A 64,413-nucleotide genomic window follows, 5' to 3' on the forward strand; every position below is an offset into this window, starting at 1 on the left:
AAGCTGGTATTTTTTTCATAAATTACCGGAAATCAAAATCCTAGCACTATGCACACCTCTGATATATGTAAAATTAATCTGCAAAAGAAAAACTTCCTATCTTGAGAACTGAAGGGGGAGTTATCTGTACAATGAGGGTACCCTATATGCAATATTTTGCCAAAAAGTGACTAAGTTCAAAAGCTGGTATTTTTTTCAAAAATAATCAGAAATCAAAATCCTAGCAATATGCACACCTCTGATATATGTACAATTAATCTGCAAAAGAACAACTTCCTATGTTGAAAACTTTAGGAGGAGTTATCAGTACAATGAGGGTACCCTATATGCAATATTTTTCCCAACAAGAGGCCCATGGGCCACATCGCTCACCTGAGGAACAAGAGGTATGATAAAATCAGCTCAATGGAGTCATAATACAAACTATCTGGACAATGTACAATAATTCATGTAAATCCTGTATAAATAAAATCCATTTTCCCCTGGATATTCTTATGTTTATAATCATTAGTCCCTTTTCTAACAGGATGATTTTATAGTCATATCATATGTTGAGTATTGCAGATCTAAAAAAGATCCCGAACAATAGTTTATATATGGGATATAAACATACATCAAACTCTGAACCTTCTCGTGAGGCCAAAGAATTGTCCTGGGGCCAAAGTCTTAACAATTATAAAGAATCATCTGGCTGATTAGTTTCTGAGAAGATTTTTAAAGATTTACCCTAAATATTCTTTGTTAAACTTTGACCCCCCCCCCCCCATTGTGGCCCAACCCTACCCCTGGGGATCATTATTTTCACAACTTTGAATCTAGACTACCTGAGGATGCTTTCACACAAGTTTCAGCTTTCCTGGCTGATTAGTTTCTGAGAAGAAGATTTTTAAAGAATAACTCTGTTTATTCCTATGTAAAACATCGACCTCCCATTGTGGCCCAAACCTACCCCCAGGGGTCATGATTTTCACAAATTTGAATCTACACTACCTGAGTATGCTTCCACACAAGTTTTAGCTTTCCTGGCTAATTAGTTTCTGAGAAGAAGATTTACTGTATATAATCATATGTTAAACTTCGATCCCCCATTGTGGCCCAAACCTACCCCCAGGGGTCATGATTTTCACAATTTTGAATCGACACTACCTGAGGATGCTTCCACACAAGTTCCAGCTTTGCCGGCGAATTAGTTTCTGAGAAGAAGATTTTTAAAGATTTACTGTATATATTCCTATGTTAAACTTCGATCCCCCATTGTGGCCCCACCCTACCCCCGGGGGTCATGATTTTCACAACTTTAAAATTTACACTACCTGAGGATGCATCCACACAAGTGTCAGCTTTCCTGTCTGATTATTTTCTGAGAAGAAGATTTTTAAAGATTTACTGTATATATTCCTATTTAAAACGTCGATCCCCTATTGTGGCCCCTTCCTACCCTCGGGGGTCATGATTTTCACAAATTTGAATCTTCACTACCTAAGGATGCATCTACACAAGTGTCAGCTTTCCTGGCTGATTAGTTTCTGAGAAGAAGATTTCTTAAGAGTTACTCTATATATTCATGTTAAACTTCGACCCCCCCCATTGTGGTCCCATCCTCAGGTGAGCTAAAAAGGTTATAAGTGGGTTTCTGGAAGAACAGATTTTGAAAATTTTCGTAATAAATATTGACAATTTTTTATACTTTTTTAATCTTAGCTTTTAAGATCTGTGTACAAACATAGAATTGTGAGCAAATCTCTGTATCTTGCTTATAATTTGAAGCTTAACACTCAAATATGGTTAGTAAATAGAAATTGTAAACAACATGCACTACATGTATAACAAATAAAGAAAACAATTTATTTTTTCGAAATGAATCATATATATATACATGGATATACCTACATATTTCCGTAAGCGATATCAAACTCTATTTAAACTGAATAAACTAGAGAAAATGCCGAGCATCTCAACAAAACCTATTGCATTAATCTACCATTACGCAAAAGATAATGCCGAATTACCGATAGAATGAATTGTATTTCAGTACCCCTACATCAGACTTTGCTTAATATGCGCAGGTAAACAGTTAACGTAACTGTTTGATTTACCGAAGTCTCTGATTGATTTGATACGAAAAATCACGAAATACAGACGACAGTTTCCAGGTTACAAAGCATAAATAATGAAAACGAAACGAAAATCAGAACAAGCTAACACCAACGTCATGTGTGAAAACTGTCAACGCATTGAAATATTTAGCCTCAATTTACTTCACAAAATCGGCACCAATATATTTTTCATGTTTCAAAACTTCCCTTCATACGCGAACTGTTGCACAACAAGCAAATTCATCATAGTCAGATCGACCCTTTTTCGTATAATGTCATGGCTGCTTTAAACAAAGAACCTCGTTTTAGAAGTATGGAATACGAGTCTTGGTAAAATGGGTATGCAAACCTGGGCCGTGGCAAAATAAATGCCAGGGCAGATCGGCAATCGTCAATTCCAAATACGCATTATTTTGCAGCAATATCTACAGCGAATACAAATATACTAGTCCATCAAATATCCTGAAATTTTAATGAGATTGGCAGATTAATAACTGCCAATCTTTTATTTTGCCCAGGCCAAGCCTTGCCTACCCATTTTACCGGATACCGAGCCCGATTGAAATACGCTTTTCCTTTATTATTATTTTCGTAATAACTTCGATTTGAAACAAAATTACCCCTTAATTTTTGCAATTTATATTTTCCTTCCCATAAGGATAATTTATGCTAAACTACGTTGAATTTGCCTCGGTAGTTCTTGAGAAGAAGATTTTTAAAAATGCACCCCCCTGTTTCTACAGTTTCAAGGTTTTCTCCGCTTTGAATACAGATCGGACTTTAATTTTTGCAATTTATATTCGCCCTCCCATAAGGATGCTTTGTGCCAAATTTGGTTAAAAATGGATAAGCAGTTTTAGAGAAGAAGTTCAAAATGTAAAAAGTTTACAGACGGACAGACGGACAGACGGACGGACGGACGGACAGACGGACGACGGACAAAATGTGATCAGAATAGCTCACTTGAGCTTTCAGCTCAGGTGAGCTAAAAATGACTTAGTTTAAAAGCTGGTATTTTTTTCATAAATTATTGGAAATCAAAATCCTAGCAATATGCACACCTCTGATATATGTACAATTAATCTGCAAAAGAACAACTTCCTATCTTGAGAACTGTAGGAGGAGTTATCCGTACAATGAGGGTACCCTTTTGGCAGCCGCCCGCCCCTCGATTTTCACCATTTTAATAACCGGATTTCTCCGTTGGAAAACCCGGTTAAAAATTATCACAAAAAACACCCCTAGCAGATTTTAAAATCTTGTTTCAATTTTTTAGACATTTAAAAAGTAGTATTTTAATAAAAGTTTGGCATTCATGTTTTTATATTCTTGCGATTTGTTGCAAAAAAGCAGAATTGCAGAATGATGTACTTGCGTAAAATAAATAATCTATACAGTATCTGATCCATTATTTTGTTCTATTGTGCGCTGTGCTGTATATGGTAACCATTGGTAACTGTTACACCTACCTCATCACTACCACCTCTCTTAGCCTTCATCAGTCGCCCAGACTTCTCTCCATCTGAATATGAGTCATCACTGTCAGATGAATAAATCGTCAACCGATCAGCTGAAAAAAATGTCAAAATATACAGTCTATTAATTCATAAATCAATTACACAAAATCAGAACAAATGTGTGTTACACTGAAACCTAAAATGACGTGTTTTTGAAGACTATTTTCATTCGGTCAGAATTGAATAATTACTGGTAGGTGGTGTAAATGGTGTCAAAATTAATATGATAATTGGATTGAAGCTAAGAGTTTTATTCAGGTATTTTTGCTTTAAATTAATATACACATAAAAATAAAAATAAAATAATTTAAGTCAGGTTTTCTGCATTTCTCTTTCTTCCATTTTGTATCTGTACTACTCTACATTGGTTGATTTGGATCTCATCTTTATAACTGAGACTTACCCCGTTTCTGTTTGTACTCCTTCTTCAAATCATTCAGCGACACTCCGCCTTCATCATCATCCTCTCCATCTTCCAGGTAGCGAGCATTGAGGCCACGATGCAGACTTCTCTCTTTCATCCTCCGCCTGGTACTTTCCCTTCGAATGGAGGCTCGTAATTTTTCTTCTTCTTTCTACAATTCAATATATTGTTTTATTATACTACATGTACAAAGGGAGAAAACTTTTCTTAGAATAAGCAGATTTCTAAATAAATAAATATTCTAGTCCATTTACCTTTTTAACAAGTTTGAACTTTATATAATAATGTAATTTTGTATGTAATTACATTGGTTTCATGTTTTATTATTACCGGTATATCAAAATAACCGAAATATCAGTTTAACTGCTATCAGTTTAAGTATATACTCTGTTTTGTTGTTGAAAAATGGTATAGGACCAACCTTACTTTGAGAACTACATTTTAGTAATCTGAGATAATGATCTTAAACCAAAAGTATATTGTTTTAACAAAAAGTGTGCATAGGTATTGGACATTTTTGAAACAAAAAATTGAAAAATACGATAAATATATAGAAAATATATGGGCCAGCTATAATCCATCGGCAAAATATCAGACGACAGGTAGCCAACTGCCTCCTAAAACTCCTCTTTTAATAATTTTTATATGACATAAACTCATGAAAATATAATATTTTGAATGTTTTGGTAATAGGTTTTAGCTGTTTATATTTCGATATAATTGTTTATTAGAAAGATATACTGATTTAAACTGGAAACACTTTACAATAGGGACCGCGAGATTTCGATAGATTTCGATCGGTTGCCAATCTCTGTTATTTATGTCTCTGCTTTAATATATCCTTCAAAATGAGCAAAAATCAAAAAAGTGACCAGTATTTAAGATCTTCACCTTAATCATTTCACTTCTATGAGCATCAGGGTCACGACCTGAGATTGGAAGGACCTTGACTTTTTGTGCTTTAGTTGATCTGTCTGCTAAAGACAATGTCATCTTTCTGTGCGTAGCGGATTCTGTTGAATGAGGTCTACAAACAAAAAGAAAAAAGAATTGTTTTTGTTAATATGTACAGACAAAAAAAATACAACTTTTTTCAAAACTGAATGCATAAATAAGGAAGAAATAATAAACATTGGAAATAAACAACTCCTATGAAAAATTTACTAAAAAGATAAAGACATAATCATTTTAGAAAATCTACAACATTACGTCACTCTACAGATCTTGTCCAACCTACTACATGTACCAGTAATTGGGAATGTATAGATTTTTGTAAGCTACTGATGCTAGGTTTAACTGTATACTTCACTAACTTTGTCTTGTATCTCTCATTAAAAAATCATTGTTAGGACATATAACATGAATATATTGTAAGGATAATTAATTAAATATGTTATTAGGTAAAAGTAAAATACCATACATTTGAATAACATCAATTTTAGTGTCTTTCATCAAATCTTTGATGATCAAAGTAATTCTATTGAAGTTTAACAAGAGGATTTAAATTTTTTGGAATATCATAACAAAAAGCTGCTGGTTAAGTTACCTGAATGCTAGTTTTGTTTTGAATATGCTCTGTCCTTGGAGACCGGTTCCCTGTCTGACAAACAAGTGGTTGAAGTCGCCCTGTATCGGCATGGTGTGCACATCAAAGATTTCATTTCCCAGGTGAAGAGACATGCTGTTATTAACAATAATCAACAATCAATCAACACTAACATGAAACAAAGAGCAACTTATAATATAGAAATGGTCTTCATATCAAATCATATTTTAAATAAGTGGAATTAACAATTTGATAAGCTTTGACTAGTAAGGGAATCAGACCTGCCATCTGACCAGCGGACAACACGGGCATTGCTCTCTCTGATGGGTTTACCAAGCTCATCAGTGGCTTCTGTTCCATCTTCGTTGTTTTTCTTTCTCCAGCGAATTGTGTTTTCTACCTGTAAAAATACAATACAATGATAATTTTTTTAGTTTAAAACATATTCTCCTGGGGGTAAGTAAAACTAGCACATATAGCATTCCTAAAATGATACAAATTTAAGAGGTTCTTAATAAAACTACTAATACTAAAGCAAGGTTAAAAATGATTGTTTTTAGAACAAACCTTTAATTTAAGCCGAGCTCTTCCTTCTTCATCTAACACTTCATCTTCATCGATTTCATCTTCATAGGTCTGATTATCATAAGGCCTAAAAGAAAAGTTATTTCATTTCAATTTACATAAATGCAAACACAAATAATTTCTTCAGTAATATAAAGTGGATTCCAATCCATTGTGACAGATGCCTCACCATATGAAACTAAAAACAAGTAATCAGGAGTTATTTCCCTTACCTTGTTTCCACGCTAAGAAAGTTTGGCAGTTTCACATAGTGCAGAATTTTTCCGAGGTTTGTCATGATGCGAGGAATTTCAACCTCAATTCTTGTTTCTGGCACTTCCTCTTCTACCTGTTCTTCATCATCATCAATTATAGGAGCCTGGAGAACGCAACAAAAACCAGATTCTTTAAAATATATGAATACTCGTAAATGTCAACAAAGAACAATCACTATTTCCTTTTTGATATATCCTTCCAAAAGTGTTGTGTTAATAATAAATTAACTATATTAGATTTCCCTAAATTTTTGGCATGGTTCCGAATATTGATTCTAATTTGATTTTAAGACAATTGTATACATATCTCGAACACTGATAGCTCGAATACAATGGATATGCTGATGTGATTTGTAAGTCTCAACCACTTATTTCTAATGCATTTTATCCTCTACATCTTGAATACTCAGATATCTCGAAATTTTTAAACAGTCCCTTCTAGTTCAGTTAAGTTTCACTGTACTTTGACAAGCATTATTTTACAAGTTAATGCATTTCATAATTTCACAGATATATTTCTTTCAGCAAAAATATCCAACAAAATGAACTTGGACCACGTGAAACAGGTGAGAGTGTACAGTATTAATAAGCAGTGATAGATAACCTGTCTCTCCCTATCAGAGCCTCCTCCTTCATCATCTTCAGCATCAGACTTCCTTGTCTTGGCCTCCTCATCTGAGCTAATGTCATCGGCATCTCCAAATAAATCACCAACTGTAGCTGTAAAAAAGTGACAGACAGGTACAGTCATATAGCATGTAATACTGAAAATCAAACTGAAGAAAAAGAGGAGAGCAAGGTCACCACTCTTTGCAATTAGAACTGACCATTGACATCATTATCTGAATCTGATCCTGATCCTTCCTTTTTCTTCTTCTTCTTCTTTTTACCAATGTCTGACCCACTGTCACTTCCTGAATGCTGAGCTGTAATTGCATTATTTTAATAAATAATTTATCAAATTTATGCTCTGTTTTCTTTTTCTTCAAAAGTGTTGTTATCATGAGTTTCAGCTACTCAATATTAATGACATTTACCTACATGGCCGTTTTTAAAACTGGTCTTTTTAAAAAATGTACATGTTCATAATCATTCAAACGGGAATAAAAATCATCAGTTTTAATACCTGGGCTCCCACTTCGTGACCTGCTTCTGGACCTGCTTCTTGCTGGACTGCCAGACCTGCTCCTTGCAGGTGATCCAGACCCACTCCTTGCAGGACTTCCTGATCTACTCCTAGCAGGACTTCCTGATCTGCTCCTTGGACTTCCTGATCTGCTTCTAGGACTTCCTGATCTACTCCTAGGACTTCCTGATCTGCTTCTTGCTGGTGAGCCAGATCGACTCCTAGGAGGAGAGCCTGATCCACTTCTTGCGGGAGATCCAGACCTACTTCTTGCAGGTGAACCTGAACCACTTCTAGCAGGTGAACCTGAACCACTTCTAGCAGGTGAACCTGAACCACTTCTAGCAGGTGATCCTGAACCACTTCTTACTGGAGAACCTGACCTACTTCTAGGACTTCCAGACCCACTCCTTGCCGGTGAACCAGATCCACTTCTTTGGCTCCCTGACCTAACAAATCATCACATTCATGAATTTTAAAATCAAAAAACATAAAAGTCACTTATTTCATGTTAGAGTTACTTTCTAATTTTAATAATCATGATGGTTTTCTTCATTTCCGTTATATACAGAAAATTATACCCCTGGTATTGTCGAATGATTTAAAATGAATTAACATCAAACAGGAACACCATAAAGCTTATTTTTTAAGATTTTTTGGTATTCAAAGTAATAGCGAAGAATGCACACACTCATTTAGAATAGTGTTCATGATTAAGCATTTTTTTTAGCATCAATTAAAAAAGTGTGTTTCGATACCATGCATAATATGCCTTGACTCTAGACCATCAGTCGGCCAATGCCTGCATTGACTCTAGATCAGCAATCGTCCGATGCCTGCATTGGCTAAGTAGATCATCGGTCGTCCAATGCCTGCATTGACTCTTGATAATTAGTCATCCAATGCCTGCATTGACTTTTGATCATCAGTCAACCAATGCCTGCCTTGGCTTAGTAGATCATCAGTCATCCAATGCCTGCATTGACTCTTGATCATTAGTCGTCCAATGCCTGCATTGACTCTTGATCATCAGTCGTCCAATGCCTGCATTGACTCTTGATCATAATGCCTGCATTGGCTTATAGATCGTATAATGCCGCCATTCTGTCCACATGAGGTCGTTCAAATCAGACATTGACAAATTAAAAGTAACATTGTGATATGTGTTATTTTCTTCTGAACCAATCAATATTGTTTTGAAGGAGTATATTTTGTAACTGGTGACAAACTGAAAATGACAATATCAAATGAAAATATTGGATACGAGAAGGGTTTTATACATTATTTTATTTTGATCATTATCATTCAAAATGTCATAAGAAAAACAACGATTGTTTAAACTCACTCATCTTAATCAATTTCAAAAACTTAACTTTTATTACAAATGATACTTATTTGACGATGAATAGTATTAATATTTGCCCTTATTATATTTCAAGTTTGTATCATAATGTTTGTAAACATTTCGCAAGAAACATTTCAAAACGACCATAATTGTTTAAGTAAATAAAAAAATAATAATGGAGACAAATAAAAAGTAGTTAGAACTGCATTATATTTGATATTGCATTAGGTACCTGTGAGATGTGGGAGATCCAACTGGAGTAGCTGACTGGGACCTTTCTGGAGATCCAGAGTGATGACTGGTGGGTGATCCAGACCCTGCCCCTGGGCTGTTTGGAGGAGACCCACTGTGGGCTGGACTCCCTGACCCAGCAGGACTTCCAACTGGACTCTCTGAATGATGACTTCCATTTCCACTTGCTGGGGATCCGTGACTCTCTATCAAGCATAAGAGCATATAATATCAAACTTTATCTAGTGAGTAACATGGATAAACCTTGTCCAAATGACTTATTACCCATTACATTGGCTTCCTAGATCTGGATATTGTGTGCTATGTTTGGTACAAATCTTATCTTTAGAAATCCAACAAAGAATTGTCTATAGAGGAGTACAATTAAATATTTCTCAGTTTGTATACTATATAGTATATACATTCTTGGTTAACAGGATAAACAATTTCAAAGAAAGAAAAATTAATAAGACATAAATTAGCGATTTCCTAATACTGGGGAATCAGTAATATTTGTGGAGGCCAATTTTCATGGATTGCTGAAATTTTATAGGTTTTCGTGTCTTTTCTTATACCTACAAAAGGAAACATAACTTCAAAATCTAATGTATTAATTCATGGAAGTTGTTAATTCGTGATTGACGGATACCCATGAATTCAACCACAATTGAGCCACAATGAAATCTAATGATCCCACAGTATATACATGTAGTATGTGGCATTGTTGAGTCACACAAATCAGCAGTTTAAATAATTTATGGACCAGGAGTTTTTGTTACATTTGGCATTTTTATAGAATTTATTCATAAAGTTGCTGATTGTTGTCATGGGCAATGGAAGTTAATGTAAATATAAATAAGTAATAACTGTATAAAAAAGGACAAACAATATCCAGTGCCCGTGATTCCTGTGCACAAATAGTATCTGTTTTTGTTTATATTTGATTTTCTTGAAAAATGTGCAAAACAAACTTTCACAATGAATAAATTAAGGCATCTTGTTTATTTCTTTCAATATATCCATGTCAAACTTAAATAAAATATTCAACATGTTTAAGCTTTGCGGCAAAATTCGAATTAGTTTGAATTTCCTCTACAAGCAACAATAATGTTCGCCATTTCATGTCACTGTATGAAGTGTGCAATCAAAGAAGCCCAATTTTTAAAATAAAATATTTAATTTAACAGACAAACGCAGTAAATAAGTTCTCATAACGCTTATTTGACAAACCTTCGTCGCTTTCTGCCCCACTACCGAAAATATCTCCCGGATCCGCCATTTTTTAATAATATTAACTCATACTTAAAAAATTCGATTCACATAGTTCTGATATTTGTATCGGAATTAGATTTGAAATGAACTAATGATAAGATGAATATCAAACATTCTAATGAATTTCTCATGCTGTAACTTTTACTTATTTTGTCTCATTTCGAATACGCGGAACGATAATTTTTTCCACCTGACCGGGGGGGGGGGGGGGGGGGGGGGGGGGGGTCAAGGCCTATTTCCAATCACTTTTTACTATATAGTTTGAAATATACAGGAGGGCGATCAGCACACATATTTGCTTTTGATGGCATTTCAAAAAGATAAGCCTAATCTTGTTAACAATTATTTTCCGGGTATCTTCTTTTTCTCTTAGACATGTCCGAAAGTGGAAATACACACATGGAGCAAAAATATTTTTTAAAGAATTTTTTAATATTGAAATTATTCATTAAACATATCGACAATGTAACAGTCTTTAAAAGATGGTACCCCGACTCACAAAGGAGAGGCCTAGGGCCGCAAACGGAATTAAGTTTGGGTGACAGATAAAAGGTAATGAGTCCGATGAGCTAACATGCATTCAATGACATTTGATAAGCACACCATGCATGGTCTTGGGGGGAGGGGGGGTCTTGGGTATTACATTAAATGTATTAAAAAGCAAACCAGTTTCTAAAAGTTTTTATTGATTTTACATACTAGTAACTCATGGCCTTTAAATAATTGTAAAGTTTTTTTTAATACTTTGTTTTATCAATACTTTGTACAATTCTAATGATTTTAAATGATAAACGTGTCTGCTCCCAGAACAAAACTCCTCAACTAGCTGCAGGTCTGTAGCTCCCGGTCTGAAAAAAAATCGGATGGACGAACTTGTTGTCCATTCGTTTTTTTTTCTGACCGGGACCTACATGCTTCATACACACAGCTACTACTCAACCTGCAGGGAAGAATGTCTTTTGACTAATTAACTACTATATAAGTGTGTAAACTAAATTGGACAATCGTCTTTTATGCTTTGTACATAAATATATAGCAAGATAAACTTCTGATGGAAAACCTTATTCTTGAAAATAAGTTGAGACCGTACCAATACAATACAGTACAGCATACGTATGTCATTATGCATGGGCATGAACTCGCAGGGGCTTGTTAATTATTAACGTAAAAATGTTTAGTTAAGGCGGTGTTACCACATATCTTTTTTGTGGTTAATTCAAGGAAATATTAATTACATAGCAGAAAAAAGTATGAGGCTGATTATAAGACAAACGTTCAAGCTTTTAAAATACAGCCTCGTTAATCAGTTTTGGGTGGAGATATTGTAGTAAGTTATTTACTGTGTGTGTGTCGGGGGAGGGGGGGTTCTTGGTTGTAAATGTTCTTTGTTGAATGTTTATAGGGTATGTTGCGTTAAGTATTTATATGTACCATAAGTATTTCGTTACATTTCATCATACAACTTGCAAATTTTTTAAATTGAACATTCGATACCATTAACCTTAATTATACTTTGTTAAACTAACAAATACTAGACTTTTTACAACCATCTTGATGATAAATTATATAAACATGTACACGTAATATAACGTTGACCTCTTGTATCAGTTTAATATCGTTTTTTAGTGTATACAAATGTAAATGTACTAAATTAAATATTGAATTGAATAAAAAAAGAACTTTAAAATTTTGTCTGTTTTGTTTGCAAGTTTGTATAATTATCATAAATTATACAATTCGCAGAAATGTATTGAAGATTATTTCACAGATCTAGAGAAAAATCCTTTAGTGGTTTCCTTTTACATGCATACACCCAAACCCACAATTAATTGCCCCTGCTTCCTAGAATTTCAATGGTCTTAAAGTTTACTAGCACCTTTATAACATTCCATAAAAGTTTCTCTCTAGTCCTTGATAATTACGGCTATGTTAATCTGCCAGCGTGAAAAAAAAATCTTTAAAACTTCCTCCCAAATCAGCATGTAAAATTGCGGTACAGAACAACAATGGTTTGATTTTTTAAGAGTCTTGGGACAAAATAAAATTGCACACAAATGGTCTTTAAATCAGTCACCTCGCATCCCACAATTCTGATTTATGAAAGAATTAATATTGTGATTAATTAAATCGACATCATTTACTTTGGTTGTTTGAATAGCATAGAAAATACAAGGGAACGCGTTCAGGTATACAACAGAACTGTTCGTCGAAACGAAAGAAGTGTTCTCTCAGGCCGAACTGCCAGAGAAGATAGAGATCTACTTCATAGTCCAATGGTTTTTTAAATTGTGTCTTTTAAACCTAGCCAGGTTTGGTGTGCATTCTGAAGGGGTATCGTGTTATTTATAGGCAAACAGAGCAGATACAAAATGGTGGAATTTACTGGAACGAATTAAGGACTAATTAAGGAATTTAGGGAATAGACAAAAAAAGTTTGAGTATATCTTTGTGAAGTCTGTGACAGATAGTTGGAAAAGATGATACAGTGAAAGCCCCTAATGGAGATAACAAAGAGAGGTAAGTGAGCGAGGGATAACACTACCTGAGTCTACCTGGAACGAACCTGGGTCTTGTGGGTTGGTGTCATAGGTATAAATAGTAAACAGCCTCATATGCCCTATCCACTTACCACTAATACAAACAATACATCATACAGTGCTTTCTGGTGAGGCAAGCTGAGAGAAAAAGAGACATCTTATATAGTTTATTTCAATTTTTACTTCTTATAAAAGATATCACTATAACTGACAAGAGGGAGTCGACCTTTGTAAAATATTTTTTGGCATCAAATTTATAGTTTATCGTCTTTTGAATCTCGGTTGTTTCAAATTCTTTGGAAATGAGACAATGGCGTCATCAATAATAGAGGACATCATTCTTTGTAAGTTTTCACACATAGATTGGTAAAGTGGTCTTGTCAGTTTGAGATTGATGAACTTATGTTTACTTATGATATACGATTATACGTGTATTGTGTTTGTTCCTCAACCATGTAAATACAAACATCCACACTCTGCAACGGTATATCGTACACATTCGGTAATGTAAATATATATATGCACGATGTATATAAACGATCCCATATATATTAACCAAAACCATGATGATTAAACGAAAAGCTTAAAGGCATCAAATCTGATTTTGAAATTTCTGAGATATTTTTTTTTAATATTTCGACACTCAATTTAGTAGACTGAATATGATCAGAAATTCAAAATTGTTAAATTTTTCATAATTTTGTTGGCATTTCTTGTTATAAAAGTTTAAAACTACTACAGATATGCACAGGCGGGTAGCATCGTTTTTGAAAGTGGAGGGGGGGGGGGGGGGCAGACTCATCCAAAAAATCTTGACAAGCAAAAAAGAAAAAAAAGTGAAAAGGTTACTTTCCAAAATCCTGAAATTCCTAAACCAACTCCATCTTAATTCAATTTTTTGTGTGTTAATTTAAGTAAAATCTTTGCTGCGCAAAAAAGTGGGGGGCAGGCCCCCCTGCCCCCCCCCCCCCCCCCCCCGATGCTACGTGCCTGATGCATACAGGCTTTTCCCACTATAAAACTATTGCGTGTCTAGTTATATAAGCCCAAATACAACAAATGTCTAGTTTTTACAATCCGACATTTGATACTTTATGAACCAGTATATAGACCCTTTTGTAGAATTTCATAATAATTTTAAAAAACTTTAAATTATTCATTTGCATTTTAGAATTACAACAATAAGTAAGACAGTCATAAAACCGTGGTTTTTATGGCCAAAAAATTTATATTTTTGTATATTTAATGCATGTTTCGTTCCGTTGAAAATTGTTATCTATTAATTATATTCTTTGACACGGATCTACATTTCTGCTTTCAAGGCATGTCCTATTAATCAATTAGCATTAAATTATACTAATGCATTCAGAAGAAATGTTGATAACCTTTATACTATTTCATTATTAAGATTTTCGAGAAAGGGTCAAGCTAAAAATACACTCGAGACAATGACAAAGAAAAACGCCGCGAGAGAATAAACTCTAAATTAATGAACGTGGAAAAAACAGCACCTGTTTTGTTTGCATTCTTAAAGGAATTTGATGCAAATGATAAATCGATTACTCAGAAATAATTAAACCCCTGTTTCTCAACTATAACGAATATAGCTCCTTTGCTTTCGTGATATAACTGCAAGTTATATTCACAATACACCCCCCCCCCTTTACACACACCCTTCCAACCAATCGCGAAATTGTCCATTTTCAAAGAATATATGACAGATTTTTATAAGGTTATACACTCAGACGAAATGTTTTTCGGGTTATTTTTTTGTACTCCTAAGCACTTAGAATAAAATCTAAAAATATCAAAATTCACGTAATTACAAGTTAGTTGACAGACATGAAACCAAACAAAGAAGGGGTAACCAATTCCTTTGTATTGCAACAAAACTTAGGCACACATTTACATAGAAAACCATCCAATTATATTTTCCTTGCGTGAAAAGAAACGTTTTTTTGTGTGTGTGAACCAGCAGAGACTTGAATTGTATACTTTATTTTAACCCAAAGCTTCTCGACGCACATCACTGGTATACCGGTGTTTGAGGGGTGTCGTCCTTTGGTCACCGTTGCGATTCTTTAAAGATCGAGGTCGTGATTTCAGAAGACAGGAGACATGATCGTAGTCAAAAATATCTTGTTAAAAAACAAGTGTCATTAAAAATATGCCCTGAAAAGAAACGAAAACGTGGTTCCTTTTAAATGGTTTTGTTTATGAAAAGGGAGGGGGGGTCGTCGAATGCGGGGGAGGGGCGGCGGCTCAACGCTTGAATCATGATTTTAGAATTAGAAATTCTAATGAATTAGTTAGAGTGTTAGCTGCGTATTTCGAAAGGCTATTTCTAAATATGTTGTACTTAAAAAATATTGTTTACAATATTTCTCATTGGTATGAGTACATGTATTATACATATATCCTAAATATTGATTACACTTACATGTAAATACATGTACATATATATATCAAATCAAAAATCTGAAATGATTTAATATTGCGCAAAAAAAAATAAAAAATAAAAAATAATATATATTTGTTTTCATTCGTCCTTGTACATGTAAAATATATATGTTTTCATTGGTCCTTGTAAAATTGGGGATGAATTATATAGAAGAAACTGCTGATTTATAACAAAGGCTAGTGATAAAGCGATCTTAATAACCTGACTCTTTCCTACATCCGGATTTTAGTAAGTAGGATTGTAAACAATGTAGACTCTGTACGTGCTCTATACTGGTACATGGCTGGACAGATATATACATGTAATTTATTTGTAAGATAACAAAGACCTGTGAGGGGGCTCCTTGGGTATGTCTAATGTACCAGAGAGGCTGAACTTTTTGGGAAACCCTTAGAAGGGAATGTTTTTGTGTAAGTAACTTGCTTTACTCTACATTTCATCACCTAATTCAACACACGTATGCAGTCAATTAGAGCACAATTTATTTTATGTTTTATTTTTATGACTGTATTGTTCAGGTTTTATTATTTTCATTTCAAAATTTTCTCCCTTTATATTTTTGTTAAATGCATTATAGATGAATAAAAAACAGCAATTTTTTATGACAGGTTTATCAAATTTGTGTTATTTATTAACTTGACATTTCATGTTTGTCTTGATCCTGACGACATGTCGACTTCCGTCTACCATTAGGTCGCTCTATTGCTAATTACTAAGTGTATGAAATTCTGTTTACATTTCACAACATATGTCTATCGGACTTTGTACGTCATCATTTGTACTGATAACTCTTTAGAGTACAATATTAATGAAACCATTGTGTCATAATTCTTTATCATTCGCATATGGAAAAACACTTATTCCTGAAATGTCACAACCATTCTACCTTGATATAAAAACATGGTTATTTATTGTATGCGTGAAATATAAAATGTCAGATTTATTTTGGGTTTGAGTAAATCTCGAGATACATGTATGCCAAGCGAAGCTTTATAAGTTCTAAATTCTTTCATTAAACGTACATTGTAGTATGAAATATCGTGTGGGTCTGTTCAATATATCTTGTGTGACAGCGACGTCGTGTTGGAATAATACAAAACCTTGTACCATCAATTTTGACAAATTAGTCCCGGTTTTTAAATATTTCAAGAAAAAACCATAAACTACCTGTATGGAATCATCAGACCGACTATTTCACACAGAGAACGATCAGAATTAAAATGTTTTAAAACGGGTTAATAGGAATGGAAGGAAAATAAAGTACATGTACCTCTATTCACATATACTTGAAATGCATAAAAAATATTCCCTGTTGGTAAACATTTAACACTTAAAATTGATCAATGGTGAAATTGAAAAAAGGTGAAAAGATAACAGGAAAACAGACATAGACTGGGAATCAAATCTAGCTCATACTTTTTAAAGAATTTACTATAACTAAACAATATACCTGAAGGTAAAATACAAATAAATAAAAATAAATAATTAAACTAGATACGATCTCGTTACGAGTAACGAGTAGGTCTTCCGTTTAATTTTTTAAACGATTCGATTAAAATATCAATGACATTTCAGAATTCTCCCTCAACCACCTCCTTTTAGATAATGTATACGATTGTCAATATCCTTTAAAATGCTTAACAAAGAGTTTTGCTTTTTAACATACAGCACATTAAAGATTTAATATTTTTATCCCCTAAAATCTCTAATTACGTCATCAATGGGTTTGGAAATGAGTTTTACAAACAGATATTGCTGCTATCAACAACTTTGCTTCTATAATGCATTACAAAATCTTGATCATTTTTAAGGTATGAGTAATAGAGTTTAGGAGTCTATTGGCCCCTAATTTAAGGGGCCAGCCCCTTTTTCTTGATTTTATACGAAAGGTCTCATGAATACTAACATTTTTTGTTCTTACATCCATCTTAAATTGTTGATCACTTTTGAGATACAAATGATTGAATATTTTAGGGGCCAGCCCTCTAGATCCTTAATGGGGACAGAAATTCGTCTTTTGATAAGTGGAATCAATTTAAATCATTTTGTCAAACATTTTCTCTTCTATGATGTCTATCAAAATATGTATACTTCTCTAGTTATTTTTCGTCAAAGTTTAAGTACTTTGGCCCCTAAAAATCCCTAATTACGTAATAAATGGGCGTGGCAATGATTTTTTCAAATAGATATTGGTACGATCAACAACTTTGCTTCTATAATGCATTACAAAATCTTAATCGTTTTTAAGTTACTTGTAATAGAGTTTACGAAGGCCTTGGCCCCTAAAAAAAGGGGCCAGCCCCTTTTTCTTGATTTGTGTGAAAAGGTCTTAAGAATACAAATATTTTTTGTTCTTACACCCATGTGAAATTGTTGATCATTTTTGAGATACAAATGATTGAATATTTTAGGGGCCAGCCCTCTAGATCCTTAATGGGGACAGAAAATCGTGTTTTGATAAGTGGAATCAATTTAAATCATTTTGTCAAACATTTTCTCTTCTATGATGTCTAACAAAATATGTATACTTCTCTAGTTATTTTTCGTCAAAGTTTAAGTATTTTGGCCCCTAAAAATCCCTAATTACGTAATAAATGGGCGTGGCAATAATTTTTTCAAATAGATATTGGTACGATCAACAACTTTGCTTCTATAATGCATTACAAAATCTTTATCGTTTTTAAGTTATTCGTAATAGAGTTTATGACTGTCTTGGCCCCTAATTTAAGGGGCCAGCCCCTATTTCTTGATTTTGTTGAAAAGAACTTTTGATTATCTACCACTTTTGTAATATATGTTTTAACAAAATATCAACTCATAAAAAGATACTGATCAAAACGTATGAAAAATTTGATTCGAAATTAGAACCCAATTTTCGAGCCTATGCGAGCTCATAGAAATGGCGCCACTGGCGCTAAAAAACTACATTGTGCACAACTTTGATTTATGGTCTACCTATCCTGAAAATTTCATATTCCTATCTCTGATAGTCTCTGAGTTTATGTCTGCACAAAATGGGTCGTAAAAACTTACAAAATCGGCCGTAAATCGGAACCGGAAGTGCCGATTACAAAATTTCAAAAAACCTCTAGAATTATGACCACTGGCAATCATCTGTGAAAAAATGGTCGAAATCAGCCGAATAGTTTTTGAGATATCGCGTGCACAAAATTTTGGGAAAAAAATAATAATAACTAGACACGATCTCGTTGCGAGCAACGAGGAGGTCTTCCGTCCGATTTTTAGAATATGCAATGACCTTACTCTTGACTTTCATCAACGAAACGTAGTCGGAAAAGGAGGCGGGATCTATGAGTAATGGGTGAAAGACTATCTATCCCTTTGGTGTCCCTTATTTGAGGGATCAGCTCCTTTTCATTCATTTTACTCAAAAGGTATTTTTGTGTACCACTAATAAGTATTTAGAAATTGGTTACCGTTTTTGAGATATCTGGGAAAAATCGTTTTGATATCCGGTCCTAAAACTCCTTTTAGGGTCCAGATAAAAACAATATATATGTTTGTACATTGTTAAGCTCAATATTTTGAGCATCTTTTGTTAAATATTGCTTTCCAAAGTTTTCCTCTATTTCGAGATATTAAACATCAAAGCTTTAGACCTCTTGTCCCTTAAAATCCCTAATTACGTAACATAAGTGTAAATGATTGCCATGTACAGGTACATAACATTAGAATGAACATAATTGCTTCTATAACGTATCACCAAATATTTAACAGTAAAAAGTTATCATTAATAGACTTAAGAGCCCCCTCAGCCCCTTATTAGAAGGGCCAGCACCTTTTTCATGATTTCAAATGAAAGCTATTGTCAATTCTAACACTTTTTGTTCAACAAGTAATTACAAATTTTGTACCGTTCTCGAGATATCTTGAGAGGGTCGTGTTAGGGGCCAACCCTGTATCTCCTTTTAGGGACCGCATAACAAAGAAATTATAGTTGATTATTGTTAAGCTCTATATTTTGAGCATCTTTTGTTAAATATTGCTTATCCAAATGTTTCTTCATTTTGAGATATTATGCATTAAAGTTTTGGACTTCTGGTCCCTTAAAAATTACTAATTACGTAACATAGGAGTAAATGATTGCCATGTATAGGTAAATAACCTTAGAATGAACATAATTGCTTCTATAACGCATCACAAAATATTTCACGGTAAAAGGTTATCACTAAAAGACTTCAGAGCTCCCTCAGCCCCTTATTTGAAGGGCCAGCCCCTTTTTCTTGATTTCAAATGAAAGCTTTTGTCAATTCAAACACATTTTGTTCAAAAAGTGTTTACAAATTATGTACCGTTCTCGAGATATCTTGAGAGGGTCGTTTTAGGGGCCGACCCTGTAACTCCTTTTAGGGACCGCATAACAAGGAAATTATGGTTTCAGGTTGTTAAGCTCTATATTTTGAGCATCTTTTGTTAAATATTGCTTATCCAAATGTTTCTTCATTTTGAGATATTGAGCATCAAAGTTTTGGACTTTTGGCCCCTTTAAATCCCTAATTACGTAACATAGAAGTAAATGATTGCCATGTATAGGTAAATAACCTAAGAATAAACATAATTGCTTCTATAACGCATCACAAAATATTTCACGGTAAAAAGTTATCATTAAAATACTTTAGAGCCCCCTCAGCCCCTTATTTGAAGGGCCAGCCCCTTTTTCATGATCTCAAATGAATGCTCTTGATTTAATTAAGTTTTTTTGTTCTACATGTTTTAACAAAATGCTTTGAAGAAAAGAGATATTCAAAGAAAACCAAGAAAAATCATGACGCCTTTTTTATCTTAATTTTCAAGCTCGGGCGAGCTTCGGCGCTCTTTGAGATAAAGATGATTAATGACCATTAGACACTATTTCAGTCTTTCGTCTATCAGCCCTGAAAAGTTCAACATCATATCTTCAATGGTAAAAGAGGAGTTCTCGGTACAAAATACCCCTATAAAAACTGATAAATCCACGATATCTCGAGACAGGAAGTGACGTCATCAACAAAAAAAATTTCCAACAAGGTTCAGATCAATACCTATCAGAACTGAAAATTTGACATAAATCGGTTGAGCCGTTTCCGAGAAATCGCGTGCACAAAATCGGTAAGAAAAAAAAAATAATAATAATAATAGGGAAAAAGAAACCTAAGAAAAACAATAAGGTCTTCCGTTGGAAACGGAAGACCTTAATAAGAAACAGTACGAAAACTATAAGGTCTTCCGTTGGAAACGGAAGACCTTAATTAAAAGGAATAAAAAAAAAGAATTAATGCACAGGACGGGAAAGATGTCGGACCTACTCAACGCAACACAGAAAAAAACTCCCCCCACGGAGTGTTAGACTCAGTGTTTTACCTTGTACTACAAATAACAGGCCACCCCATGTTGTAGCAACTTCCAAAACAAACCCAAATCGAACATTGATCACAATGATATTATAAAGAATCCAGAATAAGGCAGCATATACAGCGCCAGGGTACAGAGTACAGAGCAAAAGGTTTTTAATGTGTTCAGCTAGAATGCTTAGCCAGAAAACGATGCCAGGACTAAGCCCATTAGTATTTCCCAAAATTGGGTACCCCTTAATCTAAGAAGTTTTATCTATCTTGAAAAAGGGATAAATTTTCCACAAATCGACATAAAATACCTGTTTCAAGAATCTGTTAATCGTGTTATGCATATCTGGTTGAAATTTTCCGCTTTGTGTAAGGAACACAATTGTTGTGTATTTTTACGCTGTTTATGTGACGCTGTGTTGTGTCTTTGGTTTAAAGGGGCGCGGTCACAATTTTGGTCAAATTTTATTTTTCTGTTTTTATTATTTGCAATGCTTTAGGAATGCATTTCTAATGATCAAATGAAATTTGGGTGTCAGTCGTTGAGTTTTAAGCAAGATGAAGGGCTTAATATGCCCCTGCCCATGCCCCTTTAAATTGGACCTCGTTCACTCGCGTATTGGTCAATATCTTTTTGTTCAAAGCATTTAGATAATCTATTAATGTATATACTGCAAAGCCATGCAGCTCTATAGGAAATTACAACATGACACAATTAACCGATTACCAATAATCCATTTACTCCTTGTCTGCAAGCACTCCCTGGGTGTTTGTTTTTACATATTTGCCGTTGAGGATTTAATAAAATGCAATTATCAAAATTTTTCATGAAAACTCTCAAATTTAAAAAAAAATCGATTGTATTCTAGTATTTAAAATAACCTTTTACCCTTCATTGAATTTCTTTTTAACTACGAAATTAACATTCTAATAATTATTCATAATGTTATACTTTATGTAAGAAAAGGTTCATTTGTCCGTTAAAAGTGCAAGATTCAGTCCCAATTAATGTATGCAACCAGTTATCAATATCAATTTCTTATTCAATGATATAAGAGTAATTTGTAAAAGACTATCACAATAATATCAACAACTTTTTTCTTTTAAAGTCCATTAACGGAAATTCATCAAAAGTTAAAGACATAAATTTCAATTCATCGAAAGTTAAAGACATAAATTTCAATATTTTCATGATGACAGAAATGAGCGTTGTTAATTGAAGCTTGCATGGTCAACTGCGATTGATAATGTACAATTCAAGAAATCTAAAATGCATATCTAGGTCAGTTGAACCTAGCAGACATGGGTTAATATTTGAATCTCATGGATACAGCTGAACACTGTGGTAATTATAAATGTGTATGTCAGTGACAGGACCGTAAGAAATCTTGTCACACAGAGACCCCCGGGGGGCCTGCATATGTCCCAGCGCCCTGTTAATGACCAATTTCATGTTTTTGTGGTTGTCAGTGAGGAACAATTAAGACACAAGTACATTCCTTTTTGAACAAGTGTATTATGTGTACTCGTATGTCGAATTTTACCGACCTTGAACTTTAGGAGATTTTGAAGTGTGTGCCATGTGTACTAGCAATGTCTTATGTAAAAATAATAACAAAACCGTGAAACCTTTCTTTAAACCAGTTTAACGTACTGTGTATAAGAATTCCTATTGTGACGTCGCGCCTTATACCTCTAATGTTTTGGGGTCGAGACGCTTTGCAGGTTTAGCTATATGTTCATTCAGTGGAACCAAATTGATTGAGGGATTGTTAAAGTATTTGAAGACTCTTCGTATGTTTTCTCAACAAGTTAACGGTTTACAAAAGAAATGGATCAACACACGAAAAAAACCCGAAATAATACTGTTCTCAAGTCTGAGAACACTTGCAATGTCCTGAACAACTGGATTTAGGGATACTTTTTGATGTTTCTTCTGCAATGGATTAAGCGTCCCTGCGTGTTGTACTTACTGGAGATAGTACCACCGTTCTTCGCCCTGGATATTGATAGATTCGGGACTTCACATTTTGATCATCCACCTCTTATCTACACTGGTCATTTAGGTGCTCTTTGAACAAATGGATGACTTATTATGTGAAAACTCTGTTCTGTGTGTGTTCTTATAGTATAGTTATCTTTGTTAGATCTTTTCTCGGACGGTATGGGAATAATTGTGAGGTTTGTCAATGGTATGTATTTACCGGTCATTAGAATAAACAATGATAACTAGGCATCGAAACAGAAATTGTTTCCTATAGAGCTAAAACTCAATCCGTTTAGGTCAATATAAGACACAGGTAAAAAGTCTTAATCCCTCAATCGGCGTTATTATAATAGGATCTGCATGTATTTGTTCTACTTCAATGGAAACCAAATCAGTAATTTGTGCTGTCTCTATCTTATCTAGAAAAGTATTCCAAGTACATGAATATCGACAACTGTGAAAGTTATTGATGGGGTTCTCTTACCAATTTTATTAACATTCCACTTAAAATTCTGCCAAATGTATTGACTAAAGGAAAACAAAATATCAGTCATCTTTGTTTCATAACCTTTGGGCAATCAGATATTTTTTGGTTAAGGTACTAGACTTTAATTTTTTTTAAGAATAAAACGAATCTCATCGTTTATGGATTCAGGAATGACACTTTTTACGTATATACTTTTATTTGGTTGGCAATATTCAGATACCATATATATATCAATGTCTTTAAAATATCTTATGAAATACATCATATACCATGCAGGAAAAAATTGTCTTTTCATTGTTTCCAGCACTTCTGGACTGTTTGAACATATGGCGCTTAGACATTCACTGAAATATTACTCTGGTTTCACATTATTGTGTCACGTGAGAAAGTTCAGAATCACGATCAGAGACAGTCGTGAGAATACATATTGCATCATATGTAAAAACACGGGGCAAAGGGTGGGTGGAAACAGGTTGAAGTAAACAATCATCCACGAAAAATAAACATTTAAATGACTGCAAACGCAAGATTTGATGATGCGTTTTATTGTTATCGGTGAGAAAGAGTAGAATTAGAGAGTTATAAAATTACTCATGGTATATATTAAGGGATCCGATTCCTTATTTATATTAAATTTGTTGTCACCCTTCTTAACTGGGCACAAAGCGTGTTCCTTTGCAAACCATTATGTAGACGTTTCTTGTACTTTTACATAATGGCAGAATAATAGCACGCTTTATTGTTCACTGGAATTCCCTTATAATACAACCCAAACTGTTTGGCTTGCATGTAGATATTTTTCATCGTTATGGAGAATATATCCACAAACATCTTATGATCCGATGTTCATGTATTTGATCATATACAAAATGATGCTGTATACAACAATCGTTTTATTCATGCATTTATTATACACTATGCATATCCTTATACAGTATACTTTTTTTTTGCAGTATTTTACATAACAGTAGTACTTGTTACCTGTGACGTCATCGGTAAACGAAGGGGTCAAAATGCACATCCCCCAGACGGCCCAAAGTTATTGACCTTTTCTGTTGACCCTCCTGTCAGTCACAGTCCCCGGCTTGTTGTCCCAGTGGACACAAACACAGACCTACGGTTGGGATGTCGGGCAAGGAACGTGGAGGAGCCAATCCAGGTCAGCGTTACAAGAGATTGTTGTTATGATTTTGTTAAAATATTGTGAAAGTACTGATTTTAGAGACACACCAAAACTTCGGAAATTACACTGCTTCTACTTGATAAAAAAAAAATATATTATTGAAAATTTTGGATGGTAAGAAAAATTTCCTAGCTTCTGTTTAATATAAACTCAAAGTACTTCATCATTGTTTTGCAGAAAACTATTGTCTATCATCACGTAAGATGATATACATTATTTTACGTTCATAATTGTAGGTGTTCTGGGAAAAAAGGGGGCCAAAGGGAGTGGAACCAATAACAAGCATGATTACCCCCTATCCGGAGGACAGCGAGAAGTACGAGGTCTCCACCGGATCTTCCGTCAGTGATGACGTCACGGACCTGTTCTACCTCACCGTCAATAACGTCGATTACAACGACAATGGAAAGTACTTCTGTCAGGCCTACTACAAATACAGGCGGATAGATGGAAGTGTCGTTGTTTACGTCAGAGGTACGATCTAATAAAGAAATTAAGTACAGCACTATACTGTTATTATACAGTATGTACTGGCACTCTCTCTAGTATTGGCAGACCATAGGAATACTACTAAGGTTTTTCAGTGAATGTAAAATTTTATGACTTGTAAGTCTGCAACAGAACAATGTTATAAATAACTAGCCTTGAGCTGGCCTCCTGTTAGGTTTCTACGCACTAAATATTACGAGGGCTGGATGGTTGTGGCCATTTTTAGACCATACAAATCTCCTTAAAAAGAAAAACTCTGTATAGAGATTTAAGAAAACATTCAAACTTTAAAGTTTAAATTGACGGATTCTTTTCTTGGCTAAATAATAATTCATAGCTAAACACATCATTTTTAATTAAATAACTAAGGAAGATCTGCTGGTTAATTTTGTTGAATATCCAGACTCCTTAATTCCAACATTTCTGAAAACTGTATGATGTTAAATCAAAGTAAACAAACTTTATTTCAACGAAAATGATATAAATATTTCTCGTTTAACAAAATATCGGCATACTGGATTGTTTTTTAACTATCAAACTTCATAAATAAATATTTTCATACTTTGTCTTATTAGGGCCGCCGAAAGTTGGGGTGTTTGAGAACATGATTTCTGGGATGCTGAACTGGGACCTGCAACTCGTGTGTCCATTTCACTCCCAGGATGAAATCAACAACAGAAGTGTGTGGTATAAGGGGGACACGCCCATTCAGAACGATACCGACGACAGGTAAAGCAGCGCTGTCTCTAATGTTTTACTCCAATGTCTCAGAACGAATGCATGGTATAAAGAGAATGATTTTTCTATTCAATTTCTTATATTACATAATACCATAAGATATAAAACGATTAATATTTCGACCTGAAAGGGCTAGCCTTTTTAATTTTGCAAGTGAATCTAGAAATAAAGATATTACTTTCGTCAACCTCAAAATGAAGTACAAAACTTCGAGGACGTCTAAATCTGGACATATAATGCAAAGCATCTCCAATGGCATCTCACACGAGGCACGAAATATCAAATTTCCATTATTCTACATGTTCTCACATGCATCCTATACAAATAAATGCCTAAAAACGGACAAAGTAAACTTAATGCGTTTTTAATTATAAATGAAGCGCCTGATTAACACGAGTGTTCATAACGTTTTAGATACAGTACTTCTATCAAACGTTATGATGAAATTGGCGGGGAATTCATTCTGTCGATCTCCAGACTACAAGAGAGCGACGTGGGTAACTATACCTGTGTGGTACGCAACGAGTACGGGTCAGACCGCGGGAGGATAGAGGTCCAAGGTACTTATACTGGCGTGGGAATCGTCATTATTTATTTCATGTTGTTTCATTTCAATAATGTCATATTTCAATTTAATAAAGAAAGTTTATTTTATGCAACCCCCCCCCCCCCCTTGAAAAAAAAAATAAAAAAATTACTCGTCAATTAAATATAATTTGTGAAAACCAACAATAAAAATGCATACACGCAAATGAAAAAGCTTCCAAATTAAATAGAATGGAAAGAAAAACTTTAATTGTGGTTATCATAAAAATAGGAAAAGTTTTTCCTGTTCTGGTCTTTCAAAAAACAGAATTAGTAATTGTGAAAATCTTCTGATTTAGTTGGAGAACGCACCGAACAGAAGGGAACAGAACAAACAAAAAAGGTGGAATTCATCTACCCAACGCATTCGCAGATCAGCGTGGAGGGGAAAAGTCCCCTCAAACTGTGCTGTAAGGCCCAGGGCTTCGACAAAGTGCCGACGGTATATAGTCTACTTTACACTTACACCTTGTACTATACTTGTTAATCTTTGCAAGAAGTTTAAATTAGGGAACTAGAATTAGGCGTGCTAACATGCTTTTTTGTTTTCCTAGTTGGCCGATGGATCAAGGGTAAATCTAAAACAGATTGATTGTTTTTCAATAAACGTGTTAGCTTTGTTTATATATATTTGAGTTGAACAGTTTTAGCCTTTCATTTATTTGGTCTAATATTTGATTTTATTTGCTATATTACAAATGAGTGCATGGTCATGACAATAAAACTTTCATCAGACACCTTATTAAAACATAATATACTAAATAGCATTACTCCTAAAAGTAAATAACGATTCCAGAAAAGGAATGAAATGATATCGAATTTAAGAATCAGTATTTGGACGTTTTGGTATACGCACTTGAATGTTACCCAGAACAATTAAGATAAATGTAAAAAAAAAAACCCAAATCTTTCGACCTATCATGAAAAAATTAATGGATTACAAGAATTACGTAAAGTGAAAAACAAACAAAATAAAAAGCACATAATTTACCCGGGGGGGGGGGGGGGTGCTGAATACGTGATCACTTTACAACTTCGTGTTCTGACCTCTAGTTTCTATAGTTTCTATAGAAGGTCTGCTTACTAGCCATATTTAAATTCCCATTGAAATAAATGTCTAAGTTCTCAAATCACTTTTTGTGTTGAGGGGATATTGACCTATAGGTATACTTACGTTAGAAAAATTTCCACTTAAGCTTATCTAAGATAGATCATACAAACAACTATGGTGCTTGACTTATTTTTGAGCAGACAAATGACGTTTTTTAAAATTAGAATACACTTTTATACTCTTAGGAGCGCTTAATCTTGATATATGCTTTAACTTTTTCACTATGTACTTAGATTCCACTTAATGTAGTCGTTTTCGCCGTTTGATGATTTGGAAGTCAAATATCCAATAAAATTTTCGTGAATTTTTACCCTTATTGTTTGCGTTGTTTGTTTGTTTGTTTGTTTTTGTTGATTTTTATTTATTTTTGTTATTTGAGCTTCCAAATATAAAAGCAAGAACAAAAGTGATAGAATTAAAATTTACCGGTCTAGCATTCTAGCATTGGGCTGTCGTGGTAGATATGAATAATTCCATAACAACAAGGCCATAATTTTAGAACTTTAATTTTGTTGTCATAGAACTAATTTTACCCCCCCCCCCCGTTCCCCCGTTTAGGAAAAAACAGCAATACTAAGTGCAAGTGCATAATCCCTGAAAGGAATCTCACGCTTTACACCCCTTGTTATTTGTTCTTATCGTCTTAACGCATTTCATGTCTAAGTATGTTCTCAAGTCTAAGAACATTCCGAGTTGCTTTTATGAAGGAGATTTTGAGAGCATTTTAAGAAAATTTGAGTTGAGTTGAGAATTTGGACCTCCACATTTTTGTGTATTTCCTTCTTCAAATTAATATACCTACATGTATTTTGAAATAAAGCAATGTTTCATTTTATTGTAACTGTAGATATTCTATTTGAGGAAAAAAACCCAGTCTCTTTCAATCTTAAAAGAAATAATTGCATGTTTTAACATTTATGTTATTAAATGAAAAGTTTGTAAATCATTGAATTAAAAAATATCTATAGTAACTATCAAACTTGATTAGCTAATTAAAATGTATTAATTGCAGGAGATTTCAATAGATTTCATTGTTTTGTTTATTTTGTTTTGATTTTGTGCTTTATCTTTTTTATTTTTTTCCCGAATTTTCTTGAATTTAAAAAAACCCCAAAAAGTAGAAGTACGATTTATTCATCAAAGATAACAATTAAGAGAGAAAAAAAACGTCATCTTTATTCAAATTTTTAAACGAAAATTCTTTGTCGGGGTTTCTATACACTTACAAATCCATGCAATGCGGAGAGTTTTGTAACTATTCCATTTCATACAGATGATGTGGCTGGTCCGCAGCATCACAGGGAAGGAGGTACACCTGAGGTCCCAAGACGAATACATGAACGGGGACGTCCGCCTAAGAACATACTTCATATTTAATTCCACTGGGATCTACTTCAACCTTCTGGCCGAGAGCCTCACTATCAACTTTACCGGAACCTACATGTGTGGCCTTGACCTAGATGGCAGGCTCTACCATGACCACATAAATATTACTGTTCAAGGTCAGAGAAGGTCGATTCTTTTAAAAAGCGTTAACGTTGCCATTAATAACGGTTTATCATGCTTGATATTCTAAAAATTGCAAAATTTGCAAAACGTAGCCGTATTTTACAAAATTGATATTTTTTTTTATACCACCGATTTTTAGATCGCCCATCCGTGACGGCCGATATCACAATGATGAATGGTACTCTAGGAGAAAATAAAAACTTGACATGTCACGTGTGGAGTAGCCCCGCCCCTACACTGCTCACCTGGTACTTTGATGACGCCATTCTGCCATCTTCTTCTAGGTATTTATAAACATATTCTGTATGGGGTTTTTTTTTTACGAAACTTAGATAAGAAGAACAATTTTCTTAAAGAATGTGTGTGTATTAAATGGTAAGATATAATATCATTTTACTTATTGTAGATTAAAGAAAGTGACAGTCTTTCATAATGAGTACCAGCTGGATATGGTATTGAATATCAATTCTGTGCAAGTGTCGGACTTTGGCGTATACACGTGCAAGGTGTACAACTCTTATGGTCAAGGAATTGCCGTACAAATGATCCAAGGCAAGAGCATTGAACTTCTTTAGTAAAATCTTCGTCTCCTTACAAAAAATATGTCCTTTTAAAATCTTATTCCAAAGGTATAGGTGACGTAAAATAAGTAATTACAATGTCTTTATACAACAGATATCGATGAATGCAGTTACGACAGTGAGATCTGTGGCTCAGCCACGTGTATCAACACTATGGGGGAGTACAGGTGTGAGTGTGAGTCGGGCTACACCTTCCAAAACGGCAACTGCACAGGTAAAATTCTACACCTCAACGAATCTGTTATTAGAGAATCTGATCCTACTTTGTCCTTGGATATGCAGGTGTAAAGAAAACCAACCTCATCACATGTTAATGAATAGAATTATCTTGTTTCAAACGTAATAAAAAGTTTTTTAAGGTCAAGGTTAGATACATGTATACTCACGGTAGAGTGTTTTGCCATGTCTAGATATTGACGAGTGTAACTTGCCCACCAAGAAGCCGTGTGACCAGATCTGTACCAACACCGTGGGGGCGTACACCTGTAGCTGCACCAGCGGCTATGTCCTTGACAGGACCAACAGCTACTCGTGTCTGGGTGAGTTACGTCTGTTTATTTATTATAAATATTGAGCACGTGACTAGCTTTACTATTTATAACCTATATCATTTATATTTGGACTGGACTCTTACTCAAATTAAAAACATGTATTTACAACGTTTAGATTTGTAGATTTTTTTAACAAGTTTATAAGAGAGTTGAAAACATGTTATTGACAGATAATGGATACCCGTTAATAATATTATACACAACATGTTATTTTGGTAAAAATTATAACGAGTAGCATTTTTACATTCGCATTAATCTAAAAATACAATGTATATATACAATGTTTATACATAAATGACAATAGAAAATCATAACGTGTATGTAGGAACAAGAATTGGCATTGATTGTGGGGTCAATGAAATTGGATGAAAAGTCACAACAAATTCAAGCCATTGATACCAGATAAACTATTGCTAGTTTAAGTACTTTGGGGTATAGAGGAAAACAAACGGATATGTGCGTTATTAATTCCTTGTTCTTTAAGTTAAATTCATTCTTGTCTTTCTTTCAGTCTTACTCGTACACCGCCTTTATAAATCAAGGGAAAAATAATTTATATATATAATCTAGTTTTGTTTTTTTTTTAAATTTGATCGTTTCTTTTTTAACAGCTGTGGCAGGGTTGACAGACACTGATGACAAAGAGATGACTGAGGACTCTGACTTGTACACCATTATAGGGGCCGCCTCGGGGGTCCTCCTGATCCTTATACTCTCAATACTGATGCTCACCTGGTTCAGGAGACGCAAGTTTGACGCATCGGTAAAATATCCCATACTATCTACTTTGATGAAGGGGCTTTTCAAAATTTATTTGAAAACAAAAATTATGAGAATTTTGTATTTTTGTCTTTTTTTAATAGGACAATGCCTCTACAAAACAGATCTTTCAGGACAATGTTGCTTACCAATCCAGTGGAGAAAGCACGATTAAGCTGGTTTGTCTTTTTTGCTTTATTTTTAATTGAAGAATTACCGTTATATATACACTGATCTTTGGTTGGGTGATTCTTTCAATAGAAGTAATATTTTATATTTCAAATTATGTTTATCTTATAGAAATCCTACTTGGAGGATCTTCAGAGGTGTGTACTTCCAAGTGACGAATTCCCAAGACAACGTCTTCAGTTGGGCATTGATTTAGGTCAAGGTCGTTTTGGAAAAGTCATGATGGCGCGTGCTCTGAATATCAACGGAAATTCTGATTGGGAAATGGTTGCCGTAAAAACTACATGTGGTAAGTCGATAAAAACTCATTAAAAATCTTTAACAAAAAATTAACAAGGTTCGAAAATTTAATCCAGACTTTTCCTCTGGTATTTAGATGACGCGATGGAGATAGAAAAGGAAGACTTGTATCATGAGTTAGAAATAATGAGAAAGATTCCACACCACCCAAACGTTGTAGATTACTTGGGATGTTGTACTCAGCAAGGTAGGTATCATATCTGGCATCATATTCTTTTGAAGCATTTAAACAATGATTTTTGCAGAAATTACAATTGGTTCAGTTGATACTTTTCAATGGATGCTTTACTTTTGAATTGAAGATCCCTTTTACATTATCATGGAGTACGTTGCTGGTGGAAACATGCAGCAATACCTGCGGAAGTTTAGACCTTCCCAGCAAGCCACGAACAGCGAGGAGCGTGTTCCTCCCACTGCCAAAGATCTCAAAAGTTTCGCCCTCCAGATCTCTAGAGGGATGGAACATCTGTCTTCTTTAAATGTAAGCTCGGTTTAATTATACATGTATTACTTATTTTATGTTCATTGAACGAATGCTATTTTATACCTTTTGAGTACTTGTGAAGAAGTCACTGGTACCATTAGCGGATAAACTGAAATTGTCTTTTTTTCTGTACAGATAATTCATCGTGACCTTGCCGCTCGCAACGTCTTGCTGGACCGGAAGGGAGTGTGTAAAATCTGTGACTTCGGGCTGTCCCGTAATGTGGAAGGAGACGAGGTTTACGAAAGGTCATCAAAGGTCAGTAGACCATTAATCTTTTTAAATTGATTTTTTAGAAGGGTCATTCAAACGGTACATAATTAGTGTTATTGCTTTATCTATAAACTTTGTTTCTTAAATAATTTTCTTTAAAAATGATACATACATGTATTTAAAATATCTTGTGTGGACAAAAACGATTACGTGTATATTCCATAAAATATTAAAGAATTTTAGTTTTACGGGCAACACTTATAATTCCATATATAGGGTCCCCAGCCGATCAGGTGGATGGCGCCGGAATCTCTCTCCGACCAGTGCTTTACTAGGAAGAGTGACGTGTGGTCCTATGGGGTTCTTATGTGGGAGATCATCACGTTAGGTACGTAAAGAATACGTTTGCCATTTTGCAAGTACTTCAATACATTTCCTGTATTATGTATTCACGTATTTTTCCAAAGACCGTTACGGTATCCCCCTTGTCCTTGTTCTAGTAATATTCAATTTGGGCTACAACGCACAATAACGTGTTTTTCAGATATGTAAAGAAATACTTTTATGCTGCTGTAAATGTTTTAAATTTTGATATACGTTTGAGAGAGTGTTTAATAATATAACGTTGACTAAGAGGCATAACTGTAACACAGGCGCCACTCCATATCCCGGTATGTCGGCCAGAGAGGTCATTTCCACAGTGATGATGGGAAAATGGCTGTCTCGTCCTCTTCATTGCAAACCAGAATTGTAAGTAGATCTCTCTCTCTCTCTTTCTCTCTCTCTCCTTTTTGTTTTTCAACTTCTTCTAACTTCAGAGGCAGGAACATCTTGCCTTTGTTATGTTCCTTGCTTTTTGCAGGGCATTTCTTTCTAATGCTTTTGTCCTGTTGTAGATATGCCCTTATGGTACGATGTTGGGACATGTTACCGCCGAATCGTCCGTCCTTTAGTGAAATCAGCAAAGATGTGGAGAAACTTTTAGAGAAAGAGTCAGACTATATTGAACTCCAGGAATATGAGGAGGCCAAATTCAGTGTCCTTGACCCTGACCTTGTAGATGAACGTGTGTAATTACATGTATCCAATGGGAATGAAAGGATAACTGACCAATTCCAAATTACAACAATCGACGAGAATAAAATATACATGTTTGTGATAGCCAAACAACAAATTTAGGGCAATCTAATTTGGTACAAGAAGTGTATGAATATAATGTGACACACTGAGTGTGGAACAATTTTATATGTTGTGCTTTGGCGCTGGTGAATGAATACACTTACATGTATGAACAAACTACACATTTAGAGGTTGTTTGTTCTGTCGACTCGCTCCGTTTGCTGGTTCTCTGTCGACCCTCAGTGTTACTGGTTCCTTGAGTTGGATGGATATGAGGAATATGGTGTATGACTGATTATTAATCAGGAAATGTATCCACTGTATATCCATATTATGATAACCTCAAAGGTCAACCAATGAAAAAACAGTATATGTATGACGATTGTACAGATGTGGCAGACTGCATGGTGTGTCTTAGCATTATGTCAAAAAATGAATGTCGATCGTTGTTATAAATATTTGTTTTATTCGAAATATAACACTGGTTTTTAAGTCCCGTTTCATATATACATGTATCAGAGTGCAATTTTCTGTTTTGTGTCAATTGTGAGAATGCTTCGAAGTGTGTTTATTTGTACAGATCAAAAATGAAAGTTGTAATATAGTTCAGTATTTTACGAGAGCTGGGCGCATTCCAAACCAGAACTTAATCACAAAAAAAACTGAATCTGTGATATGAACTCTTAAGTGTGTATGCATAATTTTTCTTTTCATATTACATGAATAGTTGAATATATGTAGAGTTTTAGATGGGTATGTGTCATGTAGATTATTCATATGTCAAATGTGCACTTATTTTGGAATCATCTTTACTGATTAAAAGTTTTTTACATGTTAATTGTTTGTTTTTTATTCTAATTTTTATGCTTCAATAAAATCTTTCTTTGTAAGTAGGTTTTAATAATATTTGATTCTCGAGTCATTAAAATAACATTTCAAAAGTCGAATTTACTTACATTGTGTTTTCATGTGTTTTCTTGTTACAACACAGTTAAACACTGTCCAAGTTTAAAACCAGAAACATTTCCTACAAAATCGATGTTAAAATTGGAAATCTAGCCATTTTCTGATAATGACTATAATTCCCATACATTCCCATATATTTCTTTTGTCTAACGCACTGATGTACATTAGCAATGATTTAGTTACCTTTACTTACTCTTTGCAATTAATGCATTAATTTATTAGATGTAAATATTTACAATAAAAAACATTCATGTTAGTTATGAAGGTAGCGATCATTGCAGAAACAAATAATGTATTTTTCTGCAATGTCACTATTCTCATACCCCGCATGAATCACAAAAGAAAGCATTTTATTTATTATATAACAGTCTATTTCATTCAATAATTCGATACATAACAAATATAAACTCAGTTTTTGGTCAGTTTGCTTTTTTTTTTACAAATACATCACAATATTTCTATTAAAGTGAATATAAAATATCACTTCGTGTCCATACAATCGAAACCCGGCAAATTTACATTCAGGTAAATGGATACTAATAAATCGAGTAGCAAAGCGGATCGGAAACCTTTGACTCAGGGAGATGCCAACATGGTGGGAGTAAGAAGCAGCGATTTGATAGTTGAATAGTCTATCATTAGATTCAATTCCAAAAATCCAACATAATTAAAGAGTTGAAAAACCCAATCCCGATTAACATTTTCTATGATTTTTTTCTGACTGACGTGCGGGAAGTTAGTCATATAAAAATGATAAAATAGTTCAGGACAATAAAGATAATTCCTGAAGAACACATAGAGAAAAAATATATACATGTATAACAATCGTGCTTGAGAGAATCTTTGTTTTCGATCATGCCAAACACCAACATAGTAATCATGCACCAGCTACGAGAAATTATATTTTTGTTCAATCAATTTGTGAAAATATCTTTATAAAATGCCATGTTTGGTTAAAACCAAAATCCTATAATTATAATAATTTATGTATTCATTCTCCGTTCTTATTAATTCAATACATTTTAAATTTTATTTTTAATTCAACATGTGCCCCGCATGCAGAAACACCCAAGGGAAAATCCGTTCAAATATAGAACTTCCCTATAAATTTCACCCTTAGGCACATAGCAACAGGGGACAAAAGAGTATATTAAGGGCTTAATAATTTGAAAAAATGAATACATTTTTTTTTATTTCAATTTTGAACAAATGTTTATAATGTAGCTGTTCTTTTTTTTATAGTTTCTTAAGTAGTTTAGTAGTAGCTTTAGATTTTGTTTTATTTGTTTTGTACTCATGTAATTTATTTTTTGGTCCTGGTTGTCCCGAAAATTTGACAATTTCTATTGTTCGTGTCGTTAGCCATTTTTAGTGCTTTTTATATATATATATATGGAAGTACATATGCACTTCCAGACTCCTGTCACTTACCAGCTGTCTGTTTACCGTGGATCAAACACAGAAACATTCTAATTTCATAATGCGACACTCCTTGCTCATGTATGGACCTAGGGGGAGAGAGGGGGTCCACCCCCCGGAAAATCTGTATACATTCTGGTGGACATTACATTTTATACGGAGTATATAATGATTAGGCATAGCCAGCATTGGTAAACATATATATGTCACATATACACATTAAAATATTTATAAACATTCATAGTAAGCACAATTGCCTAGCGCATGCGTACCAATAATATCATGGATTAATCGGAAAACCTTGGCGAGTACGGTGCCTGCATCAAATTCTATGTAATCGACCGAGACTTTCTAAACGCTATCAAAAAAGGAAAAGGCGAGAGTGCGAAGTTGCGAAGGCGAGAGTGCGAAGTTGCGAAAGCGAAGGGGCGATAGTAGTATCGCTCCTTCGCCTTCGCAACTTCGCACTTTCGCCTTCGCATCTTCGCGCTTCGCCGTCGCATCTTCGCACTTTCGCTTCTTCGCCGTCGCACCTTCGCACTTTCGCCTTCGCAACTTCGCAACTTCGCACTCTCGCACCTCGACCGAAAGGCGAAAGTGCGAAGGTCGAAGTGGCCCCATCGGAACACTATAGTATTCTATGATTATTTTATAACACCACTTCTTGACTTTGTATTTTGGAGAAGGTTTATATATGCTTTGCCTGTTGCCTAATCCATTTGATTACTCAATAAAATATGTTAAAAATAAAATGAAATTATACAATGTATTTTGAATACGATGTAGGTATACATTCATCCACATTGATAATCGAGGTGTCCCATACCATGTTAACCACAGAAAGGTGTTACACAGCCAGAGACCGGTGATTGATACGACGCCGTTATTTATAGTCCTCATTAAACAATCAAAGATGTATTACTTTCATCGACTTGTCAATACATTTGCATATCGTTAACATTTAACAGCTAATTTATCTTAGTTTCGAGCAATTTTAGAAAAACTTGCAGAAAATGCTGATCTTTTCATGTGTGATTATAAAATATGTAATTTATTTTATGCTCGTTTAAACGACAACCACGTGTTGAAATACGAATAAGTTACCGTTTCATTTAACTAAAACTAACATTCACCGCTCTCTAGACATCGGAGGTAAAAATGATATATAGGTGTTTTGACGGGAGTCGGTGCATATAAAATAATGTTATTCCGTTTAAGACAATTTTAGGCCGTGTGTTGCAGTATGTGGAGACAAACATGTCATTCAAAAGATATTTGTTATCGACGTTCCCCATTTTCTTAATAATTTCTCCAGTACTGTCTTTATTGTACGACTCTAACGATGACGTGATCAGTTTGGACAATTCCACTTTCTACAGTACCATATTGGGATCACAGTTCGCTTGGAATGTTGAGTTTTACAACAGCTGGTGTGGACATTGTATCAACTTTGCTCCTACCTATAAAAAAGTTGCGACCGACACGAAAGGTAATTATATTCCGAATTAAGAGTTGGACACTTGACCTGTTGATATCAATCAGGTAGTGTATAGTAGAAGATTTGAAGAAATATACAATGTGTGTGTGGTTTTCGTATTATTAGGTAAACTCTATTGTATATAGGTGTATAGTTAAGAAAGCCTAATAGCTCTATTTCTTAATTCAACACCAGTGATGGACTTTGAACTGTCTGCCATATGTTGGTTTTCATCCCAGTAATGTAAAGAATTTGGTTATTATCTTTGTCACTAAAATGCTGCTTTTGGAAATAGCAGAGTTTCCTATCATTTTTCAAAATATTTAAACTTCTTTAAACCTTATTCATTTGGCAATTCCTTCTCATGGTAAATGTCCTAAGTATTAAAACAAGCTAGATAGCTGACAAATTTAAGATGAGTCTGAAAATTTGAGTCAGTACTTAAAATAGACAATCAAGCTACAGTTCAGTTCACTGAAAATACTTGCAATTTACAGCAGACAAAATCATATGCAAGGTTTGGATTTTTTCTTTAATTTCACATCGCGTCCTGGGGAAGTTTCATACCGAAAAATCCTAAGAATGTCAACTGTTGATCAGTCACTGCTTGACTTATATACACTTCACTTTCTGTTGTTGGTAAGGGGTTTTAAAGAATTTGTAATTCAAGCAAAGAGATAAAATCAGTTTTAAAATTTGAAATCATTTTCCGATTTTCGGGGGGGGGGGGGGGGGGGGGATATTGAATTTGTGTTTGAAACTAAAGAAATAACTCTTAAACTAGGAAATATTTTTAAATGTACACCCTACATATCAGCATATTGTATCATTTTTAATTTATTGCATATGTGAAACTGGAGCTCAGTTTATAATCTGTGAAGCTGAAATTTCCATTGGACTTATAGTTTTTTGCTACAGGTGATTTAAAACATTACCAGTCCAAGTATTAAAAGATTCACTGTCAAATACCTTCAATAGAAGTATGAATTAAACAAATAAAATTAATACAATACATTATTACAATATCTAAAAGGAACAGGACTGAAAGACCATACCCAATATATTGCTTATAGCTATTTGATTTGTTTAACTAAAAGCTTCTTCACAGCTATGAACATTAGAATTTGGCCTAAAATATGTATTCATATACAGTGTATTACAGAACTTTCCTGCATAATATTTTTTTTTATCTCATAATCAAATTCATAGTATACAGGTACCAGTACATTTGAATATACTTCTGCTGACTGCAGTGTGTTTATAATAACTAGTTAGTCTGCTGTGGAAAAGCTTAACTTATACCTTCTGTAAATATTATAATTTTTGAAAATGTCCATTGTATGTGAATGTCATTCTATTCTATATTCAAACAATGATCATAATGGTTTATTCGGTTGATTTAGAAATAAAAAGTCAGTGATTTTGTAAATCAACATGCTTCAATACAGCATCAATATATAAGTTTATAATGATACTTAAAAGGGAATGCATGATAAACATGAATATATTGGACTTATCAAAATTAGCTGTGACCCAGGCTTCTCAGAAAAGGTACTTATAATAAGAAAATCCTATTGATATCCTTGAATCAACTTACAAATCATTTAGATTTTAATTTGAATTACTTTTTAAAAACAATTCTAGATAGGAAAACTGTATTAAACCAAATGACCAATACACGTTGAAAATTCAGGCAATAGTACCATAAGATAAACTGCTAGATTTACCAAGAGTCTCCACTGTCTTTCTTACAAATAAGAGTCAAAATTTCCAGTAATACTGAACATTTAAAATTTAATCTTCTGATATATTTTGATTGATAGATAAAATATGTTGTGGAAAATGTTATGATAAACCTGTTGATGTACTTACCGTTATATCTCCAAATTTACACGATCTTATGATAAATTTTATTTTGTTCATTTTATTTAGCTATATTGCAAAGCATTTGCAATACAGTTTACTATAATCAATAATAAAGTGTAGAATAAATATGAAAATAAGTCAAATAAATCTGTCTCGCTGTAACTCCACATGTTGAAAGTACAGCCCACATTGCTTCAAGTATTTTCACCAAGGGAAATGATGATGATTTATTTGCCGGAAGTGACACATGTGCTTATCAATGCACTCATTGAAGATGAGAGAGTTGTGAGCAGTGTTGTCTATCCATCCTAGATTTTTATGCAAGACTGAAATAACTACCACAAGCATTTTTTAGTTGATTTGTTGCTTGTGAAGTTACATGAATGAATAGATTGTTTAGTATCCTGTTTAAACCAATTGGTCCCCTTTCATACCTACTTGATGGTTGACTTTTACTCAATGTTACAATAAATCCCAATATCTAACGTCAAATTAATTACAGGCTCTTTTTTTTTTAAGAAAAAGTTTCAAGTTAGTGTAAATTTAGGGTGTTGTAATTACGTAAGCTACATGCTTCAATTGATTTTGAACAAGTACCAGTATAACTAGGAAGGTCCTTATTGTGAATAATGTTAATATGAATTTATGAATTGATTTACACTTCCTCATTAGGCATCTACTTAATATTCATGAATAATTCATTTGTGTTTTGTATTATATTATTAGACATATTAGTTATAAATGATGTGTTTTGAATTCTTATTAATTTTGTAAAAACAAAACAATACAGTGGTAAAAACTTGTTTCCTTTTTTTTCTTTCGTAGATGCAAATGTGGAAGGGTTGCTTTAATTAATGATATGTGCAGCTCTCTTCTAAGTGGTTTTCAATACTTTTGGATCAGTATTTTATTTTTTTTAATTTTTTGATGATTTTATTTGCTTTGCTGTCCAATAAAAGCATTAATTTGTTATGAAGCAAATCACAGTACTGAGATGAAAAAAAAGAAGAATTTTCTGAAAATATACACAGTTCATATAAGCTGTCACTCAACATAGGAAAGAGGCATTAAATGTCCCTTGAATGATTGAAAATTAATTTATATTCTGTGTTTGTGGAAGGAGAACCATTTTGAGATGGATATATAGAAGCCATCTGTCTTTTCTCATGGCCACTTCTGACTTGAATTGTAGTGCTCTATAGTACAAGGTTGGTAGTTTATTGAGACAGTGCAGGTAGATTTATGTGTTTATCATGGCATATCCACTTTGCTGTGAGCAAGTGCCCCCTGATCCTTTATCTATCTGTCTGTATGTATTATCTTGGCAAAAGTGATATGTGAAAGAAAACCTCTCTGGTGAATCCTTATAAATGATGCATTCCATGACTTGTCATCTTTTATTAGAGGGATGTTGTTAGTTTTACATGTTAACAGCATGACAATCAATATCAATCTCTTGGTATTTAATTTCCTTCTTCCTCTCAAAGCAGATAGCAAACCTCTCTCAAACCTGCTAGTTTAAAGTTTTATAATTAAGCAATGGAATTAAAACCATGGTCAAAAAGAGAGAATAAGTATGCACATACTTAAGCATAGCAAAGTTATATCTTTTCAGTATATGTATAAGGGGAAAAAAGACAAGATTTATCACCTCTTTTTTAAAATACGAATTATCAGTCACAATGAAATATTGGGGATAAATTTGACATACTGGTCTAGTTGATTACAGTGTGTTTTCACCAAGAGCATTTCCTGCAAATAAATATAAACCGAAGCATTCATCACGCACCCTGAAGTACTTCATGTACTGATTCCAGCTCAGATTGATGACTACATAATCAAGTGCTTGCAAAACCATGAATTTTAAAATTTAACCTTTCTTTATAGCATAATCATGTACTTTATATCCCTCTTGTAAAACAAATAATGATATCAAAGATTACATTTGAATACATATGAATTTTAAGCAGAAGTCCATTTTTTTGTTTGTAAAATTTGCATTGCCATGCATATTATTAGATCGTTGATTGATTAAGGGTAGTAGCAGTAAAAAAAATCAAGTACATATACATAGCTTCAGGATGAAAAAAAAAGGATCTGGTTTCGAGAAATATGTAAGATATAATCTGAGATATATTGTCACTCGGGGCGGAAGTTGAGGAATAGATTTGCTTTTTATACTTTTAGGTATAAACAAAACAGACAGATAAATGGTCAGATAGTAGAATGGATCATGGGATGGACCGAAATTTGGTTTTGTGCATGAAAAGTTTAATGCTGCTATTTTATGTAACAGTTTTATCAAACAATTATTGAATATTGTTTAAGAATTAAAAAATATATGCATATATTAATGATTATACATATTCCATTCCTCATTGTCTTACGACATAAGTTGCCCTAGTTAGGATCTTTAATCATTGATAATTTTTTCCTATGTAAGAGATTACAGTATAAAGTCAGTTAAAAATTCAGTTTGAAATTTTTGTTTTATTGAAATTATATCAGGGTTAGTTAATACATGTACATGTATTGATGTCTATAATCTTTATTCCAGTTCTTTATTGACATATATAATATAAATAAATGACATATACCTTGGTACTGTAAGTGGTTAATGCATTGATGTATTTCAAAAATTGTGATTAAGAGTTTCACTTCAAGTAATTGCAGTATTCAAAACCTATACATTTTTTATTGCATTATAATAAATCATAAACATGTACATATGATAGTTTAGTGATTCTTTTCCAAAAGCATTGCTTTACTTTGAATTTTGTTATCATGGAATTTTGTAACGCAAATATCATGAAGTAAAAATATAACCTCATTCAGATGAGGTGTTGTAACAAACAATTGAACTTCTGGATCTCTAACTCTGATATCTCGAATACAATGGATATGTAAAAGTGATTTGTAAGTCCCAACCACTTATTTTTTGTAGTATTTTACCCTCGATATCTCGAATACTTGGATATTTCAAAGATTTTAAACATGCAGTCTAATTCGAGATAACGAAGTTTGACTCTATAACATATATATTTTAGTACATTTGATGCATTCTGGTACATTCCCAGTATTAATACTCTAGAGAACTTAAATGTACATGTACACGTACAAGAATAACTAAAAGTTTTATGTATGAACTATCTACATGTACATAAAAGCTGTTTTGGTTCTTTCTACAGGATGGCAGGGTGCGGTGGGTGTAGCGGCCATTGACTGCTCAGAGGCCAAAAACCAGCCCATTTGTACCCACTATGGAGTTCAAGGCTTTCCAACTCTGAGGGTAACAGACTTTACACACATTTCTCATGTTCTTAGATAAATGCGTACAATTTTTAATGGCAACATTACCGGGTATTTTTTTTTTACATGTTTTATGCGCAGAAAAGTTTAATTAAACTCCAGGGCTATAAGTTGTTCAAATTGAATGCAACAGCTGGCAATTTCATGATGCTCATGCATGCAAATATTGTTGGATCTTGCAGTTTATTACATTTTATAGGGATAACATTTTTAAGCCTTCAAAGTACAAGTATCAGCTACAGTTAAACTGTGTTATTGCAATTCTATTTAAAATAATAGCTCTAAAAAAAAAACCCCACCTTAAATTGATGTGAGTACCAGTAATAAGTTTCACTTAAGGTTAAGATGAATCTGTTTTAAATATATAAAGCATTAGAAGGATGTCAGACAGTTTATAGTGATTACCTATACGTTGATAAATTTGTTTCTTTCAATAATTTCATGATTTTGTGTATGTCTGTGTGCTTGATTACATCATGTATATAGGAAGAGTTTGCATAAATATTATTAAGGTAAAAAAAAAAATCACTGGCTGCATATTGCTACAGGCATTGTGAGCCTATTTGTACATGCATGCAGAGAGATTTAAGATTGAGAAAATTGCTACCATCCTATCCAAATAAAATTGATGGTGGAAATGATACCCGATTTACTTTTTCATGTGTCCCCTGTTTTGTTAGTTTTATAAGAAATGAACTGTATAGGAAAGCTGTCTGTCTGCTGTTACTGAATGGGATGCCCTTGATTTTGGGCCAGTTTACCCCTCAGGATGTTTCTATTATCGTCCTTTTCCCTCTCCATCGATATTTTTGAAATTCATTTAATCCTCACTCTTGATAATTGCAAATAGTTGGAAAAAAAACCCTGATAAACTTTCTGTCAAATAAGCATGGTGCTTAGATATCTATCTTGAAGCTTGTGACGGAGGATTTATACTGTGTAACATTGTAAATCTCGGGCAATCTGTTTAGAGATATTTGTGTCTAAAGGACATGAAAATATTGTAACAGCTGAACAGGTTTAGCTATTTAGAAAATAAAAGATTATTCAATAGGTAAATTTTTGGTCTTGATAAACTTTGTATTTTTTTGCCATAAATGTTTTATGATCGCAATATTTAGATCAGATATTTTCAGTCAGATTATCACTGATTTTAAACGCAGAAAATCACAACTGTACTGAATTACCACTTTCCTGATTATTTTACAATGTGCTGGTAAATCCATCTTTTCACTAAATGATAAAATCGACAAACAAGGATGTGTGCCATATATGCATCAAACTAAAATGCATAACGATACCAGTAATAAAATTTTAGAATGTAGGAACATTGATCTTGTTTACTTCCTACTGGGGATATTATACACACTGCCTGACCAAGATGAATTGGAACAGATTTTCCAATAGTCATGTAGTAAATAATTCTTACATACATGTACTTGAATAAAGTTGAATTAGGAATACATGTATACCAATAACATGAATAATAAATAACTAATGAAGACTTTGAAGGAAAAAACCCCAAACTCAGCCAATGTATATTAGAGTTGTTATTGCATTAAACTTCCAAGTTTAGCTTTGTCTTTGACATCCTATTTCTTTTTCGGAAGTAAACATTTTAAAAAAAAAAGTATTCACCGGATAATTATAGTGGATAACAAATTGATGGCAAAATTTTCAATTCAATCGTCTCTGTTCCTATTCATTTCTTGTCCTTTTTTTACTTGAGGAATAAGTTCACCGTTGATTTTGTGTAGTATAGTCTGTTGCAGAAGTTCCATCCAGCCCTCCTGTAACATGCACAAATGTTCTGAGAACATTTGTGCATGTTACAGGAGGGCTGGATGGATGTGGCCAGTTTTAGATTGTATTGATCTGTTTGAGAAGAAGAGCTCTGAATAAAGATATAAGAAAACATTTAAGGTGGAATAACACATCATCACAAAATGGCTGACCGCTGATTGAAACGACATTTCGTTTTATTAAAAGGATTTTATGGATTGAAACATGTAACTTACTCCATAGCCGAGTGGATAAAGTGTCGGGCTTGTGATCCTTACATCCCAACTTCGAATCCCACAGGGGCTTTTGTTGTTACTAACTGGAATAATTATTTTAGATATTCATTTTTTATCCCTAAACTGCAAACTTTTAGCTTATTTGACATTTGTACAGTTTATTCATCATTATATCTTTTATTATCAAAAAATTTCCTGTTAATTTTAGTGACTTTTACCAAGTGTGTTATTCCACGTTAAATTTTATGAAGCAAAAATATATGGAATTTTTCTTTTGTTTATAATAGTTACGGTAATTGCTAAAAATATCACATCTAAAAATTGTAAAAAAAGGTAGATCTGATGGGTAATTTGTTGACCACACAGCCTCCTCAAAAATGTGGAGCAACTGACACCACCAGACTAAGATGTCCTTGTAATATCTATCTTATAAAATATAGTATGGTAGTTGTGCTTTTGAACAGGCTTTGGGCGAATTACATAGTAAAGCAACACATTACATTACCATTACTTCATGAATTTGGGCATTAAATTACCATTACTTAATTTTCTTGAGGTAATGCATTACATTACCATTACATGCGTAAAGTAATGCGTTACCATTACCATTACATTGTGAAAAGTCAATAAGTTTTTAAAAAGATTGAAACTGATTAGCTTTTTTTCCTGTATTTGATCAGAATGCTTCCATTGATGCACAATGGAACAAATTAATTCACTGGCAGAGAATTACAAGCCCTTCAAGGATTTACTGGGATTGATTTATTCATATCTCCTTTTTCAGTCACATGACTTGAACATGATTGTTTTTCTCTTCTGTTCAAAAATAATTTTGTCAGAATTTTATCTGCTACACTTACCTTGAACCTACTCAAATAATAAAGACAGCTGCTTTGCAATGTCTGATACCAACAGCTAGTCTTGTATTCACATATTGACCATGAATCAAAATCCTGATTTTTTTTGTGTTCCTTATTCAGATAGGCTCCTTCAAAATTTTCACTAGTAGTGTTTCTTGTGACCACCAATTTTCAATCATGTTTTCATAACACAATCAAAAATTTTAATGAAGGAGATTAACTATCTCATTGATGACTGATATATGTATTCATAAAAATGAGAAATATTCAGTGAGTTGGGCCATGGTCAGTGAGCATAATGTGTGGTTGGCCAATGGATTCCAACCAATAGTTGACCATTGCGTCTATGAAACAATTAAGTCCAGTGATTGTTGGATTACCTATACATTTGTCTTTACAACAAACTATACATATCTTTCTGACTATTTCAGTTGATCCCGCCGGGAGCGCTCCCTGAGGAGTTGGGTGTTAACTACTTCAGCACAGACCAGACGGAGATAGAGACAATTATCATTGACTACCTTACAAACCTGACCATCATCAACAGAGCACCTAAGGGGTGTCCCTACCTGCTCCCTCTCAGGTCAGAAATTAATCAACAACTGTATGATTCATAGCAGTACATGGATTCCGGCAATCAAATATCTGTAGAATGACACACAAGTTTTTGGTTGTTGTTTTTTTTTTTAAATAATGTCATTTTGAAATATTACATGTACAGGCTCTTATATAAATGGCCCATAAATTTAAGAAATGAGAGTTTGACACAGATGGTTTGGGTTTTTTCCTGACAATAATCCACTGTATTATTTCTAGGAAAATGATAGGGAGTATAATTACCCTGATGTATGTTTTTTTTTCAATTGAACATATTTTATTGATTAAATGAAAAGGATTAGACACAAGTTCTAAATAACTTAGATAGTGTTCTCTTAAAGATCCTCCTGTATGGGTAATTCTAGTCTCCCAGTTTTACATATTAGTGTCCTACTTTTACTTATTATACCCCCTGCAAACGAAGTTTGGGGGGTATAATTTATAATATATGACCTAAGGGTGTGTCATGACCTTTACCCAAGGTCATTTGGGCAAGGTCAAGGTCACTGGCAGAAAAAGTGCAAAATTCGTGTCCCGTCCATATCTTAAGGAGAAACACTGGAAGTTTTTACTTCACACAAAGATTGTTTATGACCTAAGGGTGTGTCATGACCTTGACCCAAGGTCATTTGGGCAAGGTCAAGGTCACTGGCAGAAAAAGTGCAAAATTCGTGTCCGGTCCATATCTTTTATGGAGAAGCATTGGAAGTTCTTACTTCTCACAAAGATGGTTTATGACCTAAGGGTGTGTCATGACCTTGACCTAAGGTTATTTGGGCAAGGTCAAGGTCACTGACAGAAAAAGTGCAAAATTCGTGTCCGGTCCATATCTTTTTAATGGAAAAACATTGGAAGTTATTATTTCACACAAAGATTCCTTATGACCTAATGGTGTGTCATGACCTTGACCAAGGTCATTTGGGCAAGGTCAAGGTCACTGGCAGAAAAAGTGCAAAATTCGTGTCCGGTCCATATCTTTCTTATGGAGAAACCTTGGAAGTTCTTAATTCACATCAAGATTGCTTATAACCTGAGGGTGTGTCATGACCTTGACCCAAGGTCAATTGAGGAAGTTCAAGGTCATTGTTTAAAAAAAATCGGGCTCAGTTTACCAATAATTCAAAATGTTTATATATTAAAATGGCTGCTTGACATGTGGAATTTTGTTTGATTCGAGTCATGTTTGTTAACAGAAAGATGCAAATGTCCTCGTGCATTAACAGATAACTTGAACTAAAATGGAATTTAAAGAATAGAAATTACTTTGTGTACTCATATTAGCATTAACAGTTTAAAAAAATAGAGCAGTTGTTATTTATAAAAAATGGACGGTGAAATAGATTAATCCAATATTTTCTATAATAGAAAAAATACGAGTTATTTTCTTAGCGGGGGGTATTAATTGTGAGCTTGCTCACAGTACCTCTAGTTATTTTTTTATAAAGGAAAGGATAGTTAATTTAAGTGATTTCTGTACTTCTTTCCTTAATTGATGATATATATATTTTGGCTTGCAGGCATATGGAAAACATATGGCAATCAGCAAAAGAGAATCATAAACACCTAGCCCTAATATTTGAGGAGGAGGAGGCTTATTTAGGAAGACAAGTACGTCTGCACTTGAATGATATAATCTTCTTTTTTTGGAGTTAATGTCAACAAAATGATGTCTTAATACACCTTATCTTTTGTGAAAAGTACATCTACCCGGATAAATTTTTAATTCCCTTTGAATCCTTGACCTTTTAGAGTTTTTGTATCTTTAAAGCTTAGTGTATGAATACTAATCGCCCAAAGGACCTAATGAGTTTTTTTATGGTTATATCTTTTTTTGCATTTTCTAATGACTTTCCTGTATTCATCTACATGCAGCCAAGCTGTCAAGAAATTTGTGTCAAGGTGTTTATTTTGTAGGTCAGTCAAGAAATTTGTGTCAAGGTGTTTATTTTGTAGGTCATGCTAGACTTCTCCTTAAACCCAAACATCCTGGTTCATAGGATGGATGTGCAAAGCACGAAAAAGTTTGGCATCAACACTTTTCCTTCTATGTACATATTTCAACCTCATGGTCTACAACAGATAGCAAAGTAAGAACTTAAACATAATAATGGCGTGAGTACCTGTATAAATTTATCAGTATGTTTTATTAATGTTGAATCTCTTTTTTTTCTCTAGAGAGATATATATTGGATGTCCCCTTGAGTATTATGAAGTGAAAAAGAAGCACTATTGTATGGTAACTCCTTTTTGTTTCCAGAGGGTTTACAGACAGAGTGTCATTTGTGAAAGCACTGACTGCCCTCGTGTCCTCCGGCAAGATAGACAACCCCCATCTACTTCCCTCACCACATTCTGAGCATGCTGAACAGAAGGCTCCTCAAATGCAGCAAGGAATCATCCAAGAAATGGTTGGCAAGAAAAATGGCAAAGAAAAGTACACTTCACATTCCTTTGATTGCATAACTTCAAACGTTCTCTATTTTGTGTCATACTAAATGATGAAACTTCACTTTATGAAAAAAATAGTTTCTTCTAATGCCCAAAAAATTACTCCTATGATACACTTGAATTACAGTAATATTATTTAATTACATGAATGCAATTTTATACTGTATACAGGGATATATTTTCCCCCATTTTATTTTCACCATTTTTGCCCTCGTTGTCAACAGCCAAATTTAAGACTGGGCGAATTTCAAAGTCTTGCGTTAGCGGGTTATGTAAATTTTATCTGCAATGATCACTACCTTCATAACCTGCATGAATCATCAAAGAAAGCATTTTATTGTTTATATTAACATTTTATTTTTTTTAATATAAAATTGATTATGAAAAGTAAGTAAAATTCACTAAATTACTGTCAATAAGTACGTTAGCTAAAAGAATCAGTCAAATCGTCTCCTGTGAGACTTTGAGTCTGACATCATCATGATTATTTCGTGCAATCGGTGATTTTTCTTAGGTCGCTTTAGGGCATGTCAATTTCAGTCCTGTCAGTTTCAGCCACGGTAGATTTCGACCAATCGATAAAAGGAGCATGTAGATTTCAATCTGGCTGTTTCTAAAGAGCTATGAATTAGCTATAAGTTTCCGTAAGAAATAGAGGGAGTAATACTTAGTAGGTGTAAAAATATGAAAGTAAACAGATATATATTGCAGACATAGAGATCAGTATAAAGAGTTGCTTGTATTGTTGTAGGTATCTGGTCTTCATGCAGGATTTAGAGTCGGCCTTGACCTACTGTCTGAGACAGGAAGTGGCCATCCATCAAGACATTGGAGGAGAATCCCTGAGAGCCCTTCAGCATTTTGTTCGCATTTTGGCTAAAGTAAGCTTTACAACCTATCATATGATAATACCAGTCAAGATTTACTTAGTCATTAATTTAATATATAAACCTTTGTTACAAAGAATTTAGACAAGATTATTTTATTTTACTATCTGTCTTTTACTTGTAAATAGAACATATGATTTAAGGCTAATATTTAGAAAAAAATGTCTACATATTACTAACAATGCATTCCTAAAGCACCAGTGTATGTGATGATAAATTTTGCTATTTATAGTTTTTCCCGGGCAGAGAGGAAGTCAGTAGATTTCTGCGTAAGCTCTCTAGTTGGCTGGACAGCGTTCAAGATATCACAAGTTACCACTGGTCACACCAAATGGAGACACTACAGGTAATCCTAATCTAGATCCACAAAATCATTTATACCGGTAATCTGAAAAGACACAAAAAAAAAACCATGATTTATTTATACTTGAGTAATTTCTAGCAATTTCAACTTCATAATACATATATAAAAAAAGGTAATCATTCATGTTAAAGTTCTATTTTCCTTTCAGTTTTACTCTCTGAAATTTTTAAAAAATTGAGTTTTTACTGTTTTAAAATAATTACCAATAATATTTCTGTAAAACTTTCCTGTTCCTCTTATTCTGACAAATACTTTGTCTTGTCTGATAACTATGGAGGTGATTGGGGAACTGTAACATGTACTATGACTCAGATGAGTCAGAGGGAAGGTTGTGCATAAAATCAAGAAGTGATGGGTGGTTTTGCTATGATGTACATGCAAACATTACTCTCTTCACTGGAAATCCTATACCTGTTCATTTTTAAATTGAAGATTCTGAGATTTAATTTTAAGTTCAATTATTTTAAAGTAAACTAATTAGTTCAAAGTCAGATATTTGTTACCCTACATACACATTCTTTTGTACACTGTACAACTATTGCAATAATGTTACATGTTGTTTTGTTGTAGACTGTTGATTCTTTCTTGCCTGAAAACATTCACTGGGTGTCATGTCAAGGGAGCCAGACATATTTCCGGGGTTATCCCTGCGGGATGTGGACCTTGTTCCATACTCTCACTGTCAATTCCTACTTGTATGGAAAAGATAGTAAGTATGCTATACAATTGTACTGACTACTGTACCTGTATTTAAAACTTTATAAGGATTCCTAGTACATTTTGTTAGATCAGATATTTAGACAAAGATTTATATGCATAATGAAAAATATGTGGTACATGCAATGTAGATGAACTACATATAAAGCTGGGACTTTTTTATGGATTTTTTTCCCAAAATCATTTTATAAACTATGAATAACCGATTTGCACTGGAAATTCTTCACACATTCTGCCAAAAACCATGGAAGTATTTTCCAAACAGTAATCAATGCCTACATTTGTTTTCTAGGTGCAAGGTTCCTGTACAGAGATGTTCTGACAGCAGTTGCAGGTTACATGAAGCATTTCTTTGGGTGTTCATATTGCAGCAAACATTTCACACAGATGGCAGCAACTATGGACTCTGATGTGACATCCCCTAAGGAGGTTGTCCTCTGGTTGTGGAGGTCACATAACAAAGTCAACAAGAGGCTCCACGGTGACGCCTCTGAGGATCCAATGCATCCCAAAGTTCTGTTTCCTCCAAAATCTGCCTGCCCAAAGTGTTACAAGACACTGGGTGCTCAGGAGGCTCAGTTTGATGAAGAGGCTGTTCTCGGCTACCTTCTGGAGCTGTATGGAGCTGACCACATTGTTAGCATTCCAGATGGTGAAGAAGGCATTCCAGATTCTATAGGTGAGAGGAGAGATATGGACTGGTGGCAGAAGATGCAGAGAAGCAAAGACCTGGAGAAGCTTCAGCAGATTCGTCAGCAGAAACAAGAGGAGAAGAGACAGAAACTGCTCGCTAAGGTGCCCCGTCTGCATTCTACCAAGATCATCCTTCCTGCTATCGGGTCTGTCAGTCAAACAGATATGAGTCTGTGTGCCGTTTATTATGTAATGTGTGTGTCAATAATCATTGCTTTGTATTATCATTTTTTCTACAAGAAAAAATGCAAGTCAAGAAAGCATTCTAATGGCATTTTTATTGTTAAATAGTTATAATTGTTTATTGTTATATTAATTCATTGCCATACTTTTTAAACAGATACAGTTTTTGGATCTCAATTTATTTATGATTTGATATGAGCTGTATCCAAAATAGGGTAGTTTTTCTGTCCTGTAGCTGAAATGAGGGTTTTTAATGAAACAGTATTCTTTAATTACCCCCAGAAGTATTATCTGATATGTTGCCTTTGATCTCTTTTCTACATCTCTTAAATACTTTCACTTTTTAACCTCTGACTGAGAATTAATACAAAATGCCCTTAATTATCTAAGGTTTTGATGAGTAGTAAGTTTTAGTCCAAATAAATCATAATTTCATGCTTTATACAAGTACTGTTCAGTGCTGATATGCTTTATAGGGTGTAGATGCCAGTTTTTAACTTTTGACTCATTTCTTGTTTGAGTTATTTTTATATGTCGATCCCACTAATTTTAAATGATTAAGTTGTTCTATGATTGTTTTATGTCACTTTCAAAAGGTAAATGAGGAACTGCTATGTACCATGTTTTAATTCTTTTCATGGATATGTGTTGAAATGTAATCTGTTAGCATCATAATACATCACAATTTATGGTGAATTGGATTGTATGTAAGAGTTAAATTAAAGAATGATTTTTGGTTGGAAAATTAAATTTTTTTATTAATTGTGAACTTAAATGTTGTGAATGAAACTTGTATCCCTCATAGTGGCAACTGTCTCCACATTTTGTGTGTTTATGTGTGTGTGTTTCATTATTGAAGACATTTTAACACATATAATAGTACTGAACGTCTGTGTTGTAATAATCTGATTTAAAACTGTGTTGTCATTAATAATGTGTGTAAAATTAATTGATTTTCATTTGCTCGTTTTATTTCATCTATAATCAGGATTTTTACTTACTGCATTTAACTACCGATAGGCTATATTGATTTATTATTGATAGCAAAAAATCTACTTCATGCCCCCTCCCCCTAAGCAAAATTAAGAATAAGATGCTGTTCCACTTTAAAAAAAAAATAACATTAAAATTCAGGTCACACAGGCTTATCCTATACACTGAATTCAAGTTCATACATGTATTGGTTTTATATTGTAAAGAGCTTGTATGATTTTGATATGTAAAATACATTGATTATCTTGATTTATGCTTCTGTTGAATAGGATACTATTTACACATGACTGAGAAGTATTACATGTATTTTATGATTTTAATTTTTTTTTAGTTTTACAGTTTACAAGAATATCACCATACTGAAAACTATAAATGAAATTTTTTAAACCCTTCTTTATATTTATTTTGGAACTGTTCAATGCATTTGATAACAATGTAAATTGAAGTACCTATAGTTCATTTCAATGTATGTGGTATTTTGTAAGATGTCTTATTTTAGCCTTTCAGTGTGTACCATGTGTGTAATTTTCTGGATTATTCCAAAATTTTGGTTCACTGACAAAAAGGGGAATGTGAAGAGTGATGCCGGACTTCCAAATGGTTGTAGTCCCTTTATGTTTGTTTTGATTGACTGTAAAGATAGTTTACACCCGGCACTCAAACAGAATTATTCTGGTTCATCAAATTACTCCCATCACCCCTGAAAAAAGGCTTCCATAATTTGTATTTACAAATACAAAATGTACATGACATTGTGTAGAGTACATATATATCAGAAATAATTGTACATTCCAGTATCAATAAGAACATAATGAAAATGAATTTTTTTAAGATAAAAATCTATACCTACAGCATTACATGAAAATATATTACCAGGTATGTGTTGTCTTTGTTCATAGCACTTTGAATTTTCTTTTCATTTAGGAGAGCATTGATGTTTTTTTGTGCGTGATAATCATTTTTTATCAACCATTGTGAAAAGAACCCGTGTGAAGAAAAGTTATTGCTCATGTAAACCCTTTTTTCTTACATGAACCAGTGGTTTAACGTTCAAATGTATCTACAGCAATGAATATTTATACCTTGATTTACAGGTTTGGGTCAGCAATCATAAGAGACTTTAGTGCTTTTACCTCAACTATTTAAAATGTTCATAATTTTTCATGTCATATCTTTTAGTTGCTTTCAAATTAATGTTTTCTTTGCAATGAAACTAGATAATAAATCTAGTTATCTTATACTAGTACATATACTGCATGTGTTAAGGTTTTGCAACCAATGGTAACTCAATGTTCATTGCAGATATTGGGTACCTCAGCTTTATTGAGAATTGCATTGTTTTTAATGTAAAACAGTTTTACACAGGTGATGGTCAGCATTGCTATAGATAGGTTTACTTCTGTGTTGTGATCACAGTCATTGGAATCATCAGTGATTTTTATCTATTGATTACTTAGTCAAGCCAACTATATTCTTACCAGATATGATTTTTATGTTAAAACCACCATGTACAAATGTTTGAATTTTGTTCTCTCTTACTCTATTAAGTTATGATGTTGATAAAGAGGAATTAATCATAAAATCCTGTTTGTTTTATACATGTACTGACATTTGCCTCTAACTTGGGCAACCAGTAGTGTAAGCCCAATAGTAGGTGGGGCATTTCTTAAAATTTTAAGGAGCCTGATTTTAATCCTGGTCCAACTTGGTGGTATGTACATGTATGCTTGTCTGTTTGAATCCGCACCAAAAGCATCAGATCATTTAGAAGCACCAAGCGTCTAGATCAGAAACAGATTGCCATATTGATTCTAACGGATTTTTAGGTGCAACATCTGTATAATGAAATAACTAAAAAAGCTCAAAAATTATGAACATTTAATAACAGAAAAACCAACAACAAAAATAATAGGCAGTGGACCACTAATCTCATGCGGTATACTGGAATGACGTCAACTGTACAGCAATGCGTTGTCATGACATCACAAATCACATCACCAGTTTAAGGACTGGGTCCATAACATATTGTCTATAAGATTGCTAAAATGTGTGTCCTTTTCAACACAGTTTTTATATCCTGGTCCCCAACAACCTTTCGAGGAACACCGTAAACTACACACTGCATTCTCTGAAACTGAACAAAAATAATTCGCATGAAAATTCGATGCCAATTAGTCTCAATAAACAAAAAGAAAACAACAGTTGTAACGTAAATAATGTTCTGCTCACCACAGTTTAATAATGGCATGTTTCTTTGAACTACTGCTCTCTGGCGTTTATTTCTGGATCTTCGAAAGAATTGCTGGAACTCTATACTGTCAACATAACATAAATCTTTGTTGCTTGCGATCATGACGTTCCCTCGCTGTATTGATTTCAATGATGTCATACCGAGGTATTTTAATGATGTGAATGCTATTGTTAATGAATTGTCAAGTAGCCTGAAAAAGATAAAGAAAAAAAAACCATGTACGTTTCCTAATTTAGTGCATCATAGAAATAGCTGAGCTACACATATCAACCTAATCAATTGAATTTCTTCCGGTTAAGAACAGATGATGGCGTCATCGCTTCCAATATAATAGTACTTTATCAGATTTTGACAAATATATGATCAATAAACTCATTGAATGCGGATTATCAGACCAAGTTACAACAGGCGATGCATAAATTCGGAGTTCATGCGTACTACTAACTCAAAGCGCTTACGTTCTCTTTCCACGTATTCGACTGAGATTCTTGAAATAGGAAAGACTGGTGAAGTCTGGATGATAGCCTTGAACCACGAGACACCCTGTTATATCTTGGACGTTTTCAAACACTTTGAGAGCATGTGGGTGAAGTCCCATCAAGTTGAGGTATGGGTCACTACAGAAAAACGACATACAAGAGTTTAAAATACAAAAAATATGAATATAAAGATGCTCGTTTTTTATATAATTGCTCTTGTTTTAAACAATTTTGAATGTGTATTGTAAAGACATACGGTATGGCATTATTTGAAACATTGAATTTGCTACACATGCAAAAATATACTTTACCCGTTGAATGTAGCATCGCTAATGATGATGTTTCCGGTAATTTTTGTGCAGCCTTTAAATCTTTGGATATTAGAGTAATTCACATAGTCAGGATCTTTGAGGCCGGGACACACTGTAAATATGAAATATCATTCATGATAATTCTACTCATCCAAATTTCGCTTGCTTTAAAAAAAATGTAAGTGGTGAACTACAATTATCAATTAAATATAAATCAATCCTGGATTATCATAAATTAAAGACCTCAAATACGCTGTAGGCATTGTTATTTTTTTTTTTATATATATATCATCATTAGAATTGACCTTATATTTATTATATTCATAAAGCGCTGTATACATATAAAGAAAATGGTCATTTCACCCAAAAACGAGAGCATATGACTTTAATATGTCAATTAATAAATATCAAATGCCTACTGACAATAAAATGTATCTAAAATGATGCAATTGTTCTCCGGCTGTGACTCTTCTAATTATTCAGAAGAGATGCTGAATGAGCCATAATCTTTTCCTGACCTCGTGAAAGATTCTGGGAGAATATGGTGTGTATATGGAGGTCAGAAGGGATTTACGGGGGACATTTTATCTGCATTTGATTCATCCACATGCCATTCAAGATATATCAGATACCATTATCTATCGATTCTACATAGGAGAGGGAATATATTTGATACCCTAATACATTTCCTCTTTATAGACACCTAATCAGAAAGCACCGGTGATTCTCTGTAGCTATGAAAAAAAGAATATTCCAAGCGTTGTATTTTTTGTTTTGATGATTTTTAAAATCTACATTCAATAATCTCTGAAGATATAGTCGTATAATTTTTTTCAGAGAGAGAATACCACAATATCGATATACACGCCGATCTGTTTTCCTCCAAATTCCAATAACATTTATTCATAACTTTCTTATCTGTCCCATTCCAGCATTTAATCTGATCTCCGTGTATCATTATTCACAACACTGGGCCAATTTCGTATCCAATAATACCGGCATTGCGGAATACATCAAAATACAGGCATTAAAAGTTTCCTGTTTCCAATTTGTGTCAAACTGAGACTTTTGATGCGAGGGCAGCCATTAAGTGAGATATGAGACCAGTTGACATAGTACATATTATCATTAGATTTGTCAATTAGAATATGTCCTCCAAAGATAATACAGGGGACATCAACAATAAAACTTCCTAATTTAAATGCCTACTATATATTTTTACAAGTTTTTGTTGTTGTTTTTATTGGTTTTAGTTATTACTGTTTCCTGTTATTGTTTTTGTTGTTGTTGTTGTTGTTTTCGTTGTAGATTGCAAATTGGTGTTTTGAAGCGCATTTTCAATATCCAAATTATGAAATATTCAATTTATAACCTAAAAACAACTCCTACATTTTATCACATGGTTTCGAAATATCGGGGGAAGGTTTTTTTTTTATCTTAAATTCATTTTTATTAATCAGGGCTGCGTTTTACAAAAGAACTTATGACTTACGACCAAATAAATGAATGCTAATTAATCACCAACTAATCAATGATTTATTCTTATAGCTGGAAAATATAACTATGGGAATTGAAATATTTGTAAACAAATAGTTTTATGTCAGTTTTGTTCTCTAAAGATCATTTTACGAGACTGTAAATATTTAGGACTTTGTCGTAAGTTCTTTTGTAAAATGCAGCCCAGGTCCCTATTGACCGATTTGAAGGTTCGGTTTTAATAGAAATCACAGGATCAAAGTCTGTAAAGAGGTGTAGACGAATTAACACCATCACCCACGAGATCGTTGGAAGTCTGGATATAATTTTATAGGTCGGATAAGTTAGAAGATTATTCTTATTTACTACCCGTGCCTTGTTTCTTAAAAGTTTAATCAAATACGCTGCTGTTGGCACCATCCAATAACGGTTAAAAATGGCCCAGAGTGACGTTAAAATCAGCGTATGAAATCAATTTGACGTTAATTTTCTCCGTCACAATGGTAGATTTGTACTACACAAGACCTTTTCCATTGTTCTAGGCGATATTTATTTATCAAATTGACCTTAAATGATTTTTATTGTCGGTTATTCTCCTTCAATTCTAAATTATGGGCTAATTCAGGAAAATGAGACCACATATGGTTTATGCATTTTCATTGCTAGCGCATTTCAGAACGCATTTTAATTTATCAATTCAATCTATGCGTCTCTTCTCATTTAATATCGCTGGGAAGCTCAGATGAATAAACATCCAAAATTATGAATTATTTTCTATGCAATTTTCTTCACATTTATTTTTTTTCCATTTTTTTTTTAGGCTAATAAACAACCAAGTGAACCTTGCCCCTAAATTCACATTAACTATAAGTACACACCTCGTAAGTGTTCACTAATGTATTAAATCTATCTACGAGTTGTTTCTGTCATTACATCTCAATAAGCACGTGCATTAATTCCTTACCTTTTCTCCTCCTCCCCGCGTGTGAAACACAACAAAGATATCCCAGAAATAGAAGCAAGTCACTCTTCATCCTGAAACGAGTAGTCGGTACGCTCTGATTTCAATATATACAATAAATCTGGTTTAATGGGTCGATGTTTAAATACTTTAATAATGTGTGACATATTAAAAGTCAGAAAGCCCGACCATCCCACTTGCTTGGGCCTAGAGCAGAGGGGTTCGCTCTCTACCTGGTGAGCGTGCATGACTCACATTGTTTACATCATTCAGGTATCAGTACGTACTTTGATAAAGATTGCTCGTTTTGCCATTTTTCCCGTCAAATAATTTTTTTAGATCATATATGCTGCACATATGATTTAAAGGCCTCTTTGTATGAAAACCTCCACTCCTCTGACGTTTTCTTGTCACGTCAGAAGTTTCACATTTATCTTCATTTCGTTTTTAACACCTGAGATTTACCTGTGTATTTGAAAAACACCTGACAGATTATCCTGTCGGCGAGATTTGTGGGGGTATTACGCTGACCTCCCCCACGAAGAAATAAACTCGGGCCAAGAGATTCAATGTCGCCATAGGTCGCCATTATTGGCTAACGTCTCTTTTGATGGTTCATGTCTTCTGAATGCGTTCGTGAAATCCAGAAGACGATTCCTTAGAATGATTACTTTAATTATTTTGTCATTAACTCAATTATCGGGTAAATACAGATGCTACCAGAGGGGAGGGGGTATAACGGGTGCAAACAAACAGGAAATACGTGAAATCGAGGACTGAACAGCTTAAGATCTTGGACACGAAAAAAAGATCCCAGTACATGGATGCGTCGATCGTAAATTAAACCACAAATATGAATCCCGGAAAAGGAGGAGTCTGGAGATTTAGTGTATCTGTACTTTCACAGGATCTACATGTACTTGCACAAGATTTAATTTGCTTCTCTCTCCTTTTTAAACGACTTGATTTAATTTTTCTTTCAGTATAAAAGTTCTGTAAATCAGTTAATTAAAATGAAAAAAAAAAATAAACACAATTCTCTCTTTTTATCTAGAGTTTGTATTTATCAAGGAGTCCCGAGAATCTTGCGTCATTATATAAAGCAGACAAAAGTAGCCAACAAAGAATTCATTCTTCGATAATTTTGTAGGAAGAATTTTTACATGATTGAAGGTATTGGATTTTACGTTATATCATTGTCCATAATCTTGGTGGCGTAAACTGGCTTTAAGAGTGCAACCGCGACATAATATCGATACAGAAATTTACGAAGACGTTACGATTGCTTAACTTGAAAGAATACGGGGCAGTACTCCAAAAAAGTTCTCATAAAGTCTCCAAATTAAAACGCTGATATTGAACAACTTTCAAGAAATGGGATCAATATCAAGTGGAATACTGTTACGGGTATCAAACAACACACACCCTAATTAAACGATTACTTGAAAGCCCCTGTTTACTCCATTGAAGAACCTGTCCCACTTTTTGTGTTTTCTCCTTGACTTCAGCTTAATTTCGTAAAATCGCCAAATCAGTTTTAAATATTTATGTCATGCAAATAAAAAGATGAAGAAAAGAAATGAAATTAAATTAAATTCAATACTTATTTTAAACATTTATTTTCCAAAGTTCATACGCCCTATTTGCAATAGTATACTACTGTATTTTGCTATTCACAATAAATAAAACTAGGTTTCCCTAAGAAAAATTAAATGGCCGAATAAATGATCGACTATAAAGCAGTTTCAATATCCTAATTTTTGTCAAATTAGCGCTGTGTGTGAACGTATTGATGGAATCAGTTGGTCTATAATGGACTAATTCGCTGGAAATAAACGCTTTAGTTCCAAAGAGACCTTCTGTTGGGTTCACTTATAGATTGACATTTTCCGTTAAGTTCAAAAATGAAAAGAAAAAAGGTAATTTGACATTATCAAGTCATGAACGATCTGTGATTAAATAGATCGACCAAACTAAAAAATTGAAAAAAACAACCTTCAAGGATTTGTTAATCATATGAAACGATGCACTTTTTGAACCACTTATCTTTCGTAAACACGGTGCGAGATTTCAATTATAAAAATGTATCTTCCAAAATTATGTTAAATAAAATATAGAAAAAATAGTAAATATTTATTTTTTTTTATATACTTTAGTAGCCAAATTTAAATTGATATGATATTTATCATTTATTTATTATATTGTCATTATTAAGAAGACTTTAATTTGAGGGAAGTTTAATTTACAAACTTTCTAACTCTGATTTCACAATATATTAAGCTAGATGTCCTCGAGTGTAAGTATCTTGAGTATTAATCAAATTCTTCACGAATTGCAACCCATAAAATGATATTAAAAAATAGATTGTTACCTTGCCTGAGTAAAGAGACCTTGTGCCTTAGTCCGCAGCGCGACAGAGAGAATTCTGTGGGGATATGATTGGTTTCCGAGCGGTTTCCGCCGGCCATCTGCCCACTCCGACTGACGAGGATTTTCACGTTGATGACGATTTATCGACTCCGCTAATTCACGCCGTATACTAGCTGTACATACGCCATAAAAACTCGCTGATTGCCGCTTATTTTTGCGTATTTACCAATTACATTTACCGGAAATCGGGGGAGAATACCAGTTTATGTTTCATATGTAGTATATGATTTATATATATTTAATATGATAAATACTAATGAAGCATGATTTTGCAGAATTCCTCGATTTGAAATGTTGGTAACCAAAAAGGTTCTAATAAGACACACTCTTTCTCTCAGTTTCTCTGAAACGCAATGTTGTACCAAAAAATTTGTACAGTAATTTAATTTATAATTTACCAGTTCTTAATAAAAATTAATATAGTGTTGACTGTTTTAGACATATATATATAGATCAAACCTTTTTAATTGATGCCTTGAACGTTGTTTTTTTCATAATTGCATCACGGTCGTATATTAGGATGAAACTGCAAAACAAAATGTCGCCTCTGGACAGCAACCGTGTAATAACAACAGAGGAAACCGCTGTTTATAACCAAACAATATAATCTAGATTTAATGATTATGATTGTTTGCGATCATTGTCCACTTAACTACAGAAAACGACAAGTTTCTTCAAAAGTTCAGTCTCGTAAGGTGCCGTTCAGCAATTTTCGACTATAATTAAACCGGTCATTTACAGGAAAAATAGAATTCTCATAAATCAAAGACAACTACATAATTGCCCCCCTAATCAACGTATGAATGCATCGCAGGTTATGAATGAAGGAAGTGGCATGCGCAGTGCTGACTTGATCTACAAAAATGCCGAGTTTTCAACCAATTTGACGCGTGAGTAACATATCTGAGGTCTTTACACCATGGAATTAGGATAAGGAGGCTTAGAAATAAACAGCAGGTCATCACACATACTCCCACACTTCACCCAGATCAAAAAAGCCCTGCTGTTCAGCTATACGGTTGCACCCAGCGCTGCATCATTTCGATGTTTCCTCATTTATCGAGAGTCTCAATCTCTCTTCAGGAATTCCAAGGATCAAGCACAACGATAGAAAGGGCTACTTTTACCCTGATTCACATGAATTTAATTCTAACAATGTACCCCACAGAGCTAATGAAATATATATTTGCAGTAGATGTCTGATCCGTTTAATGCCACAAACCACCCAAAATCAACTCATCTCTTACAAAAGAAAGCTGAAGATTTAAAAAATAGAGATCATTTCCGTTTCAAGTCTTAATTTTATAACTTTGAATGAACAAAAATGGCCGCGAGTGCAAGGACGAAAATGTCCACTCATAATAGGACAATCTGAAAGGTTTTATGACCTTTATATCTGGAAGCTTGGCGGTTGTGAACAGACATTTGAAATTAATTTCAGCAGTTTTGTTATTGCGAAATGGCCTTTCAGCAATTAAGAAATATGTGTAGTCGTTGAGATAGTTGGGCTTGGAGACTATTGAGATTTTCGTTTCCTCCACAAACTGATGTTTGAGTTGAGGAACAAGTTGACACAACCTTGATAAAAGACATTTAGAAAAAGTCAAGACCTATTAAAACAATACGACAATGCAATTAATTGCTTGTCAGACACAAATGATAACATTTTCCCTATGTTTACTCTCCATTTCTCCGGCAGATTTTAAAATAGAAATGAAACTGGGCGCTAGAATTTTTGAAGACTTCTCTGTCAGTGAGCTTCAAAATGACATATGTCTCCATTACAGCAAACATTCAATTGGCAAAATAAAAAATCAAAGCGATCTATTAGAGATATTCTGATATGCTAATTGATTTTAATGATAATCTTGGTTTCACACTGTAACTGGTAGTCACAAAGAACATAATTTAGCTTAAGATGCGTTTATACATAATCATTGTAGGGCTTGATTGCGTAACATGCACTGCCAACTACCTATTCTCCGTTAGATCAATAAAGTTCTCCAAAGCACTCCATTTCCAAAGGCTTTTTTCCTTCTTTGGTGTACAGGAAGCCCCATTAGGTGACAAAAGAGCAAACTCTATTTTAGTTCTTAAAAAGACTTTCAAGTATATCTGTTCAATTAATTATTATCTAAACTATCAGTAAGTAATAACCATTTTCTCTACAAGTATATCACTATCCTTTTAATTAAATGCCACATTGTGTCCAATTACTTATCATTAGCCATTATCGAAGTTAAGTTCATTTGCTGCAAAACGTTAAGATAAATGTCTTTTCTATCATATTTATATACAGACGACTATAAATGAACAAGGCAGAAAAATAACACAGCGAAAAAATACCCTCTGTGTCCCTTGATTTTAGACATAGTCCTGAAAAAAACCCCATAAAAGATAATTTCAAATATACATAGTGGCACTAGCAAAGGTCAATGCGCCAAGTACATTAAATGTAATGGTAACAGGTGTTCGCCACTATCAGTATATTTGTAAAATACTCTCGCTGAGTGAACGTTAAGGAGCACAGGGGCTATAAGCCCGTTTTCACATTAATTTCAATGTAACCATAAATATTGAAATTAGTATTAAAACGGGCTTGGCTCCTGTGTTAAGGAGGCTGGATGATCAACACTTGCCCCATCATATGTACCTTAAAATGTTAAATATGACATTTTTGTCGATAAACTATAATTAAATAAGAAAAAAATCCAAATACTTTAGCTTTAAAATCTGAATTTTTATACAGAGCTCTTCATCTCAGTGAAAATAAATAAAGTCTAAAATGGCCGCAACCATCCAGCCCTCTTAATACCAATTATTGAAACAATCGACCAATTCATTTGTTTCTCTATGCCAAACTGAATAAAAACATTTATAGGGCGTAAAATAGTTGCTATTTGGTTGTTACGTTGTTGCGTTAACGTCTGGCTAATGTTTAATTAGATGCTTTTCCTTACGGTTCAAATTGCACACGTACTATAACGAATTGTTTGTCAATCGGTAAAACATTTGAAAACAAGTAAACGGATTTTGCAAATTTTGCCAATTTCTAAACTACTGTATTTAGTCCTGATACACGAGGTCATTTTATCTGCTGTGTATATGTTACAGTTTTTAATCGGGGGAAGGCTTCTCTAAATACATATGTACTTTAAAGGGAATACGTAAATTTTTAAAAATACCAATATCATAGTTTTGTCATGAGTGCAAGTTTATTTTTCAGTACACTCGTTTGGTTAAAACCCTTTTTAACCGATCAAGGCAACATTGGAGCTTGTTTGTTTCCTTTTTAGCTGACCTGAACCGAAGGTTCAAGTAAGCTTTTTGATAACCTGTTGTCCGTCTTCCGCCCACCTGTCCGTCCGTCTGTCTGTAAATTTTTCTCAATTTTTACTTCTTTTCTAGAACCATTGGTCAAATTTAACCAAACTTGGTACAAAAGCATCCTGATGGGAAGTGGATTTTAAATTATTAAATTCGTGACGTACCCTCTGACTAATACTGGGGCCCCAAGAAAGGATCAAAGTTTAACAGAAAAATATATAGGGATAATGTTTAAAATTCTTGTCCTCAAGAACAACGATGCTACAATTTATGTTATTATACTTTCATGTTAAATACTGAAATCTGATTGGTTTAGACGCAGTTGGTAATCCGTTCTATTACCCTCAGTGTTAGCAACACACTTGGCAACTAGTAACACAACGAATTGTTACATGCGCGTAAATATGCGCGTACGGTTCGTCGTAGAATTCACTTCATTTTTATATAAAAGCAGTAAAATTCTCTTTAAAATTAAGACATCCAGTATAATAAAATAAATAGTGCCTGTTTGGGAGGATAACTGTTGAAATTGACACCCCTCGAAAACCATTGTCAACCTCCGCTTCGCGTCGATTGACAATGGTTGTCTCGGGGTGTCAATTTCAACAGTTACCCTCCCAAACAGGCACTTTTTATATAAGATTACTATGTAAGCATCCTCAAATAATGTAGATTCTAAATTGTCAAAATCGCAACCCCCGGACTAGTATTGGGGCCCCAAGAGAGGTTCAAAGTTTAATAGAGAAATTTACTAGTATAGGGAATTTTTTTTCAACTGAGATAGAATGATACAAGGAACTGTTGTTCAGATGAGCGATGTGGCCCATGGGCCTCTTGATTTCGTTAACTGTAAAATGTAACAATATTGTCATTATAATATTGAAAAATTGCACAAAATATAGAATATATTAACTACATCAGTAGTGTCTGGAAGACACGTAACAGTTAACTAGAAAAACTAAATCCGAAAGTATAGAACAAAAGGTGTCTTAGCTCAGTCATTACTGCTATAAGTAATACACATGCTAAAAAAACTACAAAAACGAAATATAATATTATGAAATAATAAGGTAGTTGTCGATCATGCTCTTGGAAAATTGAAAAAAATATCCACAGCTTAATAAATAATAGGTGAATGGACTGTTTAATTGACTAAGTTCAAGGCTTTCTTTATTAAAAAAAATACCGAGAGTTTTCTCTAGATAAAAACATATTGTCTTTTTTTCATGAAAAGAAATATGACATTTGGTAGGTGCTTCCCCTTTCGGCCACTAACAATAAACTAGCAACGAAGTGGCCCTTTTTTGTTTTTAAATGTGAACGTAATTAAATTTTGCCCCCCCCCCCCCCACCTTTCTGT

General features: G+C 33.8%; 4 protein-coding genes across 7 annotated transcripts in view; 2 read left to right on the forward strand and 2 right to left on the reverse strand.

The window, feature by feature from the left end:
• The window catches only part of LOC105321231 (RNA polymerase-associated protein LEO1), an 18,726-nt gene extending 8,273 nt beyond the window's left edge, over positions 1–10,453 (reverse strand). The window contains exons 1-12 of the mRNA XM_011419487.4: positions 10,355–10,453; positions 9,126–9,330; positions 7,549–7,997; positions 7,250–7,348; positions 7,027–7,142; positions 6,381–6,526; positions 6,151–6,235; positions 5,865–5,983; positions 5,584–5,718; positions 4,929–5,064; positions 4,017–4,188; positions 3,566–3,666 (exon numbers count right to left, since the gene is read on the reverse strand). Coding sequence (XP_011417789.3) covers positions 3,566–3,666; positions 4,017–4,188; positions 4,929–5,064; positions 5,584–5,718; positions 5,865–5,983; positions 6,151–6,235; positions 6,381–6,526; positions 7,027–7,142; positions 7,250–7,348; positions 7,549–7,997; positions 9,126–9,330; positions 10,355–10,403 — 1,812 coding nt within the window. The 5' untranslated portion in view covers positions 10,404–10,453. The remainder of the gene's footprint in view (positions 1–3,565; positions 3,667–4,016; positions 4,189–4,928; positions 5,065–5,583; positions 5,719–5,864; positions 5,984–6,150; positions 6,236–6,380; positions 6,527–7,026; positions 7,143–7,249; positions 7,349–7,548; positions 7,998–9,125; positions 9,331–10,354) is intronic.
• Positions 10,454–12,707: 2,254 nt separating this feature from the next.
• LOC105321229 (fibroblast growth factor receptor 2) lies at positions 12,708–33,859 on the forward strand. 4 transcript variants are annotated; one of them, XM_011419483.4, is made up of 21 exons: positions 12,708–12,913; positions 24,164–24,369; positions 24,630–24,867; positions 25,458–25,611; positions 26,035–26,180; positions 26,505–26,647; positions 26,760–26,777; positions 28,590–28,818; positions 28,965–29,109; positions 29,232–29,377; positions 29,501–29,620; positions 29,817–29,945; positions 30,569–30,720; positions 30,821–30,895; positions 31,017–31,194; positions 31,282–31,392; positions 31,508–31,686; positions 31,825–31,947; positions 32,179–32,290; positions 32,556–32,652; positions 32,799–33,859. In XM_011419483.4, the coding sequence occupies exons 1-21, from the start codon at positions 12,895–12,897 to the stop codon at positions 32,974–32,976; spliced, it is 2,898 nt and encodes a 965-aa protein (XP_011417785.3). In that variant the 5' UTR covers positions 12,708–12,894; the 3' UTR covers positions 32,977–33,859. The 4 variants fall into 4 exon arrangements, with proteins under 4 accessions (XP_011417785.3, XP_011417786.3, XP_011417784.3 ...); XM_011419484.4 differs by lacking the exon at positions 12,708–12,913 and adding an exon at positions 15,648–15,804; XM_011419482.4 differs by lacking the exon at positions 12,708–12,913 and adding an exon at positions 22,412–22,928.
• A 2,671-nt stretch (positions 33,860–36,530) lies between these two features.
• Positions 36,531–52,512, forward strand: LOC105321228 (sulfhydryl oxidase 2). Its single transcript, XM_011419481.3, has 10 exons — positions 36,531–36,895; positions 41,938–42,038; positions 45,368–45,519; positions 47,051–47,141; positions 47,487–47,620; positions 47,791–47,967; positions 48,733–48,862; positions 49,101–49,214; positions 49,803–49,941; positions 50,242–52,512. Exons 1-10 carry the CDS (start codon positions 36,664–36,666, stop codon positions 50,931–50,933), a joined length of 1,962 nt encoding a protein of 653 aa, XP_011417783.3. The 5' UTR covers positions 36,531–36,663; the 3' UTR covers positions 50,934–52,512.
• A 1,170-nt stretch (positions 52,513–53,682) lies between these two features.
• LOC105321226 (epidermal growth factor receptor) lies at positions 53,683–59,822 on the reverse strand. Its single transcript, XM_034443687.2, has 6 exons — positions 59,668–59,822; positions 57,300–57,370; positions 54,860–54,971; positions 54,528–54,686; positions 54,048–54,259; positions 53,683–53,952 (listed from the first exon to the last, which is right to left on the reverse strand). Exons 2-6 carry the CDS (start codon positions 57,367–57,369, stop codon positions 53,813–53,815), a joined length of 693 nt encoding a protein of 230 aa, XP_034299578.2. The 5' UTR covers position 57,370; positions 59,668–59,822; the 3' UTR covers positions 53,683–53,812.
• Positions 59,823–64,413: the final 4,591 nt, after the last annotated feature.

The sequence above is a fragment of the Magallana gigas genome, chromosome 2 (genome assembly GCF_963853765.1).
Source record: "Magallana gigas chromosome 2, xbMagGiga1.1, whole genome shotgun sequence".
NCBI lineage: Eukaryota > Metazoa > Mollusca > Bivalvia > Ostreida > Ostreidae > Magallana > Magallana gigas.

What these genes read in the sequence shown, in the direction of transcription:
- LOC105321229 (XM_011419482.4), top strand. Translation starts at nt 22,901, where the DNA reads ATGGGAATAATTGTGAGGTTTGTCAATG. An exon ending in TGCCGTACAAATGATCCAAG is followed by an intron (nt 29,378 to 29,500) that starts GCAAGAGCATTG and finishes TTTATACAACAG; the next exon opens with ATATCGATGAATGCAGTTAC. An exon ending in GTGGGAGATCATCACGTTAG is followed by an intron (nt 32,291 to 32,555) that starts GTACGTAAAGAA and finishes ACTGTAACACAG; the next exon opens with GCGCCACTCCATATCCCGGT.
- LOC105321228 (XM_011419481.3), top strand. Translation starts at nt 36,664, where the DNA reads ATGTCATTCAAAAGATATTTGTTATCGACGTTCCCCATTTTCTTAATA. An exon ending in AGTTGCGACCGACACGAAAG is followed by an intron (nt 36,896 to 41,937) that starts GTAATTATATTC and finishes TTCTTTCTACAG; the next exon opens with GATGGCAGGGTGCGGTGGGT. An exon ending in CCCTACCTGCTCCCTCTCAG is followed by an intron (nt 45,520 to 47,050) that starts GTCAGAAATTAA and finishes TTTGGCTTGCAG; the next exon opens with GCATATGGAAAACATATGGC.
- LOC105321226 (XM_034443687.2), bottom strand. Translation starts at nt 57,369, where the DNA reads ATGAAGAGTGACTTGCTTCTATTTCTGGGATATCTTTGTTGTGTTTCA. An exon ending in CGCGGGGAGGAGGAGAAAAG is followed by an intron (nt 54,972 to 57,299) that starts GTAAGGAATTAA and finishes TCATATTTACAG; the next exon opens with TGTGTCCCGGCCTCAAAGAT. An exon ending in CATGCCATTATTAAACTGTG is followed by an intron (nt 53,953 to 54,047) that starts GTGAGCAGAACA and finishes ATTTTTGTTCAG; the next exon opens with TTTCAGAGAATGCAGTGTGT.